The sequence below is a fragment of the Myotis lucifugus genome, unplaced genomic scaffold, assembly GCF_000147115.1.
Source record: "Myotis lucifugus unplaced genomic scaffold, Myoluc2.0 scaffold_0, whole genome shotgun sequence".
NCBI lineage: Eukaryota > Metazoa > Chordata > Mammalia > Chiroptera > Vespertilionidae > Myotis > Myotis lucifugus.
Window position 1 is genome coordinate 7,066,464 of NW_005871048.1, and position 69,459 is coordinate 7,135,922.

At 38.1% G+C, this 69,459-nt stretch overlaps 1 protein-coding gene across 2 annotated transcripts; it reads right to left on the reverse strand.

The window, feature by feature from the left end:
• Positions 1 to 12,379: 12,379 nt before the first annotated feature.
• SRFBP1 (serum response factor binding protein 1) lies at positions 12,380 to 58,567 on the reverse strand. 2 transcript variants are annotated; one of them, XM_023744311.1, is made up of 7 exons: positions 58,483 to 58,567; positions 57,388 to 57,460; positions 36,901 to 36,972; positions 20,410 to 20,491; positions 18,672 to 19,383; positions 17,013 to 17,050; positions 12,380 to 13,528 (listed from the first exon to the last, which is right to left on the reverse strand). In XM_023744311.1, the coding sequence occupies exons 1-7, from the start codon at positions 58,560 to 58,562 to the stop codon at positions 13,344 to 13,346; spliced, it is 1,242 nt and encodes a 413-aa protein (XP_023600079.1). In that variant the 5' UTR covers positions 58,563 to 58,567; the 3' UTR covers positions 12,380 to 13,343. The 2 variants fall into 2 exon arrangements, with proteins under 2 accessions (XP_023600079.1, XP_023600125.1); XM_023744357.1 differs by having other exon boundaries at positions 13,342 to 13,533; positions 17,017 to 17,050.
• Positions 58,568 to 69,459: the final 10,892 nt, after the last annotated feature.

Sequence of the window (69,459 nt, forward strand, 5' to 3'; positions counted from 1 at the left end):
ACCTTTCAGTCCGCAGGCCGACACTCTATCCACTGAGCCAAATTGGTCAGGGCACAGTGGGGTTTTTTTTGTGTGTGTTTTTTTAAAATAATAAATCCAACTGGCTTAAGTGGAGGAAAGGGTTGATGACCATGATTCTCAGTCACTTAGGTTCCCAGACTGACGGCTGTTTCTTTATTTTAAAAATAGGGTCTTCTAATGTCTTCCTAGGAACCCACATCCATCTGAGGGATAAAAGAAGAGTGGAGGATAGAAGAGGATTTTATGAGCCAGACCTGGAAATGTTTTATAAAGTTTTCACCCATATTCCAGTCAAGCAATTCTTAAGTCACAAGACCCCAACCTAACTTTAAGAGAGGCTGAGAGATGTTGATTACTTGTGTACTAATTGACTTGATTAAGCAGTTTGCCAATCTCTGTCAGGATACACAGGGGTATATTCCAGATGGTTAAGAAAGGTAAACATAAACCTATAAAAAGTACTAGTGGAACTACAGAATTATTTAGGGATGTCAAGAACTCTTCAGGGCATGGGAGTTCCATGGGCCTACTACAGAGAGCAATTAGAAGACGGGGGCAGAGCAAAGATTAAACTGTCCTTGATGGTGAAAGAAAAGGCTGCTGTTGCAGCAGGGAGGAAATATCCACCAGGATCCTTCTTCCCTGCTGAGGAAAAAGCCTTAAGCTACTGTAAGATCATCAGATACTGTCAATCAGGACACAAGTAAAGACTCACTGTAGCATGGGTAAAAGGAAATACACTCTACCCGTGGGAAGAGTCAGGAGGCCATCCTGCAGCCAGACTTGGGAAGGGGCAAGAAACAGTCCAAGCAAGATTCACCAAACATACAGTGAAGAGTTTAGCTGCCACAAAGAAGAGGGGTAGGAGCATTGAGAAAGCCATGATCCTAAAATCTACTCACAGTCTAAGTATAAAAACCATGAAAAGTATTTTAAAGATCAAGGGCTCAAAGAATTCTTCCCATGGTTCTTTTCAGAGGAATTTACTAGAAACTGAACTTCATCCAAACAAAAAAGAGTGGGAAAACTTTAGCAATTTAGTTTTAATATAACTTAATTGCAAAAATAAGATTAAAACTAAGGAGAACAATCCTATATAATAAAAGTCTAATATGCTAAGTGTCCAGTTATCTGATCGTCTGTTCAACCAATCAAAGCATAATATGCTAGTGATATGCTAAGGCCGCTCAACAGCTCCCTATGACGTGCACTGACCACCAGGGGGCAGACGCTCCGACTGGTAGGTTAGCTTGCTGCTGGGGTTCAGCTGATTGGGACTGGAGCCCTCCCCTGGTCCCTCCCTGGCTGGCCAACCTCCCATGTCCCTCCCGGCCCTGATTGTGCACCAGTGGGGTCCCTCCCCTGGCCTGCGCCCTCTCGCAATCCAGGACCCCTAGGGGATGTCTGAGAGCCAGTTTCCGCCCGGTCCTGCAGACCAGGCCTAGGGACCCCACTGGTACACAAATTCATGCACCTGGCATGTAATGTTATGTAACAGTGCTCTATGCCTTGTGTTGTATGTTCCAATAAAATAAAAACAATGCATCTAAAAATGGGAGGAGAATGGAGATGAAACAAGGAAAGTAGAATAAACTCATTAACTGTGATTTAGATAAGTAAAATTTAAGAAATGTTATTAAAAATTGACAATACAAATTATAGATAAAAGAAATAAGGAACTAAGGGCAGTGTAAGCACAGATAACTACTAGAACAAAAATGTTAACCTCCCTAAATACCAAATTTAGGGATTTTTTAAAAATATAAAACATAGCAAGCACATTATAAAGAGAAACAATGAATTATTACAGCATAAATCTGATAATTAAAAGCAAGCATATTCATGTTATCAACAATTGTGGAAGGGTTTAATGTGCTTATCAAAAGGAAAGATTTTCAATTTTCATAAAGACCCAACTATATAGTATGCTCTATTAAAGAGACATGCATAAAACAGAAAGGCTAAAAATAAAAGGATAGTCAAAGGTATTCCAGGGAAATGGCAACACTAAGAAAGCAGGAGCAGCAACACTGATATCAGATAAAGTAAAAGGCAAACAATAGTAGAGGAAGATTTTCTAACTATGATTCCAAATCCATATGCAAAAATGAAATAGAAGAAAATGAAGAGAGAAATGATATATCTAACTACATATTAGTAAGTGGCAGACAAGCATGATAAAAAGGAAATCTAAGACAACTGACAAATTGGGAACAAATATTTGTAATACATATAACAGATAAAGGGCTAGTATTTATTTTAATATAAAAATAAATCTTAAAAATCAGGGGGAAAACACAAAAACAAAAAATAACTCACTTGCCCTGGCCGGTGCAGCTCAGTTGTTAGAGCATCAGCCTGCACACTGAAGAGTAGTGGGTTTGATTCGTCAAGAGCATGTACCTGGGTTATGGGTTTGCTTCCCGCCCCTGGTCAGAGTGCGTGCGGTAGGTAATCAATCGATGTGTCTCTCTCACATCAATGTTTCTCTGTTTCTGCCTTTCCTCCTCTGTCCCTTCCACTCTCTCTGAAAAGCAATGGAAAAAATATCCTTGGGTGAGGATTAACAAAAACCCCAAACAAAACAAAACAAAATAACTCCTCACCAATGAAAAAAAAGGCAAGACAATAAATTCACAAAAATTGACTTAAAATTAAAAAGTATTCAACTGTACCCATAGTAAGAAAAGTACATAGTAAAAGTATATTTCACTCATCCAATTGGTGAAAATAAAAATGTAAAAACACCAAACTCTGTTGGAGAGGTTGTGAGGAAACAAGCCTCTCTCATCCACTTCTGGTAGAAATACAAATTGGTACAACCTTCATGGAGAAAAATTTGGCAATTTTAAAAATGCATTTACCTTCCGACATAACATTCTTAGCTCTAGGAACATACCCACAATATGAAAATGCATCTGTTTTTCATATTTTCTTTGCAACATTGTAAATGTAAAATATGAAAAATAATCTATATACCCATACATTGATGTATGGTTGAATAAATTGACAGATTACCCAAACGAAATACTATAAAGTTTGTTTTGTTTTAAATGAAGATTTTAATGAACAGATTTGCAGTGATTTCCAGAATATATTTTTAATGAAAAAAAGCAAAGTTCATAAAAGCATCTAGGGAATGCTAAATTTTGTATAAAAAAGAGGAAATAACAAAATGTACATACATGTGTTCATTTGTGCAAGTGAACACAGCAAAGATACACCAGGGACAAATGAGATTGACTATCTAAAGGGAATGTATGGGGATGAGGTAGAAAGTAGGGAGTTGCCAATTCTCTGAGAATAGTGCGTTGTGTGGCTTTGACTTGTGGAAAATGTTAATGTTTTACATACATAGAGAAAAAAATGAATCAAATTAGCAAGAAAGAAGGACAAATACTTAAAATTATATACCATCAGAAACATATGACCAAAATTGCACTTCAAATGATGTACTACATAGAAAAAAGGAGGGAGAAAGCACAAACCCAGATAACTTTATTATTTTTTTTAAATTGAGATACAATTCACATACCATAATATTCACATTTTATTTTTTTAAATTAAATCTTTATTGTTCAGATTATTATATTTGTTCCTCTTTTTTCCCCCCATAACTCCCCTCCACCCAGTTCCCACCCCACCCTCCACCCTCACTCCCCACCCACTGTCCTCATCCATAGGTGCACAATTTTTGTCCAGTCTCTTCCTGCATCCCCCTCACTCCTTTCCCCCCCAAGAATAGTCAGTCCACTCCCTTTCTATGCCCCTGATTCTATTATAATTGCCAGTTCATTCTGTTCATCAGATTATTCACCTGATTTTTAGATTCACTTGTTGATAGATGTGTATTTGTTTTTCATAATTTGTATCTTTACCTTTTTCTTCTTCTTCCTCTTCTTAAAGGATACCTTTCAGGATTTCATATAATACTGGTTTGGTGGTGATGAACTCTTTTAACTTTTTCTTATCTGTGAAGCTCGTTATCTGACCTTCAATTCTGAATGATAACTTTTCTGGATAAAGTATTCTTGGTTGTAGGTTCTTGGCATTCATCACTTTGAATATTTCTTGCCACTCCCTTCTGGCCTGCAAAGTTTCTGTTGAGAAATCAGCTGACAGTCGTATGGGTACTCCCTTGTAGGTAACTGACTTTCTTTCTCTTGCTGCTTTTAAGATTCTCTCTTTGTCTTTTGCTCTTGGCATTTTAATTATGATGTGTCTTGGTGTGGTCCTCTTTGGATTCCTTTTGTTTGGGGTTCTTTGCGCTTCCTGGACTTGTAAGTTTATTTCTTTCACCAGGTAGGGGAAGTTTTCTGTCATTATTTCTTCAAATAGGTTTTCAATATCTTGCTGTCTCTCATCTTCTGGCACCCCTATAATTCGGATGTTGGTACGCTTGAAGCTGTCCCAGAGGCTCCTTACACTATCTTCGTATTTTTGGATTCTTTTTTCATTTTGCTTTTCCGGTTGGGTGTTTTTTGCTTCTTCGTATTTCAAATCATTGACTTGATTCTTGCAATCCTCTAGTCTGCTGTTGGGAGTCTGTATAATATCCTTCATTTAAGTCAGTGTATGCTTAATTTCCAGTTGGTCCTTTATCATAACATCGAGGGTCTGACTAGATTTCTTAAGGATCTCACTACATTTATCAGTGATCTCACCCGTCTTTTCGAGGGTCTTACTAAATTTATCGGCGGCTTCTAGACAGTTCTTGAAAAACCTTAAAAGTGTGGTTTTGAACTCTATATCCAGTCATTTGCTTTCCTCCATTTCTGTCATTTGTGTCCTATTTCTTTGTCTCCGCATTTTTTGTGCTTCCCTGTGTTGATTCAGTGGCTTTCTGTGCTAGGTGTCTTATAGGGCCCAGTGGCTCAGCCTCCCCAATTACCTGAGGTGGACTCTCCTGGTGCACCCCCTTGTGGGCTGTGTGCACAGTCCTGTTGTAGTTAAGCCTTGATTGTTGTAGGTATCTCTGGGAGGAATTGACCAATTGGCTGTGAGAATCAGCTGTGTCTGCAGTGGGAGAACTTCTGTGCTGGAGACACCCCTCCGAGGCAAGACTTGTTTCAGTGGGGCTTTGGTGTTCACTGAGTCACTCTGACCACCAGGTATACTGGCTACTGGATCTTTCAGGAGGTGCTAATCTAGCCTTTGCCTGAGGCTATTCAGCCGAGCTCAGCTGTGAAGGAATGCAAGTTGCCCTGGGGCCTTGGGCCAGCTGCAAGTTTGTTAGGTAATTTTCAGCTTGCAAAAGCCTCCGTGCACAGCTTGGGCGGGGCAGGGTCCCAGGGGATCAATAGGGCAGAGCAAACAGCTATGGCTGATCGTCAGTCCTTCCCTAAGAGGCCCCGAGTCTCAGTGTCCGGGTAATCGCTGCCAGCACCTCTGAGAGGAAGCCGTCCTCGAGATGTGAACGATGCCAGACAGTCTAGCCCAGCCGTGGGCAAACTACAGCCCGCGGGCCGGATCCGGCCCTTTTGAAATGAATAAAACTAAAAAAAAAAATACCGTACCCTTTTATGTAATGATGTTTACTTTGAATTTATATTAGTTCACACAAACACTCCATCCATGCTTTTGTTCCGGCCCTCCGGTCCAGTTTAAGAACCCATTGTGGCCCTCAAGTCAAAAAGTTTGCCCACCCCTGGTCTAGCCTCTCCCCGTATCAGTCAGGGTCCCCAGAGACTCGCCCAGAATTGGAGTTCAGAGCAGTAGGGAGTTTGAGACTCCCTCTTGATTGAAAAAGCAAACCGTGTCCTCAGCCGCCAGCCCATTCCACGTCCACGTCCGTACCTGTGCACTTCACTTCTGCACTGCAGCTCCTCTGAGTCTCGGTATGCTTTTCTCTTTCCTTCTCGTTGTAGTATTTCCACTCAGCCAGCCTTCCTGTGGTTCTGGATGATGCCCGTTCTCTCTTTTAGTTGTATTCTTAAAGTGGTTGTGCGAGGCAGCAATCCCGGTGTTTACCTATGCCGCCATCTTGGTTTCCTTTCCCATAATATTCACATTTTAAAGTGCACAATTCAGTGGGGTTTTGTATACTGAGAAAACTAAGCCAACACCACCATCCAATTCCTGCACACATTCATCAATCCAAAAAAAAATTAGTTCCAGAATCCCTTCTTCTCCATGGATACCAAAATTCACAGGTCCTCTATATAAAATGGCATACATAGATCAATGCAGTCGGCCCTCCAAAACCACAGACTCCCAACTACAAATAAAAAATACAGGTATTCATTAAAAAGATCTGCATATTAAGTGGATCCATGCAATTCAAACCCGTGCTGTTCAAGAAGCAACTATATTTACTTTTTATTCAATCATATGTTGGATACTTGTTTCCTCTTTTAGCTATTATGAATAATGTTACCATGAATATTCATATTCAAGTTTTTGTTTGAACATGTTTTCAAAGTTCATCCATTGCCAATGTATATATCAATACTTCTATCCTTTATATGGCTGAATAACTCCATTTATGTACAGTTGACCCTTGAACGATTCTCTTAAGGTATACAGCTATGAGTGGAAATGTGGCATCATATGAGACTCTCATTATGCCTATGTTGGCATACTCGGTGGTATCCCACAAGTGTTTGTGAATCTGTTCATTTTAGTTTTTTTTCTGTTCCTCAGACTGGATCATCTTAATTGACCTAAATGTAGGTTAACCTTATCGTTCTTTTGCCTGCACAAGTCTGCTGTTGAGCCCTTCTGTTAATTTTTGTTTCACTTACTGTATTTTTCAGCTGCTGCTTCTTTTTGTCTCATTATCATTTCTATCTCATCATTGATATTCTTTAGTTGGTGAGAAACTGTTCTCAGACTTTCTTTTAGCTCTTTAGACATCGTTTCCTTTGGTTCTCACAACATATTTAAAATAGCTTATTTAATGTCATTGTTGAATAAATACAAAGTATGGGTCTCCTCAAGAAGTTTCTATTGATTGCTTTTTTCCCTCTGTATATGAGCCAGACTTTGCTTCTGTTTATCTTGTTTTCTTGAAAACTGAACATTTTAAATATAATATTGCAACTCCAGAAATTGCAGTACCTTTCCCCACATTGTTGTTACTGCTTTTTGTTGTTTAGTGACTTTTAAAACTATTTTTGTGATGTCTGTATTCTTTGTCATGTATGCCACTGATGCCTCTACTTCATTAACTTAGTAGTATACTAATAACTGGACAGAAATTTCCTTAAGTTCTTGGAATCAATACTTCCCTGATTTTGTTGACAGGGCTGTGTGTGCTGGGACACACCTTCAACACTTGGCCAAAAAGTTGACAATTCCACCTGAGCCTTCATTTCCTGCTTGTGCAAGCTATCTACTGTGTCCTTTCGACATATAAGTCCTTTCTCTAGCAGTGAAAAATATGTATTGTGTAAGCCAACCAGAGATGAGAGTTTAGGGCAGGGGTGGGCAACCCCGGCACGTGTGCCATACATGGCACACCAGTAACTTTTGCTGGCACTCGAAACCCTCTCTTATAATCTTCCATTTACAATTTTTTTCTTAATATAGACTTTTTTCAGATAAATTCAGTGTAGGTGCATCTTAGATAAATAATTTTACATAACAAGTTATCTTAAAGACCATAGACATGGATTGACGAGAGAGGGGAAGAGCAATTTCTATGCCTCTGCCTTAACTCACCCTGCCTTCCTAGATCCGACCGGTGTTTTGGTTTCATCCACATACGCTTGTGAATCTTTGTTCTGTGATGAATTTTGTTAAGTCTCGTAATAGGAGTAGCCTGACGGGTGAAAGTAGTAGCTCGTGCATATCTCTGAAGGTCACGAAATATAAACCTGATGTAAAATCTCTGTCATCAGTGATGCAGCAGCAAAAGTCCCACTGATAATATCAAACAGAGTCATAAAGTTTTCTGTCGGACTATCAGTGTACATGTATACATTAAAAAATAAATGTATTTTTCATCATCATATACTGTGTTTTTGTTGCTCGAATGTATTTTATTATTTCTTCAAGGTTCTTCACATACGCACACCTTAAGAGATATCAAGTAGGCGTAACATGTTCTCAAAAAATTAGGGTTGGCACGCAGAAGAATTTTGAGTCAGAGATTTTGCTGGTTTTGGCACGCACTCACAAAAAGGTTGCCCACCCCTGGTTTAGGGCATATTCAGCTTTCTCCTGAACATGCACAGTGTTACGCATGTGACTTCCTTAATTCCAAGAAATATGTCAGAACTTATCAGATTTCCCAAGGATATTAAATTCTTCATATTTCTTTTTAAGCTTTTTGATGAAATTTTTGTTTGCCCCAAGAGTTATTCACTGCCTCAGGCAGCTATGATGTTGAACAATTGCCTCTCTTTGTTTTCTAAGTGATCTCAGGAAATGGCTTTATGCACTGGGCAAGTTCTTTGACACAAGACAAATTTGCAAGAGAAGCCTTCCAGTGAACTACCAAAGTAGTCAAATAATAACAATTCTGATAATATATCTATGAAGCTGACCCCCAGTGGCTGTCAGCTGCTGGTTTTCAAGACTACCAGGTATATGAGAAGTGGGGGACGAGAATAGGACAAGTTAAAATGTCACAAAGATCACTATTCTTATGAACATTAAGCCATTTTTCTTGAAAAATACTCCCTGGATTGCTGTAAGCCTTTGGTTAATTCCATAGCTCTGAAAAAGTTGATTCTGATGATATGGACAGTTTTCTCATTCCTTGTGACAGTGAGAAAAATTTCTGGATGCCCTTACTCCACCATTTTTGCTGACATCATCCCAGATAACTTCCAAACTTAGTTTTGAGATCATATGCCCTCAGGCTAAAGAAAAAAGCATTCTAAACATATACTGAAGTTTGGTTAATGGACTTCTGTTTTACAGAGGCATCATTAGCAATTCTGAAACTAACTTCTGTGTATTCTCCTGTTGAGAAAATAAGTAAATATATTGTGAAAGGCTCCCAGTGGTCAAATTAAGGACAATTTGAGTATCAAAATAAATAAGGGATTTCTATTTCTGACTGTTACATAATAACTGAAACCAGATTTGCCCTTCTACATTAAGCAACTAGAAAATTTAATAAAATTTATAAAACAAAGGTTTTGGGATAATGGACAAAAAAAGCTGTACAGGATAAAAAACCAAATAAGTTGAGTGCTTCAGCTCACTACCCGGTAGTTCAGAGTTTAGATAAGCTAATTTGTCTAGATTGTGGGAGGAAAAATACAGAAGAGGAAGATGCACAGAAAGGTTCCTAGATGTACAGAAGGGTTCCTTCAAGTTGATCATATAAGACTGATCTGTGCAATGCGTATGAAGAATCTACCAACGCCAGGGGGAAAAGTCACTAGAAAGTAGTGGAACAATACCAAGAACTTACAGTCCCAGGAATAGTTTGTGTTCTCACCAGACACAACAGAAAGATTTCCTTACAGACAAAGCATAAGATAGTGATTCAGTAATGGGGCCAAATGAGCCCTACACTAAGGTTTCCCAACCTTAGCATTGTTGACATTTTGACCTTGATAATTTTTTGTTGTATATACTATAGAATGTTTAGCAGCATTCCTGGCCTATTATCAGCAAAAACAATAACAATGTATTATAGGGTTACAAGTAGAAGCAAAATGTATGTAAATAACAAAGGCTGGGAGGAAGAAAATTAAAGTGTACTGCCCTGCCAGTGTGGCTCATTGGTTGAATGTCAACCTATAAACCAGGAGGTCATGGTTTGATTCCTGATCAGGGCACATGCCCGGGTTTTAGGCTCGATCCCCAGTAGGAGATGCAGGAGGCAGCCAATCAATGATTCTCTCCCATCATTGATGTTTCTATCTCTCCCTCTCCCTTCCTCTCTCTGAAATCAATTTTTTTAAAAAAGTGTACTGTAGATCAGACTGTGATAAAGATGTATATTGTAAACCTTATAAGCCAATATTAGACACAACAAAATAAAAAATAACCAATAAAAATAGAGCTATCCATGAGATCACAATGAAATAAATTTAAAAACTGAATAGTTCTTCCTTAATATAAAAAGCCAGCTAGTATTTGTAGAAACAAGAAACATTTTTTTTTTTTTACTCTAGCAGTATTTGTTTCAGTTAAGAATTACAGCTGAATGGTAGAACTAGTCAGTGAAAGTTTTAGAATAGTCTATAGTCTAAAAGTACCTCCCTAAAAATAATTATTCATTACAAAGAGGAAAATACTAACTTTCCAGTGGGGAAATCTCAGACACTACCTGAAACAAGAAAATTAACATCACCAGTACTAGGTCACATCAACAACATCACCTGCCTCTTAATATGCACTGGGATAAATACAACATCCCTCCTGTGATATTCCTGCCCAAAGTGCCTAACTTGAATTTAATTATGGGGACATCAGACAAACCCAAATAAAGGGACAATGCTCAGTACTTCTGAAAAATGTCAATGTCATAAAATACTAAAACAGACTCAAACTATTATCAACTAAAGAGATATGGCAACTGAAGGTAAGGTATAATGTTGGCTTTTCTGTTGTAAAAAGACATGGGGACAATTGGAAAAATCTGAGCATTTGATGATTGGATTGTGGTAATACAAGAGAATAGAGAATGACTTTGTTTATAAAGAGAGAATATAAAGGGTGGAGGGGAGAGAAGAAAACAAGAAAAATGAAATGGGAAAAGGACGAGAACAAGAAAGCAGTTGGAGAGGGAGAAAGAGTGGAGGATAGAAAGAGAGGGGGATAAATAGGAGGAGGAGGAGGAAAAGGAGAAAGGGAGGAGAAAGATGAAAAGTACATGTAAAGAAAATGCAGTAAAATGTTAATGCAATAAATGTTTACGGAATTTGGGTGCAGGATAGGGTGTGGTAAAAACTCGGCCTTGCTTCACCTTCTTGAAGGCAATCTATGTCATACCTGATTGGACTACCTTTGATTAGGGTAGGAGCTGGCTACACTAAAAAAAGACAAACCATGTGATTTACCATAGGGGCTTGGGTCATGAAGTATCAGTCAGTCCCTTTGGAACAATCATGTAAGCAATCAATCAATCATCCCTAAATATTGAAAGCACAGTAAAAATTCTGGATACAAAACCTTGAGAAAGCTCCTCAGATTGGCAATCTGCATTTGATGCCACAATGATAGTATGTCCTGAGGACAAGAGAAGCTATTGCCCTATGCTTCTCTCCCTATGGCTGTTTATAACTTGTGTGCTTTCCCTGTGATAAATAAACTTTGTGAATATAATAGGTTTCAGTGAGCTCTAGAAGTTTTTCTAGCGAATTATTGAATCTCAGTGTATCGGGACCCCTCCACCCATTCCCCTTCCCACATACCACCTCCGAACCTGCAACTGGTGTCAGAAGTAAGAGTGGTCTTGTGTGGGCTCTTCTAACTTTGTAGTTGGCCCCTAACTCCTTGCAATAGGGGTAAAGTCTTTTTCTTTTTAAAATATATTTTATTGATTTTTTACAGAGAAAAAGGGAGAGGGATAAAGAGTTAGAAACATTGATGAGAGAGAAACATCGATCAGCTGCCTCCTGCACACTCCCTACTGGGTATGTGCCCACAACCTAGGTACATGCCCTTGACCAGAATCGAACCTGGGACCCCGAGTCCCCAGGCCGATGCTCTATCCACTGAGCCAAACCGGTTAGGGCTTGGGGTAAAGTCTTAAGCAGACTTGGCAGTCTGGAAAATAGTGCTCTCAACTTCGTAGCTTGGCTAAATCTGGGTAGGCATAGAGACATTTTTCTTTCACTTTTTTACTGTAATAAATTTTCATAATTGAAATTAATTTCAATCTAACATAACTGAAATTATGTCAAAATAAAATCTGAAAGAAAAAAACAAATTTTTCATTCAACACAGAAATAATTTTCTTTCCACACAGTATCTTGAATTCCATTGCTCAAGTTATCTAAATTTTTAAGCTCATGGAAAATGCAGAAATGACTCTCCAAAGCTTGTGAATTCCTGCTAATCAGAAGGCTTTCCCTGCCATTAACTTTTGAAGAGATTTTATTATTTATGTATATATATGTGCGCACGTGCACACACACACATAAACATTTTTATTACTTTCAGAGAGGGAGAAGGGAGAGATAGAAACATCAATAATGAGAGAGTATCATTGATGGGCTGCTTCCTGCACACCCCCTACTTGATGTGCCTGCATTTTGCTGAAACGCAGGATGTGCCTTGTCCAGGAATTGAACCATGTCCTCCTGGTTCATAGGTTGATGCTCAACCACTGAGCAATGCCAGTCGGGCTTGAAAGGATTTTTAAAATCTTAATTTTTCTTTTAATAGAAATACTATGATGTACAGAGTAGCCCCCTCCTCAGTGAGTCATCTTATAACCTTTCTGTTCAGCTATTGTAGAAATGCTCTTTTAATCATAACTCCTTCAATCTATGATTCCTCAAAAATGTTTCTATAAGAGCAGATGGCCATGTAATTAGGTGTCATACATTTTGAATTTAACAGAAATATTTATATGCAGTGAAATAGAAAACTAATTTTTGGTTGTGTTGCTACATTTAAACAGTATGTTACTTAAATAATTGAAATATTCAGAAATCTAAAATTATCCTGGGAAACTAAAACAGTCAAAAAGTACAAGATCATTACTAATTAAAACTACAATATTAATATTTTTTGTATAACAATATTAATATTTTTGTATAATTTATTACCTGTGTACCCCAAATGAACATTACTCTCTTTTTTTTATTGATATTAGAGAGAGAGAAACATCAATTTATTGTTCCATCTATTCATGTATTCATTGGTTGATTCTTGTATGTGCCCTGACCAGGGACTGAAACCACAACCTTGGTTGTACTGGGAAGATGCTCTAACCAACTGAGCTACCCAGCCAGGGCCAAACATTACCATCTTAATCTTAGTTTTACTAACAAGAATAACTTTTAGCAGAGGTTATCTACTTTAAATAGCTATAATTTCCTCATAGTTTTCAATTATTATTTTAAATATATCTAAACTTTTATTCTCAAGGCAAAGAAACACAGACCTAATCCAGTGAAATATACTTCATGATAAGCACAACTGAGGAAATCTGAGTAATAATCTCAAAATTCTTTTATAAAGGGAACATTCTGGGCATATTTTTAAAAACCAACTTATGTAGATTTGTGCAAGATTTATGTAAACATAACTTGAACATACTTAAAAAAGGGAAATAAAGACAACAAACTGATTTCTATACCTCCTCCAAAAAGACTTATCCAAATACGAGTTTAAATAATGGGCTGGTAAAAAACAAAAAGAAGGAAAACAATTTTTTAGATGGAAAAGTTCACAAAAAGAGGTACTAATTAATCATCAAACGTAATTTTTTTCCCCTGAAACACAGCAATTTTAGATTGCTGCTCTTTTCGCCTCCTGCTTGCTTCCCATGAAGGATGAAGAGGCAGCTGTGTCTGCGGTTTTGTATTTTCTGGTCCTCTTGGTGCATTCTTAATAAACTGATTTTTGAGTTGAGGGTCATTTTGCTGAAAACCTGGGAGGAGGAAGCAAAAATAATGAAAACTAAGTATATACCCAAACAACATGCACAAAATATATATTTTATCTTTTAAAATCAGTACTGAAGAAGAAATTTAGTTTTACTGAAATGGAATACCTCATTTTAAACCTAAGTCCAATAGGGCACAGTTTGAAGTTGAAATATACATTAGCAGTAAATGTTGAGACACATGCTTCCTATCCTTGCAAGTGGATGTGTATTGCTTGCCTCTCAATATATGCCAGGGGTGGGCAAACTTTTTGACTCGAGGGCCACAATGGGTTCTTAAACTGGACCGGAGGGTCGGAACAAAAGCATGGATGGAGTGTTTGTGTGAACTAATATACATAAAAGGGTACGGTCGTTTTCTTTTTAGTTTTATTCATTTCAAACGGGCCGAATCCGGCCCCCGGGCCGTAGTTTGCCCACGGCTGATATATGCTGTGATATCTTAAGAAATATCATTTGCTTATGAAATCTGTGTGTGAAGCAGATGTAGCCAGAAAGCACACGTCTTTACTAAGATACTGCATCTGACAATGTTGATAGGAGAGATTTATTTTTAAAAGGCTATTTATTGATTTCACTCCCTTCTGTTACTGAACAAAGTTATTACTACAAGGTAAATTACTAAAACTACTCCAATACAAGACAAAGTTTTGTTTTAATCATGAAGCTACCAAAAGATATGAGATTGACAACTTATATTCTAGTCCTTACGGCATCTTATATTATGAGGTACTTCAATTACATTACCTTGAACAAACTACTGTTTGGGAGAGATATATTAGCTTCAAAAGACCTGAATCAATGCATGTTTAAAGAATCAGAAAGAAATAGGGGGGGACAAAAAAAAATTAAGAAAGAAACAGGGAGGCAAAAAGTTTAATACAGATGTATTAAGTTTAACATAGGATGCATAATTTCTCCACTTCAATTTAGACAGCACTATCAAAAGCCTTTTAAAGATCTCCTTAAAAAGCAAATGGGATAATCTACATATATAAAAGCCTAAGCCGCCATTCGACTGTTAACTATGATGCACACTGACCACCAGGGGAGAGACACTCTGACCGGTAGTTTAGCTTGCTGCTGGGGTCTGGCTGATCCGGACTGGGCGAGATGGGCTGGACACACCCTGGAGCCCTCCTTCAGTCCCTGCCCGGCCCGATCTTGCCCTCTCGCAATCCAAGACCCCTCGGGGAATGTCGGAGAGCCGGTTTCGGCCTGATCCCCACAGGCCAGGCCAAGGGACCCCACCAGTACACAAATCCATGCACCGGGTTTCTGGTGTTTTATAAACAATTGCATAGCGTTTCCAAAATATCATGTACACATTCATATTTTATACAAATCACCATGTGTTCCAGAAATTTATAATACTCAGAGTGGCTCTAGTGATGAAGAATGAAGAGTTTAAATGTTAAGTGAAACTGTTTCATGATAACTGAGATTTGAATGAGACAGTATTTCTAAACTAATATTTTGTATAATTATGCAAAGTAAATTTGCACATGTGAGTAAATTGGTAAGTATTATAAATTAAAAAGTTAAGCAAAAATAAACAAAAAAAAATCTCTTTCACATGGGTCTCCTCAGGGAAAAAATGGGTGTGGCTTTAGTTTAGTTATCCTATGTTTGTGAAAATAAGGTAAATAAGGCAGATGGCCTCGTGTCTGCCAAACTTGGTCTTCTTTTCCTTCTAGGTGCACAACCATAATGTATTTCCCGTCACACAACAGTTAACTGAGGCCATGTAACTTGAGTTACAGCCAATGGAAGCTTCTATTCTCTCTCCTTTATTTTTTGTAGTATATTGCCAAAGAGTCATCAGTATACTAATCTTTTATCGTTTCTAACCACTTACCCCCCAAACTCCAAAAACATGAAGCCTGCTTCCCAAGTTTTCACTGCCAACTGTTTTATCTATCTTTAGCACACCAATGCTCATTTTCAGTCTCAGATATCTATTTTCTTACCCTCTATCAATGAACTGCTAAGCTAGTGCCAAATTTTTATGTTTTATTAAAAAATATTTTTATTGATTTTTAGAGAGAGGAAGGGAGAGGAAGAGAGAGAAAAAGAAACATTAATGTGAGAGTGCAACATCAATCGGTTGCCTACTGCATACTCCCTACTGGGGACAGAGCCTGAAACCTGGGCATTTGCCTTGACTGGGAATCAAACCAGCGAACCCTTGGTACACTGGACAACATTCAACCAATTGAGCCAGTGGCCAGAGCCAGGGCCAGTTTTTTTTTTTTAATATACAGGTCACTAAACTCAGAGCAGTCACATCCATGAGTTCTGTGGAAAGCACCACAGCATCACTGAATAATCCTGGGCTGAGCTGGGTGAGCCTTTGGGTTGGCTTTGTTGGGAAGGAGGTCAGTGTGCTCTATGTGTGGGAGGAAAATAAAAGGGCATCTGGTGATCAAAAGGATGGTGATTATGTGATTATCTGTTCAAGAAATTCCACTTTATTTATTTTTTCCTAGCCACAGAGTCAATCTGCATTTCTTAGCTCCCATGTGGCTAGATATGGGGTCACGTAAATAAATTTTGGCTAATGAAATGGTAACAGAACTGATTTCTGCCACTTCAGGCCTGGCCCATGATAACCTTCTGTAAAATTTTCCATGTACTTTATTCCCTTCTGTTGGCCAAATGGAGAATATCTGGGAACTGCAAGAGGAAGAATCCAAATGAAACTTTATCCTTGAATGACTATGTGAAACATAGCCCCTCTGCTGATTCATGCTGGACTGTGATGTGAGTGAGAAACAAATTTTTATTGTTTTTAAATCAGTGAGAGTTTGGAATATGCACAGAAGTCAGCCGACCCAAATATATTAAACTTGATTTATTATAAATGAATTTAAAAACACTTCGAGCTGGCCAGAGCAGCTCAGCTGGTTGAGTGTCGTGCTGTACATTAAAAGTTTGCTGGTTTGATTCCTAGTCAGAGCCCATACCTGGGTTGTGGGTTAGGTCCCCAGTTGGGACATATACAAAAGGCAACAGATCAAAGTTTCTCTCTCTCTCGCCCTCCTTCCTTTCCTCTCTCTTAGCATGTCCTCAGGTGAGGATTAAAAAAGAAAAAACACACCAAAAACTTTGATTTTACTCTCAACCCAGAAAGTAACATACTTGATACTGAATGTTTCACAGCACAGTGTTGACTAAGATATAGCTCATATAATAATTTACTTAAAGAATGCATTAATTTAGTTCAAGATAAATTAAATGCACCCAATATTTCCTAATAAGTTTTGTCTATATCTTTCCCAATGGCAGGACATAGGGAAATAAAACAACTTAAATTAATTATAAGATGGTAACTATAAGATGCTCTAGTTCCATTTCTATGGGTACATAATCCATTGAGGCTATTGAGCAATGAGAATTTTTCATCCTTCCACTTTGACAAAGCATTGCTTTATTGCACAAGGAGGTTAACCAGCCATTAATAACATACCTGGGGTGTTGCTTTTTGGAGCCTGTTCTCTGTAATTTCTAAAAGAAGAAAAACATCATTAGGATTTTTAAAAGATAAGTAAATCTCCTGATTTAACAGTCAGAGAAAGATAAATACCATATGATTTCACTTACATGTGAATCTAAAGAACAAACACAGAGATATAGAGAACAGACTGATGACTGCCAGAGGGGATAGGTTTGGGGGACTGGATGAAAAAAATGAAGGGATTAAAAAGTACAGATTGGTGGTTATAAAGCAGTCACAGACATATAAAGTATAGCAGAGGGAATACTATGTATGGTGTCAAGTGGGTACTAGAAATATTGGGGGCAACACTCTGTAAAGCATATGATTGTCTAACCACTATGCTGTATACTTGAAATGAATAATGTTGAATATAAACTGTAATTGAAAAATAAAATTTAAAAAGAAAAAATCTTCTAACTTAATATCCTATGGTTACCTTGTGTCTATTTTTGAGGTCTATCTAGACAAAGAATTCAAAAAATCTTTTCACGGGGGAATGAGTCATTATAACAAAAATTAAGACTTACATTTAGTAGGAAAGAAAAGGGATAGTGATATGTTATTTTCAAGTGAGAAAAAAAATGTTGACTTTCGAGGCAGGTTTGGGAGATGTTAATTATTGTCAAGGCTCCAAAGATGGTTGTGTGTCTTTTCTATACTCTTTATATTTATTGATTGATTGATTTCAGAGAGGAAGAGAGAGAAACATCAATGATGAGAGAGAATCATTGATTGGCTGCCTCCTGCATACCCCCTGCTGGGGGTGGGGGGAATCGAACCCGCAACCTGGGCATGTGGCCTTTGGCCGGAATTGAACCTGGGACCCTTTAGTTCCCAGGCTGACACTCTATCCTCTGAGCCAAACCGGCTACAACTTCCATACTCTTAAACTTCTTTCAATATCAGTTTTCTATTGTATTAAAATGATCCCTGACCTCTAAATATATAGAAAAACAGTTCACTGAAGAAAATAGCTAATAATGAAGAAATTAGCTTACCATGTGTAAAGATACCCCCACCTGATTAAAATTACAAATGAAAATAAACTTATTGATTTAAAACAGAACAGCTGTGAAAAGTGGTATTTAATAGCAGAGACAGAGACAGCAGCATCACCAAACATAAAAAAGCATTCTGGAAAAACTCCAGTGTTAGTGCAAGCAGCTGTACTGAAATAGAAATACATAATAAAATGATGGATGGTTACAATAATGGCCATAGGTTAACAGAAACAAAACAACAAAAAAACCCACCACATTTTTATTCATTAAGTTTTGTTTAAAGAGTGAACTATGTGAGACATTTTCAAAAGTTATTTATCAAAAGCTAATTCAAAGTTTCAAAACTTTGGTAATTGAAGGGATAAACTTAAATTAGCTATAAAAATTATTTGGCTATAACATCTCATTTTCTTATGAAGCTGGATATAAATGTGTCATTGACATCTGTGTTTTTGTATATATCATCCTAATATAAAGTGGGAGAGATCCAAGTCACAGGATGTAGTTTGAATAAACCAGAATTATGGAGGGGAGGTAGTCTCTTCTTTCACTATTAGGATGTGTAAATATTTAATATTTTTAAAAATTAAAAACTAATAATTATTTCAGAATACAAAAATATAATTACCTTCTAGAGCTTTTAGATCCAGATAAAGAATGGAAAAACACTGATTCAAACTTCCTTGCTTCTGTACTTGGCTTGTTTCTGTCATTTCTTATACTCTCACGGGTTTCAAGTATATCTTCTTCAGGGAACACTTTTTTGGGAGATTTTTGTTCCAAAACGGAAGGAGGACAATTACTTTCCTTCTTTCGTGTCCGTCTGACTTTCCCAATGAAGAAGTCATCTCCACTATCACTATCCTCAGACATGGAAGACTGTTTGTAAAACCTTTCTTCTGTGCTATCATCAAAATACTCCTTCTCTTCTTCATGTGATTCTTCTCCATCACTGTTATCACCAAGTGAACTATCAAAGGCTTTCTTTTCTTGGTTTTGACTTACTGTTTTCATTTTGGGGTCAGCAGGAGTCTTCTGCGGTCGAGAGGGAACTACAGGATCCTTTTCAGAAGGCTGTGATGGAGAATTTGGAATATCCACTGTTTTGAGTCCATGTTCCATCTTGGCTACTTTTTCTTTTGAACTATTTATTGGTTTCTTTGCTAATATTTTGGCTTCCTTGTCTTTTTGCTCACTCATAATAGCACCTTCATGCTGTAACTTAATGGCATTATCATTTGAACATGAAGTGTCCTTGGAATGATTTTCTTCTGAAGCATTCGTTGATGACTTAACTTCAGCATCATTCTGTCTTGCATCTTTGAAGGCTTTGACGGCAGCTGCAAGAAAAATAGCACACAACTTGTTTCAACACTGAAACAAATAACACAAAATATCAATGTTTAGTATAATATTCCTTATATTATTTAGGAACACTTGGGCTAATTTATACATTATATTAAATACTATCACGCACCACATAATGACATTTCCATCAACAATGGACGCCATATATGACAGTGGTTACATGACATTATAATGGAGTCTAGGTGTGTAGGAGGCCATACCATCTAATTGTGTAAGTACCCTGAATGGTGTTTGCATAATTATGAAATCGCCTAATGATGCATTTCTCAGAATGTTATTCCTGTTGTTAAGTGATGCATGAGTATATATATATAACAAACAGTCTGAATTTACAAAGAAAGCTACTGATTTTTAGAAACCAAACTTCGAGTAAGAAAGCTCAGGAGTATCCATTTAAAACATAAAATGAGAAAAACCCATCATTTTATGCCTTGGAGTCTTGAAGAACAATAAAAACTTTACTGAATGCAAATAAATAAAATAAAATGATAACTTTAATTTCTATAGGAATAATGCATTGATATAATTGTAGAGCATTATGAATTGGCTTTCAGACATAAAAATATCTTCCAATCTGTGACAAAAGCATTTAATTCTTTCAATACATTTTATAATACACATGCACATAAATGAAAATCATATGGCTAAGTAGTAGACACATCAAAAATAATATGAATTACATCAATAATTAGAAAATAAATTGTATTCAATATAATCATGAATATATATTACATATATTCAAATATTAGAATTTAGAAAAAAATATGAATTAACTTGGGCTACAGACCACTTTCTTGATAGTTAGATAATTCTTTAGGTATCAGATACCTTCCATATTTTCAAGCCTCTACCCATACATATGGAAATATTTGAAAGAGATATTTATAACAGAAAAGGTCCTTGAAAGGCAAAAGAACCAAAAACACAAATAAATCAACAGCCATTTTTCAAAATAATATGCACAAATGCATTAATAAGTACATGGCTTTAATTCATACCTTTAAGCATATCTATTTTTTTCTTCAGAAGAGGGTGCATTGCTAATCTGGCAATTGCTCTTTCAGTCGCAGTAGATTCAGGCTGCAAATTGAAACAATAAAATTCACGCTGATAAAAATACTACTGTCCTTGGATAATTATAATTATTGTGTAATCAATGAATAAATATTGTTTGGGTACTTAATGTCTTTCTAAAATTTTGGTAGGCATTACATGTGATTTTTAAAAAGTATAAAAAAATATATCGCTCTAGCTGGTTTGGCTCAGTGGGTAGAGCGTCGGCCTGCAGACCGAAAGGTCCCGGGTTCGATTCCAGTCAAGGGCTCATGCCCTGGTTGTGGGCTCGATCCCCCATAAGGGGTGTGCAGGAGGCAGCCAATCAATGATTCTCTCTCATTAATGATGTTTCTATCTCTCTCCCTCTTCCTTCCTCTCTGAAATCAATAAAAAATATATATATTTGCCGAAGCCGGTTTGGCTCAGTGGATAGAGCGTCGGCCTGCGGACTGAAAGGTCCCGGGTTCGATTCCGGTCAAGGGCATGTACCTGGGTTGCGGGCACATCCCCAGTAGGGGGTGTGCAGGAAGCAGCTGATCGATGTTTCTCTCTCATCGATGTTTCTGACTCTCTATCTCTCTCCCTTCCTCTCTGTAAAAAATCAATAAAATATATTTAAAAAAAATATATATATATATATATTTTAAAAAGTATAATATAGCTCCTGCTTTCAAAGAACTGAAAAGATCAAGTTAAGACTAAATTAATATGAAGGAATCAAATGATATATAGTATTAAGCTCGGTGATATAACTTATGACTATATAATGTTTGAACTTCCATTTAATATACACCTAGAAATTATCTAATCCTCTATATTTATACTTTGAATGTCCAATATCACTATTGCATTCTCAGAACCTTCCACTACAGTGCCTGGCTTACAGCCAAAACTTTATAAATATTTGATGATGACTGAACAGGAACAGATTACACATCATATTTAATGTATTTAAGAATTTAGAAAATTCATAATGCGGGTTAACTGCTTTAAATATCATCTGTAGGCTAACAACTTCCAAATTTCTACTTCCAGTTTAACTTGGGCTACAGACTCATATATCCAAACACCTCCTTGATAGTTGTATAATTCCTTGACTTTCTTCTCAAGCCCACTTTTACTACAGACTTTCCCATTTTATTGTAAGTAATTTTAACTTTTCTGGTTACACAGGCCTAAAACTCTAAGGATTCTTCTATTGTATTTTTCCTTCCTTTACATCTCATAATTAATCCTTCAGCAAATCGTATGGTTCCAACTGCAAAATATACTCACTTCTTACCATTTCTACTCTTACTACCTTTCACCAACTGTCTTCTCACCTGGACAAATGTAATAATTTCATACCTGGTCACTCTCTTTAGCATTTTGCTCCCCTACAGCCAATTTTCCCTCTAACAGCCACAGTGAGCTTTTAAAATATAACCAGATCATGTTATCTGTTCTTGATACTTAGGCTTTTCCATTGCAAGATCTTCCCTACCTGGAATACTCTACTCCCAAATATATATATATATATATATATATATATATATGGTTGATCATCTCACTGTATTCAGGTCTCTGCTAAAATGTTGCCTAAACTAACACAACGCTTTCCATCATTCCTCATACTTCATGCCAGTGCAGATATTTGCATATCAGTAAGGCAGACACTTTATCTTCTTCATTGCTGTAGACCAGGTTCGGGGAACCTTTTTTTTCTGCCAAGGGCCATTTGGATATATATAACATTTTTGAGGGCCATACAAAATTATCAACTTAAAAATTAGCCTGCTTGCCGAAACCGGTTTGGCTCAGTGGATAGAGCGTCGGCCTGCGGACTGAAAGGTCCCAGGTTCGATTCCGGTCAAGGGCATGTACCTGGGTTGCGGGCACATCCCCAGTGGGAGATGTGCAGGAGGCAGCTGATCGATGTTTCTCTCTCATCGATGTTTCTAACTCTCTATCTCTCTCCCTTCCTCTCTGTAAAAAAATCAATAAAATATATTTTTAAAAAAATTAGCCTGCTATATTTGGTCAAACATTTAATTAACTCATCCCTAATGCCTTGGCAGGGCCAGACCAAATGATTTTGCAGGACTTATATGGCCCGTGGGCCAGACATTCTCCACCCCTGCTTAGACCCAGTGCCTAGAACAATAACGGTTAATAGTTGGCATTCAGTAAACATTCCATAAAGCAAGTGAATAAATTTCACTAGTGTGTGAAAGAAGAGCTACCAGCTTCAAACATCTTTATTTTAAATTTATCCTACAATGTTAAATAACCCAATATAAGGTTTTTTCCCTTGCAGGTAATATAAGCTTTTGAATATCTAAGTAAAAGCAAGATGGTGGCAGTTTGAAATCTACTGTTTAGAAGATTGATCTAGGTAATGTCACCCAGAATAATGTCTTCAGATTATACCTGGTGAAAATCCTCTGCCAGGACTTCCTGCTATCTAATTACCTTGTGTACTGCGCTGCATAATCTTCCCCTAAAGTTTATGTTCAACTAGAAACTCAGAATGTGACCTTATTTAGAAGCAGGATCCTTGCAGGTTTAATTTAAGAGATCACAATGGATTAGGGTGGGCCCTAACATTTGGTTACAGAGGCACAGAGAGACAGAAAATGAAGAAGGCTGAGGCAGAGAGGAGAGTTAAACTGCCACAAGCTGAGGAAGGCCTAGGGACACTAGAGGTTGGGAGCAGCAAGGAAGGGTTCTTTCCTAGGACCTTCTAAGGAAGTATAGCCTTACTGACACCTTGACTTCATGTTTTAGCCTCCTGAATCATGGGAGAATAAATTTCTGTTGTTTTAAACCATCTAATTTGTGGCATTTTGTTATAGCAACCTTAGGGTAACTAATATACCTTGATTGTGACTCTTACACATCTCTGTTCAACCTTCTCTAAGAAATGTAGTCCATTGAGAGATCATTCATTACATACAGTATCAAATCAGTCTTCTGCTTCTTCAATACATTTCTAGGTTTCCTGATGCAACACTGGACTTCTTACCCATTTTATCTACCTTAAAGAGATATGAGAGAATCTGTGAAGAAAGCCTTTTGCTGGTATCCTGAGTCACTCAGTGACAAGCTGGAATGCTGAAGTTTATGGGTCAAACATGCTTGCTTGAACTTTACAGAAGGCATATTAAAAGCTGTAGCAAAGCTTTTATGTCCAATGAAGGACATAATTTTTCAGGTTGAAAAGGCTCAACACAATATATGAAAATAGTCACATCAGAATACTGACTTTACAAGCTTTCAGAAGAAAAAAGCAAACAAACACAGCAAATCACACACACAAAAATAATTATATCACATACACTCACATACACAAATTTAGGAACCAGGATCAGAGGTCAAAAGACAATAAAGCAATGCTTCTAAATTGCTGTAGGAAAATAATTTTCAAACTAGGTAAGAATAAAAATACTTTGAGACATGCAAGGTTTAAAAAAGTTCACATCCATTGAATCATTCTCCCAAGAAGTAGCCAATGCCTCACCACTAATAAGAAGGATACAGCAAATGAGGAAGGCATGGGATGTAAGAAAGAAGAGAGATCCAGGTAAAAGAAATGCCCAGTATGGTGACAGAAGATTTAGAATTAGAACACCTGGTGTATTAAATATTTTTAGAGGAGATTTCAGTAACTGTTGAGGGGTTTGGTGCTATGCTAGAGAGAACATAGAAAACTAACAAAACAAACATAACAATGATAAACTATAGGAAATAGAAATATTATGGAAAGGGAAAAGTAATCACTCACTACATGACAAAGTTAAAATAACAATCACAAAATGTTCGTTTAATCTAAATGTATATGTAATCCTATTAGTCCTATATAATAAAGAGGTAATATGCAAATTAACCATCATGCTGTCACAAATGGCTCCACCCACAGTGGAGGCAGGGTTCCCATAACGAGCGATCAGCAGGGACCTGAGGCTGCCTGGAGCCGGGCCAGAGGACCTGAGGCTGCGCCCCCCCGCCTAGCGGGGCTTGGTGGGGGACCTCAGGCCGCACACCCCCACCCGGCGGAACTTGACAGGAGACCTCAAGGAGTGCCCCTCGCCCTGGCCTGGGGAACCTCAGGCCACACCCCTTCCCCCAGTGCCAGAACAGGGGACCTCAGGCCGCGCCCTTTACCCTGGGCCTGGGAACCTGAGGCTGTGCTCTCCACGCGGCAGGGCTTCACAGGAGACCTAAGGCTAAGCCCCTCGCCTGGCACCGGAACATGGGACCTGATGCTGTGCCCCCCACCCGGCGCCAGGCCAGTGGACCTGAGGTTGCACCCCCCCAACCCCGGCGGGGCTTGACAGGGGTGGGGCTGGCCGGGGCTGGGTCTTACACGATTTCAAGGCACGCGCGGGTGGGAGGGGACTTGACTCTGGGTCCCGCGGCGCACCCCAGACTCTGACAGGAGGAAGATTTTCATAAACATTTTGCTAATTTTCTTTCATCTCTGACACTTTTATTATAAAGGACAAATAGCAATATTAAAATATTTCCTCTAATTAATTCCCTTTTAATGTGCACAAATTTCATGCACTGGGCCACTAGTATATATTAAAAGGCTAATATGCAAATCAACCGAACTGTGGAATGACCTGTCGCTATAACATGCACTGACCACCAGGGGGCAGACGCTCAATGCAGGAGCTGCCCCTTGGTGGTCAGTGCACTCCCACAGGGGGAGTGCCGCTCAGCTGGCTCATAGCTGAAAAGCGCAGTGGTGGTGACAGGAGTCTCTCCCGCCTCTACTGCAGGCGAGCAGTAGGAGTGAGGGGTCCTGGACTGCAAGAGCCCCGGACTGTGAGAGCAATGTCTGACTGCCAGCTTAGACATACCCTGAAGGGTCCCGGACTGCGAGAGGGCACAGGCCAGGTTGAGGGGACCCCCACCTGCAGTGCATGAATTTCATGCACCGGGCCTCTAGTCTACATATACTAGGTTAGAGGCCTGGTGCACAAAATTCGTGCATGGAGGGAGGGGTCTCTCAGCCCAGCCTGCACCCTCTCCAATCCAGGACCCCTCGGGGAATGTCCGACTGCCGGTTTACCCCCCTGCCGGCTGGATGCCCCACACAGCCTGCTGCTCAGTCATTTGGTCGCCCCTCACTAACCCCACTGCCAGCCTGGTCGCCTCACACAGCCTGTTCGGTCGCGATGGTCGCTTAGGCTTTTATATATATAGACTAGAGGCCCGGTGCACAAAAATTTGTGCACTCAGGGGTAGGGGGTCCCTCAGTCCGGCCTGTGCCCTCTCACAGTCTGGGACCCCTCGGAGGTGACCACTTGCTGGCTTAGGCCCGCTCCCCGGGGGATTGGGCCTAAGATGGCAATCAGACATCCCTCTGGCAGCCCCGCAGCCCTCGGGGGATGTCCATTTGCCAGCGGGGAGCAGACCTAAGCTGCAGTTGAACATCCTTAGCACTGCTGAGGAGGCAGGAGAGGCTCCCACCACCACTGCTGTACTGGCAGCCATCAGCCTGGCTTGTGGCTGAGCAGAGCTCCCCCCTGTGAGAGCGCACTGACCACCAGAGGGCAGCTCCTGCATTGAGCGTCTGCCCCCTGGTGGTCAGTGTGTGTCATAGTGACCAGTCATTCCCAATCTTTCTGCTGTTAGGGTCAGTTTGCACATTACCCTTTTACTATATAGGATAGAGGCCTGGTGCACGGGTGGGGGCCGGCTGGTTTGCCCTGAAGGGTGTCCCGGATCAGGGTGGGGGTCCCGCTTGGGTGCCTGGCCAGCCTGGATGAGGGGATGATGGCTGTTTGCAGCTGGTCACACCCCCTTCAGGGTGGGGGTCCCCACTGGGGTGCCTGGCCAGCCTGGGTGAGGGGCTGAGGGCCGTTTTCAGGCTGGTGGGCGACTGAAGCTCCCAGCCTCTTTTTTTTTCCTCTTATTTTTTTATTCTGGGATTTATTTACCTTCTATAGCTGTCACTGGAGCTAAGAGGCGGCTCCAGCTCTGAGGCCCAGCTCCAGCTCTGAGGCCGTGGCTGGCTGAACGCAGGTATCTGGGTTTGTTTAGCTTCTATAATTGAAACTCTGTTGCCATCACTGGCGCTCTAAGCTCTGAGGCCCCAGCTGGCTGAAAACAGGTATCTGGGGTTTGTTTAGCTTCTATAATTGAAACGTTGTTGCTTCTGGAGCTCAGAGCTGGGCCAGGGCAGGCGGGGAACCTTGGCTTCCTCCATCACTGGAGCAAGCAAGCCTCATGTTCGCTTCAGCTGTGTGGCTGCCGGCCGCCATCTTGTTGGCATTTAATTTGCATATCCTGCTGATTAGCCAATGGGAAGCGTAGCAGAGGTATGGTTAATTACCATGTTTGTCTATTATTAGATAGGATATGACATAGAGGAGGAATGAGATAGAAATCCTTACAGACCACACAAGAAGTCAACAGCTTAAGTTGAAAGTGGGGAAAAATAATAAAGACCTGTCATTTTCACAAAAAATCTTGTAGCAGTATTTGACTCTTATATCCGGTGGTAGGCAAGCTGGCCAGCTGTCACCTGTTGCCTATCTTTTAAAATAAAGTTTTATGGGAATGCAGCCCCATACATTCATTATACAACCAACCATATGCACTCCAGAGTCCTGCCCTTCTTTCAGGTTCCAAGAGAAAAGAAGACACTGCAGCAACAACTATTTATCTGTAACTGCTTTCTTCAGTATATTTCCTATAGCAACAAAATATTTGTTTCAAAGATAACCTCCAACATATGAACATCTGTATTTGTACAATAGGCAAATTAGAAAGTGACTATTCTCATCACATGGGTTAATTTCACATGCTTTTAGATAAAAAATTCTGGGAATCCTAATAGATTTTGACTAAATGTATTCACGTACAATTGCTCAAAACATCTACCACTGTTCTCAAATCCCTGCTTTGACAACTTGCTAAAAGCTTTGATGAATTGGGTATTTTTCTTTCCAGAGTTAGCTACAACTTTCCATCTTAGTTATAAAAAGTTTTAGAAGAGCAGCGGTAATACCTGCACATCTAGTGTTGACTCTAGGTAAATACTGTTTTGTTAAGAATCATTTTATCACCGAGTTCATTTACCAATGTTATTTCTATGCCCTGGAAAATATCCTAGAGTGACTTAATGATCCAAATTCTGGAAATTCTATTTTTTTTAAAGGCTCTAGAACAGTGCTCACCAACTAGTGGTCCGCGGACCACTGGTGGTCCATGAGGTCCAAAAGGTTGGCAACTGCTGGTTTAAGAAAACCTTTGGAGCAGTGGTGGCCAACCGGTGGTCCATGGACCACTGGTGGTCGGTGAGGTCCGAAAGGTTGGTGACTGCTGCCCTAGAGTAAGTTTTAAAATTTACAATTATGTATTAATTTAATAAATGAAGATGTTATTCTTATTTATGTCTTCCTCTCTAACTATATTTTTATGTTGCAACCTTTGTGGAGGACTTATTTGGGGGAAAATACCAGGTTAATAACAAGTTAAATTGATTCAAAAAGATCCATTGCATTGCATAATCCAGGACTGCCACTCACATAATTACAGTTGTGCAGTATATAGTTTATGCAGCCATATATAATAGCAGTGAGTTCAAAAGATAAAGGTTTGAGTTAGGAAACTGATAGGTAATACTGAAATCAAGTCAAGACAGTATAATTGTTAAATAAAATCTTTGGCCTGTGTTCCCTTTACAAATTCTTAAAATTTATATTTAAACAATTAAATAAATGATTTTTAATTGCTTTTTGAAGAATAAAGTTAAAGAAAAGTTTAAAGTATTAATTTCACTTTTTTTTTTACTTAAGAGAAATAAGTTTATTTAAATGACTGCTGAAATTATAAAATTGGTATTTTTGACTAACTTTCTTTAAATAAACAATTTAAGAACTACATGTATCAAAGTCAGGTTTCTGAATTCAGTCTAGAATGAGAAGTTGTTGAGAAACAAGTTTTCTTCCAAATTATTTGAGATAACTTTCATTTTGTGACCCAACTTCAAGGCCCTTTCAAACCTTTTGGGAAAGAGATCAAATATAAACATTTAAAAAAAGAGGCTTGTGAAGCAAGTGGGCTCAGGCTCACACCTTTGGTCGTGCTTTGGGACTCTGCTGCAATTTGTTTAAAGCACTAGGCTAAGTGTAGGAGCTCACAAGAATAAGCAGGCAGCCCCTGCCATGAGACTTTATCTCTCTTTAATTTCTCTCCAGTCCATCCTCTTTCCTCACATCCTCCCTCTTTATATTTACTCATATTTATATTTGCATTTATATAACATGACTTATGATGTGAAGGTATGGTCTTGAAGACAAACACCATCTTTTGAGGTTTATGTATGATCTTGCACTAATTTAAAAGGTTAAGACAAATGCACAAATATCGATTCCAAGGCAGAGTGTGATAAACTTCATAGAGAGACAGAAATGCTATGGAAGTTTACAGAAAATTTTCAAATAGAGTCATACATTTTAAATTTAAATAAATTTATTTTGAAGCTAAAAGACTAAGTAGTCTCTGTGAGCAAATAGTTTTTACACCTGCATGAAAGTCATCACAATATTGTGGGGTATGAAAGAAACCACAGGTTTCCTTATTTAAAGTTGACACAATGTTTGCCATGGAAAATTCTCAGGAAACTGTGGTTTAACACACCTCCAGTTTCTTCCATTTCAAATAAATTAAATAAAAAAGGGAAAACACCTAAATTTTTAATGGAAAATTTTTATTTTGGCATATGGGTATTTATTGTGAGCACAAAGCATTTGGTGTTCAATTTTGAAAACCATTTTGAGAATGTACATAGAAATATAAACAACAATCTAAAAATGCAAAAGCTCTCTCTTTTTTAAAAATATATTTTTATTGATTTCAGAGAGGAAGGAAGAGGGAGAGAGAGATAGAAACATCCATGAGGAGAGAGAATCATGGATTGGCTGCCTCCTCCAAGACCCCCACTGGGGATCAAGTCCACAACCCGAGCATGTGCCCCTGACCAGAATCAAACCTGGGACCTTTCCGTTTGCAGGCCGATGCTCTATCCACTGAGCAAACCGGCCAGGGCAGCTAAAGCTCTCTTACATGCAATGTTCATTCCTTTGAAAATATGCCTAAAACAAAGTGATTTTAAATGAACTTGTAAAGGTAGACTGCTAGTAGCAGTGCTTTCAATTGGACTTAATTTCAATTCTGTGTTTTACCTAAAGATATAAATCAGTCCATTTAGATGGATTCAAAGAACTATGGCAAACTAAGGTTTAGAATTCACATTTAAGGGCACAGGAGACCTTTCTGCATTCGTTGAATTCATAATCCCTATGATACCATGATTCAAAAATACCGTCTTACACATATGGAAACTTATTCCATCCTTTTATCCAAAACTTTCATTCTGTAGGCCAAAAACCGAGAAACCTGGGTTTAGACCTTGGACCTGCCATTTCCTACTATCTGACTGTAGGAATATTTTTTACCTTTCTGGGCCCATGGCCTCATCTGTTAAATGGGATTATCATCATCTTCCCTGAGAAAGCTAGCATATATAAAGCACTTAATAAGCCAGGCAACCGGTATTCATGTTAACAAGTATTACTTTGCTTCCTTTTATCCTACAGTTGTTTACTATAACTGTCTTTTATTTCTACTGGATTACATCATCCTTTAGAAAAGCTGTTGTACATATATACAATGAAATACTATATGGCTGTAAAAAGGAAAGACCTCTTACCCTTTTCGACAGCATAGACAGACCTGGAGCTTATTTTGCTAAGTGAAATGAACCAGTCGGAGAAAGACAAATACCATAGGATCTCCTTTACATGTGGCATCTAAGCAACAAAATAAACTGGCAAACAAAATAGATCCATAGGTATGGATACACAGAACAGACTGACAGATCTCTGAGGGGGGGTGGGGTGTTGGGATGGATAAAATAAGGTGAAGAGATTAGACACAGAATGTATATGCAGAGCCCATGGACACAGACAACAGTGTGATGAAGGCCAAGGGGTGGGGAGGGCTGGGTAGAGGTGGGCAAAGCAGAGCAAGGAGGGGCGGAATGGAGTACATCTGTAATAGTGTCAATAAAAAAAAAATATTGTCTCTATTCCCTTCATATCTTTCACAGTGCCAACTGCTATGCATGCAACAGATGTTTTGAATTGAGACACTCCTGAAATTCTGGCAACAGCTGTCTGGAAATGTCAGTGTTCCAGTCCCTAAACTCTCTAGCTTTAAACTCTCATCACATACATATTAACTGGCTACTTAACCTTTGTACCCCGTTTCCTTGATTTGAAAAACAAAGACATTACTATTATTACTCCCCCACCTCCCCACACACATGAATACTTTCTCTATGAGATCACTGTTTTACAGTGTTTTAAGATCAATTGAGATAAGAATGCATAAGGAGAAATTGTGCAAGCTGTAAGATATTCCACAAATTAGTTTGTTCTGGTCTATTCTGATGGTCACATAACCTCAAATGTACAGAGCTCTATGTAACAGACTTATTTCCTATTTGGTCATCTTCCACTGAGCTCCCTTCCTGTGGCAAATCCTATATAATAAAAGGGTAATATGCAAATTGACCCTAATAGCAGAACGACTGGGAATGACTGGTCACTATGACACACACTGACCACCAGGGGGCAGACGCTCAATGTAGGAGCTGCCCCCTGGTGGTCAGTGCGCTCCCACAGGGGGAGGTCTGCTCAGCCACAAGCCAGGCTGACGGCTGCCAGCACAGCGGTGGTGGCGGGAGCCTCTCCTACCTCCTCAGCAGTGCTAAGGATGTCTGACTGCAGCTTAGGCCTGCTCCCCCCTGGCAAGTGGACATCCCCTGAGGGCTCCCGGGCTGCCAGAGGGATGTCTGACTGCCAGCTTAGGCCCGGGAAGCGGGCCTAAGCCAGCAGGTGGACATCCTCCGAGGGGTCCCAGACTGCAAGAGGGCACAGGCCGGGTAGAGCGACCCCCCAAGTGCACAAATTTTCGTGCACCAGGCCTCTAGTCTATATATATAAAAGCCTAAGCAACCGGCTGACCTGACACACACTGACAACCAGGGGGCAGAGCTCACTGCAGGAGCGGAAACAATAGGCAGGGAAACATGGAACAAAGGGATGAATCTCAGAGGGAAGGGGGGAGAGGGTAGGGCAGGAAGAGATTAACCAAAGATCTTATATGCATACTAGAGGCCCGGTGCACAAATGCATGCACCGGTGGGGTCCCTTGGCCTGGCCTGCAGGGATCGAGCAGAAATCAGCTCTCCGACATCCCCATATCTGAATTACTATTACGAATCTCAAAACTATATATATAAATGAATTTACTATTAGAAATAATGATAAGGTAATACTGATGTTTGTTTTTCCATTTTCAATTTAAATGATATTTTAAACACTGGAAGGTTAAACAAAGGGATATAAATGGAAGACAGATGATAATCTAAAAAACTGATTTTACACATATTACACATATGCTAACTGATGTTAACCTTCCAAAGGGAAAACAATCTGGCTGAGAAGTTAAAAAAAAAAAAAAAAGACACAGGATATTTTATTTTGGATATTTTCAAGTTCAAGTTAAGTAATAAATATTGCCAAGTGTTACTGTTAGAGTTTAGATAAAAACATATTACTATTAAGGAACTAAAAATAAACTGCTTTTTACTCTTACCACAAATTAAACATTAATGAAATACCTTTAGAATTTAGCAACCAAAAAGTTTAAAAAATTTATTCTGGTAAAAATCTTAAATTATATATATATTTTTTAAAACTCCCAAGAGAAAGCAAAAATATATCCTGCCATATTTTTATACAATTACCACTATTCTATTTAGTGTGAGATATAGACCAAACCACAAGTTTAAAGCTATAACAAAACTAAGTTTTTCCTGCTCTTTTATGAATGACTCCTATGAAATAATATTTACTGAAAAATCATAGTAGTATAAAATAAAGTGGCTATTGTAAAATCATGCTCAATACTTTGGTGCTGCTTCTCTGACAAGGACAATGATGGCAACAACAAATCCTCACTCTCCTCAAACAAATAAAACCATTTTCTATTCTGGCCTTCTTCTAATAAAATGCTTTTAACATTTAACATATCTAACACCAATTAATTGTAGAGAAGTCCGTGCAAGTCTACATAAATGTAGAACAAGAGTATATTTTTCCTTAAGGCTAGAATAGACAACCTGACATTTATAGTTGGTGATTCAAACATACTTCTCTCAGTAATCAATAAAACAGGAAGAAAATCAGTAAATATATAAATCACCTGAACAACATCATCACTCAATCTGACCTAAGACACTTATAGGACACTGATCCCAATAGAATACATATTGTTTTCAAGTGCTCATAAAATAGTCACCAAGATAACAAATAATAAAGTTAAAATAATAAAAACCATAAAAAGTATGCTCATGTATCATAAAGAAAACAGTAACAGAGGAGAAACCAAGATGGCGGCATAGGTAAACACTGGAAATTGCTGCCTCGCACAACCACATCAAAAATACAACTAAAAGACAAAACGGACATCATCCAGAACCACAGGAAGGCTGGCTGAGTGGAAATTCTACAACTAGAAGGAAAGAGAAAAGCACACTGCGACTCAGAGGAGGTGCAGAAGTGCAGAGGTACGGAGGCGCACATGGAAAGGGCTGGCAACTGAGGACGTGGTTGTCTTTTTCAATTGGGAGGGAGTCTCAAGCTCCTGACTGATCTGAACTCCAGTTCCAGGTGAGTCTCTGGGGACCCAGACTCATACGGGGAAAAACTGGACTGTCTGGCATCGGTCAGAACTCGAGAGGTGCTTGCAGCGATTACCACGGGACACTGAGCCTCGGGGCCTCTTAGGGTAGGACTGAGGAGCAGCCATAGCTGCTTGCTCCGCCCTGTTGATCTCCTGAGACCCCGCCCCACCCAAGCTGTGCGCAGAGGCTTTTGCATATGAAAGGCCTGGCCCTTTGCAATCTGAAAATTACCTAACAAACTGCAGCTGGGTCAGAAGGGACCCAGAACGTCCAAAAGAAGGCCCAAGGCCCCACAGCAGCTTGCATTGCTTCACAGCTGGGCCTCATCTGGGTACCACCAAACCCCAAACAAGGAAGGGGAATCTGCAGATCTCTCCATAGCTCCTGCTGGGTAGCCTCAGGCAGAGGCTAAATTAGCACCTCCTTAGAGATCCAAGAGCCAGTGTACCCAGTGGTCAGAGTGGGACCATCCAGATTACAACTCCTCAGATCCATAAGGGACACACTCAGGGGGCAGACTCAGTGAGCACCAAAGCCCCACTGAAGCAAGTCTTGCCCCAGAAGGGTGTCTCCAGCACAGAAGTTCTCCCACTGCAGACACAGCTGATTCTCACAGCCAATTGGTCAATTCCTCCCAGTGATACCTACAACAATCAAGGCTTAACTACAACAAGACTGTACACAAAGCCCACAAAGGGGTGCACCAAGAGAGTCCACCTCAGGTAACTGGGGAGGCTGAGCCACTGGGCCCTATAGCACACCTAGCACAGAAAGCAACTCTATCAACACAGGGAAGCATAAAAAATGCGAAGACAAAGAAACATGTCACAAATGACAGAAATGGAGGAAAGCAAACTACAGTGGGCCTTGACTTACGAGTGTCCTGACTAACGAGTTTTTCGAGATATGAGCTGTCTCTCGGCCGATTTTTTGCTTTGAGTTGCGAGCTAAAATTCGGGTTACGAGCCAGCTTCAGATACCTCACCACTAGTTGGCGCAGCGAACGTCACAGTGAACGCCACAACATCATCCCAGCATCACGTGTCTCACTCGTTCACTTTAAGATTTGACATACGAGTAATTTGAGTTACGAGCTCCATCACGGAACGAATTAAACTCGTAAGTGAAGGCCACACTGTACTGGATATAAAGTTCAAAACCACACTTAAAAGGTTTTTCAAGAATTTTCTAGAAACTGCTGATAAATTAAGTGAGACCCTCAAGAAATCTAGTGAGACCCTCGAGGTTATGAAAAAGGACCAACTAGAAATTAAGCATACACTGACTGAAATAAAGAATATTATACAGAGATCCAACAGCAGACAAGAGGATCGCAAGAATCAAGTCAAAGATTTGAAATACAAAGAAGCAAAAAACACCCAACCGGAAAAGCAAATTAAAAAAAAGAATCCAAAAATATGAAGATAGTGTAAGGAGCCTCTGGGACAGCTACAAGTGTACCAACATCAGAATTATAGGGGTGCCAGAAGATGAGAGACAGCAAGATATTGAAAACCTATTTGAAGAAATAATGACAGAAAACTTCCCCTACCTGGTGAAAGAAATAGACTTACAAGTGCAGGAAGCACAGAGAACCCCAAACAAGAGGAATCCAAAGAGGACCGCACCAAGACACATCATAATTAAAATGCCAAGAGCAAAAGACAAAGAGAGAATCTTAAAAGCAGCAAGAGAAAGACAGTCAGTTACCTACAAGGGAGTACCCATACGACTGTCAGCTGATTTCTCAACAGAAACTTTGCAGGCCAGAAGGGAATGGCAAGAAATATTCAAAGTGCTGAATACCAAGAGCCTACAACCTAGATTACTTTATCCAGCAAAGCTATCATTCAGAATTGAAGGTCAGATAAAGAGCTTCACAGATAAGAAAAAGCTAAAGGAGTTCATCACCACCAAACCAGCATTATATGAAATGCTGAAAGGTATCCTTTAAGAAGAGGAGGAAGAAGAAAAAGGTAAAGATACAAATTATGAACAACAAATACACTTCTATCAACATGTGAATCTAAAAATCAAGTGAATAAATAATCTGATGAACAGAATAAACTGGTGAATAGAATAGAAAGGGAGTGGTCTGACTATTCTCAGGGGGGAAAAGGGTGTGGGGGGTGCGGGAAGAGACTGGACAAAAATCATACACCTATGGATGAAGACAGTGGTGGGGTGGGGGGGTAAGGGCAGAGGGTGGGGTAGGAACTGGGTGGAGGGGAACTATGGGGCTAAAAAAGAGGAACAACTGTGATAATCTGAACAATAAAGATTTAATTAAAAAAATAAAAATAAAATGTCATATAAAAAAAAACAGTAACAAAGATATATCTGGAAAAATGCTCCCTCCGACCTTGTATGCATATATGCATACATAACCCATGGAAGTAGACAGTGGGGTGGTAAGGGCCTGGGGCAGGGAGTGGAGGGGGTTGATGAGGGAAAAGGGGGGATATATGTAATATTTTCAACAATAAAAATAAAAAAAAAGATATACCTGGAAAATCCCCTATTTACTCAGAGATTAAAGAATATATTTCTAATTAAACCATCATTTAAAGATAAAATTTCAGGGGAAATTCAAAACATTTTGAACTATGAAATGAAAATATATCAAATATATGAGATGTAGCTAAAGTGGTGCTTAGATGGAAACTTATAGCATTAAATGCTTACATTAGAAAACAAGGTATAAAATCAGTAATTTAAGCTTCCACATTCAGAAACTAGAAAAAGAGCAAAGTACAAATGCAAGAAAAAACAAATAATATAGAGTAGAGCAAAGTCAATGAAAGCCAAAACAGAAAAACAATGTAGAAAATCAATCAACCCAAAATCTGTTCTCAGGTAGAAATTCTCTTAATTGTAGGCATTAGCAAAATGAGCGGAAATATAAAAAGGCAAATAGTAAAGAAGAAGCAGGAGTTGCAAATCCAAGAAGCAGAACAACTGGATGGAAGTCCTAACTGTACAGCATAACAGTGGTATAAGCTTAATCATCTCACTTCATTTTCTCAGCTCTTCTCATTTGTAAAAGGGAGTTTAAAAAAATCATTCACAGGGTGAATGGCAAGGGTTGAGGGAAATATTCATGGAAATTATTTGGAAAGAATAAAAATAACAATTGTTTGAATTAGTAAGATTGACAAGCTGTTATCTAACACATAAATATCATATTAAGTTATGTCAACATTTAACATATCTAACATCAATTAACTGCAGAGAAGTCAGTGCCTTTAAGGACCTTGAAGGTGTGATAACACAGCAAAGGAAATTCATAAATTACCATAAAATATTTTTTTGGGCCCTGACAGGTTTGGCTCAGTGAATAGAGTGTCGGCCTGCAGACTGAAGGGTACCAGGTTCGATTCCGGTCAAGGGCATGTACCTTGGTTGCAGGCACATCCCCAGTAGGGGGTGTGCAGGAGGCAGCTGATCGATGTTTCTCTCTCATCGATGCTTCTAACTCTCTATCCTTTCTCTTCCTCTCTGTAAAATATCAATAAAATATATATTTTTTTAATATTTTTTTTGGTGGCAATATTGAAGGTCAAGTGGGGAAAATTCATTATATACTAATAATACCTGGATTCTTCATAAGTTTTCTCATTAAGGAAAAAAGTAAAAAATATAAATAAGGAACTTTTAAAAAAAATACAACCCACTGCAGATATACCTTTTTGCAGATTTTTTCAAAATTGATATCATCACCAAGAGCAGATTTAGTTACTATGTCAGGTTTCAATTCCTGTAAAAAAATAAAACAAAATAATTTTAGTTATGAGTCTAATTTTAAACTCATTATTATTATGAGATAAACTTCTTCCTCTGTTTTGCTCTTAAGAAATCTGATGTTAAGTGAATTTTCAACTTTTAGAAGATAACAATTTCTATCACACAGTAAGAGATGACCATGCTAAGAAAAAAGTCACAGCAAAATGAATTTTAAAGCTAATCACCCCACAACAGTTATATTCAATGAAAGCTAGAACATACAATGTGCTCTAAAATTCCAGGATAAAAACATTTCCTTAATAAAAATAAGATTAAAATAATTAAAAACGTTAATTTAAGAATTATTACATTTACAGAAATTTTTACTTATTTTAATGACATTGGCAATTTCATCAATTTAGAGAGACTGATGTTCCAAGTGACTGATACCCCAGTAAATACCTGAAACCGTGCATAGTGCCAAATCCTATATACATACTATATTTTTTCCTATACATACACTAGAGGCCTGGTGTACAAATTCGTGCATGGGTGGGGTCCCTCGGCCTGGCCGGAGATTGGGGCCGATTGGGGCTGTCTTGCCCAGTCCCAATCGGGGCCAATCGGGGCCAGCTGGCTGGGGGAGTACCACGGGAGGTTGGCTGTAGGAGTGCACTTAGCATCTGTCCCCTGGTGGTCAGTGCGCATCATAGCAGCCGGTCTACCGATCAATTCAGTCTACCGGTCATAACAGTCACTTAGGCTTTTATATATATATAGATGCCTCTGATAAAGATTAATTGCTAATATTGTCGTGTTGAGATATGAATCTAAATCACTATCAAACCTAATGCAACACTTCATGTAGGGAAAACTAGTAAAATAATCTAAAAATGTTTTGTATTTTTTAATTTTATAAGTACTTCCTTTATAACTTCTCTAAAAAAAATACAATAAAGTATTATAAATTTAAGTCTCCCATCCTACAACTTGGGAAGTTATGGTCACTTTTTAAAAGTCAGCTTCATTTAACAGGAAGCCTTCCATGAATCTTCAAAGAAGTACTAAGTGGCCCTCCTCAATACAGCTATAGGCGTTGTATCCACTATTCAAATTCTCTGTTCACGTGTCCACCTCATTCATCAGACTCTATGCTTCTCAAAGAAAGCATCATATTAATTTCTAAATTTCTATAAACTATCAGAGTACTTGGTAAACAAAGTACAGACCTAATAGATTTTCGTTGAGCTGAAATAAAGTGCTTTAGATGGCTCCAAGATGACATGATAAAAGTCTGTGAACTTTTCTGGCAAATTACAGGACTAAATAACATCTGGTAAAACTTTTGTTTTCTGAAACCTACAATACTAACTAAAATAGTAAGAATGATTTCAGCTCTGGTCTAAAGTTACAATGTAACACAGACAATGATGGTGGACTGGGGTGTATAGTAAATCTCCAAAAGACCTCTATTCAGGATTTTTCCATATTGAATAGTTTTGACATAATTTTTCAAAATGGTATTGAAGGCAATTGCTATCTTAAGTAATATTTCATCTATGCCAGTTACATGGAGTAAAAGACTAAAGAGATTCAAAATCTTTTTAAAAATTATTAAACCAGTACCATGCTAAGAACAATGATATTGCATCTTAGTGGTACAAAAACAGTATCAACCCAACTTTGTTAAAATTTTCAGGAAATGATAGAAGTGGCTTTATTCTTCTTTGCTTTTATAATTATAACCTTCTACATCTTAAAAGTCATCAATGCTAATTTTACTTCAAAAAATTCATTACAGGTGATATTTCAACAACATGGTTTTGATCTGCACAGGTTCATCTACAAGCAATTTTTCAATAAATACAGTCAGCTCTCCACATCCCAGGGTTTTGCATCCACAAAATCAACCAACCATGGATCAAAATTGATTGCAGCTTGGAATCTACAAATGCAGAGGGCCAACTGTATGCATTGCTCTATGCCATTTTATATTAACAAACCTGAGCATCCACAGATTTTGGTATCTGGCGGGTGAGTGTGTTGTGTTGTGTGTGTGTGTGTGTGTGTGTGTGTGTGTGTGTGTGTGTGTGTCTGGCGGGTGAGTGTGTCTGGCGGGTGAGTGTGTGTGTGTGTGTGTGGGTGTGTGTGTATGTCCTGGAACTAATCCTGAGGGACAGCTGTAGTTCAGCTTTTGGGGGAGTCAAAAGTTACCCTGCTTTTCCACTGAGCAGGGTGACGAAGATGTTGTTCAAGAGTCAACTGTATTTAAAATTCAAATTCTTAAACCTAAAATGGAAACTTAATCATAGAATCTCAAGCATTATTATTAAATGATGGATAGGAAAAAAGAAACTAAGAAATTTGCAAACAATTGACAGAAATTTATCTTTACTTTGATTAGCAAAATTTAATGTGAAGTATGTTACTAAACAGCTTCTAAAATGCAGAACACTGGGCACTGTATAAAAAGACAACCAAAAAGAGTAGAGTTTATAATGTGCAAATGACCTGACATCATAACACAAAGTACTATATATATATGTATGAAGATAAAATAGGCAAGGTAGTTTCTGTTTAGTTCTCAATAGTGGGAATAACGAAAAGATAACCCAAATACTGGGGTTCCCTTCTAAATTTGCACAAACCTCCCACCCATATATTTGTCACTAGGTATGAATCCTCATGCGTCTCTCCCTCTGCCAACAAAAGCTCTGTTTTAGAGGTTGATAAAGGGTTTGACAATGATCCATTCTTGTTTTGTAAGAATATGTGTGAGGTGATGGTGAAAGCCTTGTGGTTATCAGAGAAAGTTGGAGAAACTTAAAAACAGGAATGTACAAAGTATGTGTAGGGATATAAAGTTGACTGTATTATGTAGATAAAAATGGGGATGAGAGATAAAGTTGATCAGGATGAGAAGAACCAACTGATGAATTAGCTTTTACTACCCATGAGGAATTAGACCCCATCTAGTAGACAATAGAAAGGTAATTTAGGTTCTTGAACAAAAAGAGTAATATATAAAACAAAGTAGGTTTACTATTAGGAAATTTTACTAGTGTCAGGTTTTGCTGGCAGCCAGTTAAAGAATTACTAAATGTCTACAAACAGTACTGTCTCACTTTAGTTCCAAGTTGACTTGCATGTTTAAAGCTGAATCTTCATATTCTAAAAACTAAACTGTAATGCATCTTTCAACTATAAATTATTTTCATCAAGCTATGAAATTACTGATGTGAGCAAAAACTAAAAAACAACATGTGAAATTCAAATAGTCCAAAGATGTTCATTACATTTAAAAGTAGATATTAACTAAGGATAAACATAATCAAATAATTTCATCAAGTGAAGCTGCAAAACCCTCTTGGCATTAAATAGTCCTACCTCTCACAGTAGAAATACCTTTTAGAAAATAGGACAAAACAAAAATAGTTTAACTCAAGTGATTAAACACGATCACATTTTTTTATGCCAAATAAAAACATCTAAACTGTTCTTGGAACTTCATGAAATTACCCACTTCTGAATGTTCAAGGAGGCAAGGAGAGAAATGAGATGCAGAAATTACATCAGCCTGAAGGTTCTACTTAAGAGCACTTCTGCAATTTAAAGGAATAAATCAGGGTAGACAGCTTTTTCTTTTCATTTTAGAAACTATCTTCTAACAAAATGCCTCAGGAAGAAAAGTTTACTATTTTGTAAATATATATAGAGTAAATAAAACACTTAAAACTATTTTACTTTTGTATTCCCAATAATATGTTAAGAATAAAACAGAAGAGGTGAGATCTACACAGTTATTATTTTTGTTATTATTCAGTATATCAAATAAAAAGAGGACACAAATACAGCTTTATTTGAATATTTTTATTTTTTAATCCTAAATGTATCTATATATATTTGCAAGTTTAGTTTTCCTTGCCCAGCACCAAAGAGTTAAAGGGGGGGAAAAAAGCACCTCAAACTTAATAAACAATTACATAAGCCCATAGAACATTTTTTCCCCTTCAGTAAATGACCTAGGAAATTCATCAAAAGGCCTTAGGAAAATTATATTAGGTGACTGAGGCAGTCTTTCCCTATAATATTGGAATTATAACTAAGATATAGGGATGTGCTAAACAGGATTTAGGAATGTGTTAAAAGACAGTCGTTTTTAACTGAAAAAATAAAGGATAATCTTTAAAATCTCAAGGAAGTCAAACTCTTTATTACAGCTCTATTCCTTTAAGCAGTTTCTCTAGAACAGCCGTGGGCAAACTATGGCCCGCGGGCTGGATCGTTTGAAATGAATAAAACTAAAAAAAAAAAAAAAAAGACCATACCCTTTTATGTAATGATGTTTACTTTGAATTTATATTAGTTCACACAAACACTCCATCCATGCTTTTGTTCCGGCCCTCCGGTCCAGTTTAAGAACCCATTGTGGCCCTCCAGTCAAAAAGTTTGCCCACCCCTGCTCTAGAACTTCAAATGTCCAGTAACCTTTCTCAAGGACACAATAAAATCTATACTTGTTTCTTTTTTAAAAATTTATTTTTATTGTTGAGGGTATTACAGATGTACCCCATTTCCCCACCCTTTCTTCCCCTCCATCCAGCTTCCACTCTACCCCATCCCGCCCCCCCTCTCTGATTTCAGAGAGGAAGGGAGAGGGAGAGAGAGATAAAAACATCAATGATAGCCCTAACCAGTTTGGCTCGGTGGATAGAGCGTTGGCCTGCAGACTCAAGGGTCCCGGGTTCGATTCCGGCCAAGGGCATGTACTTTGGTTGCGGGCACATACCCAGTGGGGAGTGTGCAGGTGGCAGCTGATTGATGTTTCTCTCATCGATGTTTCTAACTCTCTATCCCTCTCCCTTCCACTCTGTAAAAAAATCAATAAAATAGTTTTTTTTTTAAAAAACAAAAAATACAAACATTAATAAGGGAGAATCATTGATCGGCTGACTCCTGCATGCACCACACTGGGGATTGAGCCTGGAAAATGGTATGTGCCCTGACCAGGAATCGAACTGTTACCTCCTGGTCGACGCTCAACCTCTGAGCCACACCAGGCAGACTACCAAAGCTTTTTAATCTACTCATCTACTGATGGGCATTTGGGCCATTTCCAGATCTTAGCTATTGTAAATAACACTGCTATGAACATAGAGGTACATTTATTCTTTCTGATTGATGTCTCGGGATTCTTAGGATATATTCCCAGAAGTGGGATGGCTGTTCCATTTATTATTTTTTGAAGACTCCCAATGCTGTTTTCTACAGTGGCTGCACGAGGCTGAATTTCCAACAGCAGTGTACTAGGGCACCCTTTTCCCCACATCCTCACCAGCACTTCTTTGTTTATTTATTGATGGTAGCCATTCTGGGAAGTGTGAGGTGGCACCCCATTGTAGTTTTCATTTGCATTTTCTGATGATTAGTGACGTTGCGCATTTGTTCATATGTCTCTTGGCCATTTGTATGTCTTCTTTGGAGAAGTGTCTATTCAGGTCTTATACCCATTTTTAAATTAGATTGTTTGTCTTCCTTTTGTTGAGTTGTATGAGTATTTTATATATTTTGGAAATTATCCCTTATCAGATGTATCACTGGCGAATATGTTCTCCCATACAGTGGGTTCCCTTTCATTTTGTGGATGGTTTCTTTTGCTGTGCAGAAACCTTTTAGCTGATGTAGTCCCATTTGTTTATTTTTTTCCTTTTGTTTCTCTTGCCCTAAGAGATGTATTGGTGAAAATTCTGCTTCGTGAGAAATCTGAGATTTTACTGCCTCTGTTTTCTTCTAAGATTTTTATGGTCTCACGCCTTACATTTAAGTTTTTACCTATTTTGAGTTTATTCTTGTATATGGTAAGTTCATGGTCTAGTTTCATTTTTTTTGCATGTAGCTATCCAGTTTTCCCAACACCATTTTTTGAAGAGACTGTCTTTACTCCATTGTATGCTCTTGCTTCTTTTGTCAAACAATAATTGACCACATTGGCATGGGTCAATTTCTGGAGTCTCTATTCTGTTCCATTGATTTATATGCCTGTTCTTGTGCTAGTGCCAGGCTGTTTTGATTACAATGGCTTTGTAGTATAGTTTGATATCCAGTATTATGATTTTTCCAACTTTGTTCTTCTTTCTCAAGATAGCTGGTGGAGTCTTTTTTGGTTTCAAATAAATTTTTGGAATATTTGTTCTAGATCTTTGAAATATGCTAATGATATTTTAATAGAAATTGTGCTGAATCTATAGATTGCTTTGGATAATATGGACCTCTTAATGATGGTAATTCTTCCAAACCAAGAACACAGTATAAGCATCCACTTATTTTGTATCTTCCTCTATTTCTTTTTTCAAGGTCCTACAGTTTTCTAAGCACAAGTCTTTTACATCCTTGCTTAAGTTTATTCCTAGGTATCTTTTTTTTTCTTTTTGCAATAGTAAATGTCTTTTTTTTGTTGTTGTTATTTTTAGTTTCTCTTTCTGAGAGTTGTTTTATAAAAGTGACATCAATTTCCAGATATTAATTTTGTATCATGCTACTTTGCCGAATTCATTAATTAAATTTAGTAGCTTCTTGGTGGCATCTTTAGGGTTTTCTATGTACAATATCACGTCATCTGCAAATAATGACAGTTTAACTTCCTCCTTCCCAATTTGGATGCCTTTTATTTTTTCTTCTTCTTTTTTTTTTAAAATATATTTTATTGAATTTTTTTACGGAGAGGAAGGGAGAGAGATAGAGAGTTAGAAACATCGATGAGAGAGAAACATCAATCAACTGCCTCCTGCACTGGGGATGTGCCGGCAACCCAGGTACATGCCCTTGACCGGAATCGAACCTGGGACCCTTGAGTCCGCAGGCCGACGCTCTATCCACTGAGCCAAACCGGTTTCGGCTATTTTTTCTTCTTGTCTTACCCCTGTGGCTAGGACTTCCAGTACTATCCTATCTAATAAAGAGGCAATATGCAAATTGACCATCACTCCAACACACAAGATGGCTGCCCCCATGTGGACACAAGATGGCCGGCAGGGGAGGGCAGTTGTGGGCGATCAGGCCCCAGGGGAGGGCAGTTGGGAGGGGCCAGGCCTGCAGGGGAGGGCAGCTGGGGGCAATAAGGCCTGCAGAGGAGGGCAGTTCAGGGGTGACTGGGCCGGCAGAGGAGGGCAGTTGGGGGGGGGGGGGACCAGCCCTGCATGGGAGGTCAGTTGGGGGCAATCTGGCCAGCAGGGGAATAGTTAGGCATTGATCAGGCTGGCAGGCAGAAGCGTTTAGGGGCAATCAGGCAGGCAGGCAGGTGAGTGGTTTGGAGCCAGCAGTCCTGGATTGTGAGAGGGATGTCCAGTGGGGTTGGGTCTAAATGGGCAGTCGGACATCCCTCGAGGGGTCCCAGATTGGAGAAGGTGCAGGTTGGGCTGAGGGACACACACCCCCATGCAAGAATTTCATGCACTGGGCCTCTAGTGTTGAATAAGAATGGTGAAAGCAGACAACCCTATCTTATTCCTTTTTTTAAAGGGAATTACTTTTAGTTCTTGCCACTGAATATATCTCCATGTGCTAATAGCTTAAAGAGCCTATATCAATTAATACTAGAATAATGTTACACTCAAATTTGTTTAAAATATTATGCCAAATGCAGCAAGGAATGAAAATGCTCAGAAACCTAATCATAGCTACTAATTCATGGGTACTTCAGGAATTGATAATTTTGATATTTAGCTTCCAGATATTATTTCTAAATGTTAAATGCACAAACAAAATCCTTTATAGATAACCAGGTGTTCTATCTTTAGGAAGGCCCAACTATTCTAATTATGTCAAATTATAAACAAATTCAATTTTGTCCACAAGAGGCAATGATGATAAATCATGAGCATTAAAATTATAATGCAAAAGCACATTTCTATTTTTTTCTTTTAGAAACAGCACATTTCTTTATAATACCTAACTATTCTTGATAAAATTGTGCACTTAATACTTAAAGCAAGAGATGTTAGGTTTGTAGAGTATTAAGAATATGAGCTGCCCTAACCGGTTTGGCTCAGTAGATAAAGCGTCGGCCTGCAGACTGAAAGGTCTCAGGTTTGATTCCGGTCAAGGGCATGTACCTGGGTTGCGGGCACATCCCCAGTAGGGGATGTGCAGGAGGCAGCTGATAGATGTTTCTCTCTCATCGATGTTTCTAACTCTCTATCCCTCTCCCTTCCTCTCTGTAAAAAATCAATAAAATATATTTTAAAAAAACACAAAAGAATATGAGCTACTTATTCAGACAAATTTTTACTGCATCCTGGCTTTAGCTACACTCTAGTAGTGTAACTTTGGGCAGAGCAATTCGTTTGTAAATCCCTAGTTTACACACCAGTAAAATGAGGCTAAATAGGAGTCTTGAAAAAATACTATGAAGATTACAAATAACACAAAGTAGGTGTACAGTTGTATGTGAAACAGTTTATTCTTTTTTTAAAAATGTTTTATTGATTTTTTTACAGAGAGGAAGGGAGAGGGATAGAGAGTTAGAAACATGGATGAGAGAGAAACATTGATCAGATGCCTCCTGCACACCCCCTACTGGGGATGTGCCCGCAACCAAGGTACATGCCGACTGGAATCGAACCTGGGACCCTTCAGTCTGCAGGCTGATGCTCTATCCACTGAGCCAAACCAGCTAGAGCCAGTTTATTCTTGTATTATTTTTCATGTGAACAATTGTAAACCTACTGTCGCCCACTCCTGTATATGTATGCTGTAGCAAAGAGCCTGGCACAGAGTAGGTGCTCAGTAATTAATAACTAAAATTACTATTAAATTGTTTATTAGCAGTGCTTTTACATCTGAAGTTGAGCTTCCTAGTGCTATAAATAACATATAAGTCTGGGATGTGAAGCTGTTGCATTAAACGATATCCTTGCTATCTAACTGGGATTCACTTAAAGATTATCAAGGAACTCATATCAATTTGGTAAATCAGTAACATTAATATTTTTCATTTAACTGTCTCCTTTTCCAGGAAACCGTCCCTGATTATTAGCTAGCAGCAACCTCTTACTCTTTTAAAATTTTCAAAGCACCTCTCATAACTTAGTCTGCTCTTAAAAGTATGCATACCAGCCCTTCTCTGATAGTATAATACTTTTGCAGAGCAAGAACAATGAATTACATTGCATATTACATTTCATAAAGATAGGCTTAATAGATGTCTCCTTAGTGCATGGAAAAAGTAATTCAGTCATTGCTTCCTAATCAGTTATCTCCCCTCCAATCAATCCTCCACTCTCCTTCAAATTTGTCTTTCTAGAAAATACATATAACTACTTAAAAACCTTTCATCATCCATATTTCCTAAAGGCTTTAAATGATAATCTCATCTACCATTAAGCCACTATCTTTAACCTTTTGGTCCTCTATCCATTTCATATTCCAGCCATGACATTGACTACTGAAGAAATACTTGCTAAATGGCTGCTTTATGCCAATTAGTACACTAAGCACTGGAGATAAAAAGACAACATTCTACCCTCAAAAGAGGAGACATTTAAAGAAGTAAATATACTTCAATGTGCTAAATATTGTAAAAGAAGTTAAGTACTGAGCAGCTCTTCCAAATCACACCAAGTACTTTCAGAGCTATATACTTTCTTCTCGGTGTGCTCTATTTACCTGGACTGCCTTTTCCAAAGCAGAATCATATGTATTTTTCAGTTCCAACCCAGTGCTTCCCATTCTGTAGGTCTCCCCTAAATCCTGTCAATTAACTAATCCCTTCTCTAGGTTCCTGAAACTCTGATTATAATATAAGTATAGTATATATCACAGAGAGATTCATATGCTTATTTCCCACAGAATAGTATGTTCCCTGGCAGCAGAAATCTATTCATCTATAAACATAGGAGGTTCTAAATTAAAATTTACTTAACTAGCCTGAACATATAACATGGAATTTGTAATAGCTATTCTTGAAATTCCTAGTCTTTTTTTTAATTTTTAGTTTTTCTTTTTCTTTTCTGGTTGCAAATTTTATGAGTTTTAAGAGATATATGATCATTAATAAACTGGCATGCTATCTTAGATAGTGAACAACAGAATTATTAATGACAACTAAAACCCACAAGTTCTATTTTAATATATTGAGTTTCACCAGAAATTAAGAATTAAAAAAGTGAAGATCTCTCCTTACTTTCTTACCTTAATATACCGTTTGAAGGGTTTGGTTAGTTTTTATACAGAAGAAGGGCAAGAATATAAGTAAAGTATACATTTTCACTGCAAACTGCCAAAGAACCATTTTTATAATTTAATAGCAGGTAGAGAAAACAGAATAAACTTCATATTTAAGGAAAAAATAGAACACTATTGAGTTTCTCTTGTTGTCACAAGATATTAATACTTTGAGTAGCAAAATACTAACATCAGCTACTCTAACATATGGGGGAAAAGAATGTATGGTTTCCATTACAACAGAAATCTAACAATGTAAAATATGTGGGCATGTTAGTGAGTATAAATGTTTATTTGTTTATATTTTTAATTTATTTTAGAGAGGGAAAATAACAGGGAGAGGTTGAAACATTGATGAAAGAGAAACCGATTGGCTGCCCCCTGCATACCCTTTCCTGGGAATGGAACCCAAAACCTGGGCATGTGTCCTGACCAGAAATCGAACTGGTGACCTCCTGGTGACCTCCTGGTGCATGGGCCAACGCTCAACCAACTGAGCCACACAGGGTGGGCATGAGTATAAACGTTTAAAAATAATGTGTCTCTGTTTAATCCCAAATTCAGGTGACATCCCAGTTGAATAAAAAAGAAAAGCCCATTTTCTAGACCAGTTATTTATTGTTCTTATTACTGCCTTCTCTAGGACTCTATGTCTCCCATTGTGTGTTTCAAACAAACTATGTTGTAATATTTGCCTCTTTTCTCAATCACCACATTATTTCATGCTAACATTATGATAGTAGTATTGGTTGTCCAAATTTGTTAAATTAACAGTTGAAAAGGGCTTTGGATACTTGCACAATTAGGAGGAACATTCCGCCAAGGTTGTAAGTTCAAATTTGCAGAATTACAAAACTTTCAAAAAAAATCAAAATAAAACAAAAAGAGATAAAAAATATTTTTGACCAAAAACTCATGTGATAATCCTTTCTTACTTCCTGTTCCCACACTAATTCCTATTCACATACTCAGAAGCCTCTGAAGTTTATCTGAACTGAAACAATTCCAAAATCAGTTTATTATTTTAAAATTAGGTGTGTATAATGACTGAGTAAATGGTAATAGCATTTTCATCACTTTTGTCAACAAGGATCTATAACTTTTCCTGTTTTCAAATAGAATCAAGTAGTTTCAAAACCAGCGGTGCATACCATTTTTATTTGTCACAACTGCTCTTAATTTAAAATATAAAAATATTTTAAGGTCACCATATACTTGATATAACATCTTTATATCAACACAGCCTACAGTGAAAATCATGACCCCTACATATTAAAAATGTAACACTGCTAAAGGTTAGTTAGAGGACTTATTCAAAATACTGGCTTAAAGCTGTAGAAACCACATGCCAGGAAGCAAACTGGAATTCCAACATGATGATCTGTTTCTAAATGTTGTTTCATGTGTGTGAGGAGAGCAGTATATATATAATGATCTTTTAAAACACCACTATGACTTCCTGTTGATCATTTCAAATGTCACAAGCTGAGTACAAAAGAATATTAAATCAGGGCATCTTGTTCTGCCTTAAGAAGCAATAAAAGTTGTTCCTCTAAAAAAAACTGAATTAGAAATTAAATGGCCTTAGAGAACTGGCCAAAGGTGACTATAAAATGAAGAGCCTATCCATTTTTCTATTTCTGACACTTAACATTAAACCAACTAAAACACAAAAACAACTCTGGTTAGAGACTCTTCTTAGTAATAGTTCAGTAATATTCTACTTATATATTGAGACTCAGAGCAACCTCAACATTCTACATATGATAATAAAAATAAGAAATTTAACATTAAATGTCACTCAGTCTGCTAGCCAGGCAGCATCATTTATTATACACCTGACACGTTACCAGGTGTTGGGGACAAAGAACTGAGTAAAACAATGTATTTTCTAAAGAAGGTCTCTGTGAGTAGTAGGAATGGCATGAAAGCAGATTCATTCAATATGATAGTAGAAATATATGAAGGATAAGGATCTGTATAGAAGACGTGGTGAGTAATTCTTTTCGGGGCAGAGTGATTGTGTCAGGGAAAGTTTCCTAGAGCAAGTAACATAAGAAGTGAAGTAAAGCAGCTAAGGTAAAGAGTAAGTCTTTATTCAGATGGGAGAGGTGTGCTATGTGTAAAAATGCAAGTAGGCATGAAACAGATTGATATGTTTGGGGTTCATAAATTATAGTTGGTACAAAAAGTATGGGATAGGTAGATGGTATAACTGGAGAAAAAAGGTATCGAGTATAAATCACAAAGGGCCTTGTATGCCACGCAGGACAGAATCTTGATCAAATCTGCATTTTAGAAAGGTCACTGGTTACAGTGCAGAATGTGATTTGAAGTGTGGTAATACCTAAGGCAGGAAGTACAAGTGAGAAATAATAAGAACCTGAACTAAGAAGTGGTTACATATTTAGAAGATAAAAATAACAGATCTTAGTGAAGGACAAGATATGGGAATAGAAAGTAGCTAAGGTAGAAGGGAATTCAAAATAATTCCTAGACTTCTGGCTTAGGAAACTAGATGAATGATAGTGTTAAAACCAAAGTCAGGAATAGAAGAGAAGAACATCTGATTAGAGTGTGGGTGGTGAGGAACAAAAATGTTAGAATCTATATTCAGGTACTGACTTCTTTTGGAATATCTCCTTATCCATCTTCTTTTCTTTACAACCCATCACCCTGTCCCCTAATACTCCAATGCCACAGCTGATTAGACTTAGACCAGTGATAGACATCTAACCCAAGATGGCCCAAGAACTTGAGTCAATGTGGGCTGAGGTTGCCACTATCCAGGGGTGGGCAAACTTTTTGACTCGAGGGCCACAATGGGTTCTTAAACTGGACCGGAGGGCCGGAACAAAAACATGGATGGAGTGTTTGTGTGAACTAATATAAATTCAAAGTAAACATCATTACATAAAAGGGTACAGTCTTTTTTTTTTTTAGTTTTATTCATTTCAAACGGGCCGGATCCGACCCGCGGGCCGTAGTTTGCCCACGGCTGCACTATACCATGACCTTGGAAATACCTAAGGAATGAGAGCTGTTTGGAAAGTCAGAGAGAAGGGGAATGAAAGAGAACAGAATGGGCAGGATAGCGGGAAGATGAGGAAAAGCAGAGATGAAGCACAAAATGGAGGAAAAAGGAGCAGGAAAGAAACACACAAACAGAACTACCTGAGTTTCTGAGAATCTCCAGATCCTGATTCTCATCCCTGCTGAGGTTAAAATTCAGTGCTTGCCCTTAGGCTTCATAAGAAACCCCACCTTAACCATGCTTTTTAACTTAGCTCAGTGAATCATGTAAAATGTTGAGTTTTGGGTGCACCTAAAAGCACTAAATGGAGTTGAATATAAGAGTGCAGACTGCCCTAGCTGGTTTGACTCAGTGGATAGAATGTTGGCCTGTGGACCGAAGGGTCTTGGGTTTGATTCCGGTCAAGGGCATGTATCTCGGTTGCAGGCTCCTCACCAGCCTGGGCCCTGGTGTTTTCCTCACATCAATATTTCTCTCTATCTTTCCCTCTCTCTTCCATTCTCTCTAAAAATCAATGGGAAAAATATCCTCAGGTGAAAATTAAAAGAATGCAGACCTTCAAAAATGCAAGTAGCCATGTTAACCCTTTGCGGTCCAATGTTATTTTTGGAATTCAAACAGTCTGGTCCAAATTAATTGACAGGATTGAATGTTGAACTTTTTAATGTTCTTATTGCTCGACGTTGGACCTGCTCCTAGTGCCTGGCCTGTCGAGTCAGCCTCGAGGTTGGACCGAAAAGGGTTAAACAGTGTAAAGTGAGAAGATAAAGAAAGAACTTTTGGGGGGACAACAGCATCTAAGAGTCAGTGTGAATCTTATTCAAGGACACTGATGAACAGGCAGGTAGATAAATTAAGTGAGTTGCTGAGGAAATGGGATGTGAGGAGGTCCAGTTCCCGGTGGTTATGCTATTGGAGGTAAAGATGCTATTCTAATAAGGGGAAAGGAAGAAACTGAGAGGCAGTTAAAGGATGATGATGGGTTTTAAGGCATAAACTAGTTTATTAGCTGACTAACACCCAGTTAGGGGCAAAGTTTGAAGCTATAGGTGAAATAAGGAATAAGTAATAAAAGAAGAAAAAGAAAGAGACATAGCACATTAACAGGTTTTGGCCCTGAATAGGAAAAGAAGAAAGCATGGGACCAATAAGAACCAACTATCAGTTTGGGATGACTTTGTGAAGAAACACAGACCTATAAAAATTTTTAGAAAGTTTCATTACATGTTATTTTTTAAATACTAAAAATGCATGTCTCCTCATTAAGGCAAAGAAGATTTTCATATCTAAAGAAAATTGTCATCATTATAAAAAGTTAGATGTTTCAAAGGGTAAACATCTAGAAAGGTCCTTACCCTATCAACTAGATAAAATGAATAAGAAATTGCTGATTTAGTAAATTAGAATTTAAGTGGTATAAGTCCTATAATGATATGTAAAAACATGTCAACCACTGCTTTGTAAATAAAATATAAATTTCAATTAAACTACTTCAAAACAAAAATATTGTTTCACTGAGAAGCTAAAAAACATTGGAAGGAGATATAAACAAAAGAAGGGGGAAAAGTCAAAGGAAGACTATTACAAATCAGAGAAGGAAGAATTAAAACAGCTATCCTGGGCAATCACTTCTTTACTGGGAGGAAACTCAAGTATAAGTAGGTGATGGAGTTTAATCTATTTGTTAATATGCTGATAACTGGTCCTCCTGGTAAACAAACTAATGATTTTTGTTAGAAGGAAAGGCCTTACCTGAAGAATGTTCCTTTCCCTAGTTAAGGATGTTTACAGTACACAAACCTAGAATCTAAGGATTTCTAAGGTATGGCACACAACCTAAGCTACACAACCTTGGAGTGCAGAATGGGAAAGCTTCAAAATCTAAACTCCCTCTGTGATGAGGTCATAACTAGACTTCCTACTTAGAGATTCCATCTACTCTGGGCAAGAAAGTGCATGTCTGATGTAGAAAGGAAGGACCTGCAGAATCACTCCGAGTCCCAGATCTATCCTTGCTTTACCTGTGCCTCCTGATTGCATGTATCCTTGAAATGATCAGTAAAGGTGGATTCGAGGTAATATCTCTAACATATGAACCTGATTTGACAAAATGATTCTTTGTATTAGCTTACAAATAAAAGATAAAACTCAAAAATAATTCTAATCTGCCCTGGTCAGTGTGACCCAGTGGTTAGAGTGTCAGCCTATCCACTGAAGGGTCATGGGTTCAATTCCAGTCATGGGCACATACCTAGATTTCAGGTTTCTCTCACATTGATGCTTCTCACCCCCCCCCCCCCCACCCCGTCCTCCCTCTCCCTTCTTACACTCTCTCTAAAAATCAATGGAAAAAATATCCTCAGGAGAGGATTAACAACAACAAATTATAATCTTAGATGAACAATACCTCTTAATACTATTATTTTAGTAGAATAAATGAATTAAATGTTAATTTGACACAATTAAAATGGTATACTTGCAAGATAAATAAGGCATGTTTTACCATATGGCAAACTTCTTTGTGTTTTTTTTTAATCCTCACCTTGAGGATATGTTTTCTTATTGATTATTAGAGGGGGATAGAACCTGCAACCTAGGTATGTGCCCTGATCGAGAATAGAACCTTTTGGTGTACCGGATGACAGACACTCCAACCAACTAAGCTACCTGGCCAGGGCCATATGGCAAACTTCTTTTTAAGAATCCATATGAAAAAAAAACTAACAAAATCATAGCATGTAAAATTACAGAGAAAAAAACTCAATACATTTTTAAAACATATATAGAACCAGAAATATCACAAAATTCTAATTAATATATAACATATATGATAAACCTACAATTCAAGGGTAAATAGGCTAATGATTTTGTTAGAAGGAAAGGCCTTATCTGAAGAATGTTCAGCACAGAACCCTTCTAAACATGTCCTTTGAAATAAGATTCTGCTCATTTTATAGCTGAGGTGAAATGAAATGCAAAAGATGTGATATGTTATTTTGTTTACATATTAATTTATTTTACTTTGCATAATAGCGACAGATGATAATCTACAACTCTTTTCCCATCTGTGATCCAGTAATGACAACCACTTAGAAACAGGCCATGAAGAGCATAAGCAAAGGTGCTTTAAAGATGCTTTTAATAACAGATTTGAGCATGTAAACTTAGAAAAGAATGAAACAAAAGGAGTTTTAAAATAAAGAGTAGCAGGCAGAGCAAAGTCTTACAGAATAACATTCGAGTTCTCACTCTACAGGAATACTCAGTATAGGAAAAGCAATGGCCTCAGAGAGAAGGAAGTTAAAAAAAACCCAAAAAACCAGCTGAGTGAACTGGGTACATGCATTTAGTTCTGAGGAATTAAAGAATATGAAAACGGGTTGCAAATCTCCTTTGGGTCTTTTTTTCTTAGAGGGCAGCTGTCATGTTTATTCTATTATCTCATCTAGTCTCTAGGAAAGCAGAGTATATTTCAGAAGTTCTGGTTTACCGAAGAAGCACAGTAAAACTGCCAAGGCCATTAGCTTTTAGTTATGAAGCCCAACAACTACTTGACCTTGGGCAAGTTGCTTAACTTCTGTAAGCCTTGGTTTCCTATTCTGTAAGATAGTAAGAAAAATGACATCTATCTCATGAGATACTGAATATAAAACAGAGGACAAATAAGGCATCTTATACCTTATGGCAAATTTCTTTTTAAGCTTTCATACAAAAAAATTAACACAGTGTCATGCACATAGTAAATAGTCACAGAAGAAGCTAGTTATATTACCTTTATTATTAAGGAAGGGATTTCTTGTATACTTATATTAATATCATTGTCTGCCTTAATTTTACTATTTTTTTCTTTAGCTAAATAACTTCGGGATCTATAAAAGTTGATCAGCTACTTTAATTTCAAAGAAAAAGAAACTGTTTCAGAAGCCAGAATTTACACTAGTATTAGAGTTAAAAGTAGGAATACTATTAGAAAAGGCAACAGAGTTGGTATTCACATATTATATCTACAAATTGGAACCTATGATTTCATAGTATCATAAAGATCAGGCCCTCCACCCTAGCTGGTTTGGCTCAGTGGATAGAGCAGGGGTCCTCAAACTTTTTAAACAGAGGGCCAGTTCACTGTCCCTCAGACCGTTGGAGGGCCGGACTATAGCTTAAAAAAACTATGAACAAATTCCTATGCACACAGCGGCGGCAAAAACACCCGGTGGGCCAGATAAATGTTTTCGGTGGGCCGCATGTGGCCCGAGGGCAGTAGTTTGAGGACCCCTGGGATAGAGTGTTGGCCTGAGGACCGAAGGGTCCCAGATTTGATTCCAATCAAGGGCACATGCCTGGGTTGCAGCCTCAGTTTGACGTGCAGGAGACAGCCAATCAATGATTCCTTCTTATCATTGATGTTTCTATCTCTCTTTTCCTCTCCCTTCCTCTCTGAAATCAATAAAAATATATTATAAAAAAAAAAAAAAAAAGATCAGGCCCCCCTTTTTTTCTCTTGGCCAGAAATAAACAAACTCCCATTTCTAAAAATATTTTAGGTTTTCTCCTTGAGGAAGTCATCTTGCAACAAAATACCCTATTATCATAGAAAGCAAGTATAGGACAGTATGTCATGAACAAGACTATAAAAATGTAGTGGTAAATGAGCCAAGGAAAAAATTCATCTGGAAAAATGAATAAGTAGAGGTTTTTCTTCAAATTTAATTGAGACTGTGAGTTTCCTGTTTTGTGACTATTTCTTTGATACTCCCATGTATATGATAAACTGTTCTTTAAGAAATTTCAAATGACCATTCACTTAAAAAATGCTTTATGTATTTGTTTCTTTTAGAAAAGTAGACCATTAAAAAATCATAAATGAGTAAAATTAGATGTGTAAGAAAAGCAAATATAGTCTTACTCTTTTTTTCTGTTTTTTATATTTAAATTTAATCCAACTTTTAAAAAGCATTACAAAACAAAAGTTTAATTCATAGCATCCAATTCAGACCACCCTAACCCACTGCCACGAATACAAGGGGACCAAATATGTATATACTATTAATTTTATGAATTCCAAGACTATACAGGCTATGCATTTTAGCTTTCTATGAGGCAACAATTCCATAGTGGTCTTATACAATCACATACACACAAAATAAAACTATGAAAGTGACACAGTAATGTTGCAAACCTAAGAACTTTCTCACTGAGTCTGAGTTGCTATTCCTGATGAGGTTTAAGAATAAAAGAAAACATGTTTTAAATATAGATAAATTAAGACAACTTGTTTTTCTGATTAACTTTAAATTAAATTCATTATTGAGAGTTACAGAAGGAAAGTACTCTGAAGATTAATGAATATCTTTTGTTTTCAGAGTCTCATATACTACACATAGGCCTATTATATTATAATGCATCCTTTCCATGGAAAAATAAAATCAGCAATTATATAGTAGCTCAAAGCCTTTGAATAATTGAGGACTACAAAAATGACAATTCAGAAGAAATTACGGGAAAAAATATAGGTAAGGAATGTAATAATTTAGTAAGGACCCTTTTTTTTTTTAAAAAATATATTTTATTGATTTTTTACAGAGAGGAAGGGAGAGGTATAGAGAGTCAGAATCATTGATGAGAGAGAAACACCGATCAGCTGCCTCCTGCACACCCCCCACTGGGGATGTGCCCGCAACCAAGGTACATGCCCTTGACTGGAATCGAACCTGGGACCCTTTAGTCCGAAGGCCGACGCTCTATCCACTGAGCCAAACCGGTCAGGGCAATTTAGTAAGGACCTTGATTAAGAGAAAGTGAAAGGCACAACGGGATACACAATAACTTCTTATCTTAGCGTTATCCTCAAAACAAGAGTATCCAAACATTTTATCTGTCATTTGAATTTCATGAGAAATAAAAGGTATATGAAAAAGCCTAAATGATGTATCATTCAAAATGACACAAATGACAATTAGGAGGCAAACATAGAGTATTTTGACTGAATGATTGGGGAAAAAAAGAGGGATTAAAACATTAGAGAGGATAAATCAAATGTATGTCATAAATTTTGTAATCCTGCGATTAAAAATAATGCCACACACACACAAAAATGAAAAAATAAAAACACCTCACCCCAAAAAGAAATGATGTCCTACATCTGTTTCTACTCAGATTAACTGTGAAAAATAACTAACCTATTAAATACTTTACTATCCCTTCAAAAGGAAAAAAAATGGTGAGAAACTTTGATAATTTAACTCAATTAAAATAGTTTTAGAGAATTCAATCATTCTTTTATCTATCTCAAAACTTGGAAGTGCCCAGCCAGTGTTGCTCAGTGGTTGAGCGTCAATCTATGAACCAGGAGGTCACAGCTTAATCCCCAATGGGGGTGTGCAGGAGGCAGCCGATGAATGATTTTCTCTCATCATTGATGTTTCTCTCTCTCTCTCTCTCTCTCCTTTCCTCTCTGAAATCAGTAAAATTAAAAAAAAAAAAAAACTCTTGGAAGTTATACCAAAATGTAATAGTCAAACATACATGCAAAATGACCCTACAATTAAGATAATTGCTAGTACCAAATGTTGTTTTTAAGTTCTGCAATAAAAAAGTCTCCCAGACATTTAATAGTATGTCATTTGGTAAATGAAAGTTTCCACAAAGTAAGAGCAGTGAGAAGACCTAAAAATTATGCTAGTGAAGAGTCTGGCTGAAAGAAACAAAAATATGGATCATTTTGGTCCAATACTAATTTTATTTCGAGTTACTACAGAGCTGAATAAAATGCTGACACCATCACACAAAAATTTATTGAGTTGGCAATAGGCAAAGCATGATGTCAGCCACCAATATCGCCATCCACATTACCAAATACCATGAACACTTCAATTCTTGAACTTAGACTACATGCCTAAAGTTACAGTAAAAATAAAAAACCTTAGGCATGAGGCATTATTAAACACAGATGAGTTTATTTTGGTAGTATTTTGGCGCAAATTAGTCAAGTACTTTAACAAATTCAGTGAAAAAGAAAATGCAAGCTTCAACATATTACAATTTTCTAAATGTGCTACATTCTTCACCAAACAGACCCATAAAATAAGTCTTGGTCAACCTACCATAATATTCAAATAAGTAACCCACCACACACAAAATGCAGACTGAGAGGAGAGACAGAAACACACGCATACACACAGCTGCACAAGTCCTTACCTTCATGGCATGAATTTCTTCAAGCAATCGTTGAGCCCGCCTTTGGTTTTTTAACAGCGCATCTTCAGTACCCCTGCAAAAAATACATTACAATATGTAGACAGGAAAAGCATTTATTACAGACTCATATCATAATGAAAAGTCTCATTTCTTTTAGAAAAATATCATAAATCTCTAAATAACGAGCAAAGTCATCCTGCACTGCTTTCTCCCCTTCCAACATATATCCCAATTCTATTAATAAACCCAAGTTCTTGGCAAAACCAGGCATTATCCTGGCATAATATTAAAAATTATTGCTGCTGTTTGCCTTCTAATTCCTTAATGGGAAGGCCAAATAATACTTTTTAATTAATCAGTTAACAGCACATTGTATTTAATATAAGGTCCATAAGCTACAACTAAAGGTTAGATATAATTTTATTAAATAAAATTTTGTCCTCTGGAATTAAAAGAATATACAAAGATGTCAAATATCTGAATATATCAGAGAGGAGAGCCATCTTCTGCAACATTTATGAAAGAAAGCACTAAAAATTAATCAGGAGCAAAACACATTTGAAGACTTTAAATAACATACTTTTTCTCTAATACCAGTGACACTGAAAATACAAAATACTATTTTTTTCAAAAAATTAGATGGAACACAATGTCTTGATAAACACTTCCACAAGGTACTGAAGATTTTAAATTAATTAGCAATTCAAGAAAAAAGTGATATAAATTTTTACAACTGATTCACACAAGGTATTACTAGATTTGCTCAACTATACCACATCTTAAGATAACTTCTAACAACATAAAACACATACATAACCCCAAAGGACTTTCATTTTGAAAAGGTCAAAGAGATTTTGAAAAAAATAGCAGCAGAATTCATCATTTATTTTAAGCAAATATGATTCAAACCATGTAACATGCTGACACAGCACATTTTATCTCACTCAGATCCTCTCTATTTTTTTTTAAAAAGTGCTGCATGAGTAAGATATTTAATTATCCCTCTTAGGCCCCACCCTCAAATTTTGTAAATATTGAATAAAAACAATTTTTGACATTTTATCAGTCAGAAGGCCATAACTTGAAATGACTAACTTTTTTGACTTCAGTCTGCTAACACTTCTGACAAGTTTTCGGATAACCAAAACTCGGATTCTCTTCACTTCTTTTCTCATCTTCACAACCTTTGAAGAATAAAGCCAAAATGTGAAAGGTTATTAATTCAAAAAGAAACATACTTTATTTTGAGTCTTATATTATAGGCAAAGTCTACCACTTCATCCAAATTTTTGGTTAACTATATTTCTAGTTGGATGAAATCAAACATTTTCCACTAAGAGTGAATAAAGGAATACATCAATATTTTAAAATGTGTCTGAGGACTCAAGAGAAAGAAGTTATCTTACAAAAAAGTCACAGCATTCCTAATGATTAGTATTTTAATATTACTAGGGGCCCATCCTCCGCGCCCCCACCCGGCCCCTCCTGCCACGGCCCCCCATCCTGTCTGCCAGCAGCACTGCTCCCACCGCCCCTCAGGAAGAGGGGGAGGTGGAGAAGCCCTCGGGGCGACCAGGGCCGGCAGCCACCACTCAGCCACCACTCGCAGCCACTGATGGCGCCAAGCAATTGGGACTGGTGCACCAGGCACTGGTAGCAGGTGGGAGTGGCGGCTCTGGCAGTGGGTGCGAGTGGTGGCTCCGGCGGCTGCTGGTCCCAATCTCCCCTCAGAAGCAGGGGGAGGTGGAGAAGTCCTAAGGGGCAATCAGGGCCTGCAGCCGCCGCTTGCACCAGCTGACAGCGCCAAGTTATCAGGGCCAGTGCCAGGCAGTAGGTGTGAGCAGTGGCTCCGGTGCCAGCAGTGGGTGCGAGCGGGCAGGCGCCGGCCCTAGGCAGGACTGCGGCATTCGCAGGAGCAAAGAATTTTCAGTAACCACCAGAGGCTCGCCCCGATAACAGTGACCGGCATCCTGCCTTGGTCTAGCGCTCCCACTCACCTGCTCTACCATCCCACCACGGCGGACACCCACAATGTTCCACACATGTCCCTGGTGGTCAGCGCAAGTCATAGAGACTGGTTCAGTAGTTCCAGTTCCGCTGTTTGGTCTATTTGCATATTAGCCTTTTATTATATAAGATACTTATAGCTTGTTGGGCTTGGAACATAATAAACTGTGAGTTTTCTGAGATCAGAGATCATCATATCAATCTTTGTATCCTTGTGGCTTACAGTAGAGCTTCAACCATCATGATGGAAATTTAATTTATTGAATGAGTGTGTTAACAAAAGCAAATGCATGAAAGTGATCATATTTACTTACTTATTACCCCTGCATTTATTTTTAGCAATAAATTATTTGAGGCATAACTTTAAAAGAAATGCCAAAAACACAAGGGCACATTGTGTGTGCTCACACACATACACAGTACATGCTTTAAATCATCCCATTAAAGAACAATACTGGACCCTAGCTGGTTTGGCTCAGTAGGTAGAGCGTCAGCCTGCAGACTGAAGGGTCCCGGGTTCGATTCCAGTCAAGGGCAGCTTTCGGGTTCGATCCCCGGTAGAGGGCATGCAGGAGGCAGCCAATCGATGATTCTTTCTCATCATTGATATTTCTATCTCTCCCTCTCCTTTCCTCTCTGAAATCAATAAAAATATGTATTTTTAAAAAAAAAAAAAAAAAAGAACAATACTGAATTCCAAGAACAAAAAAACAAAAACAAAAAAAATTGTATTGGCCAAGAGATGGGAATATTCTAATGATAAAGAACTACATGTTATAACAGTACTTAGTACAATGGGATGCTATCATTTTGAATTTATGTTTGTCTGTTATTAGGAGCCATATATCTTGTAATTCCTCCTGTATTGTCTTTCTTCCCCTCCTCCACGTTAGGAACTTCATAAAATTCATTTCAGATATCATCTTTCCCATAAACCTTCAATGACTTCTTCAGTTAGAGAAAACCACTCCATCCTTGGGGTTCCAAATATACTTTGTAGGGAGATTCTACTTCACCATACTGTCATTAATCACTGTGGCTGTTTTTTGTGTTTTGTTTTGTTTGTTTTTCCTATAGTTTTTGAGCTCCTAGAAGACAGGGGACTTGCAATGTTTACATAGTAATTTCTGTGTCTTTCAAGAGTACCTGGCATACACAATCCTTGCCAAAATAGCAATATCAAGGCTCTTGCATTTGGCTGTAATAGCTTCTCCTACCTTTCATGAATATCATTCACGCTCTGTATTACATTGAAGATACTGACAACCAACTTATAATTTCTCTCCACTCTAAGTTTTGACATCATTCTTAGTGACAGAAATGCCCACTTAATAACTCACCCAATATATCCTCACTTCTTGACGTGCTCTTTTCTAATTAGCTAATCTATTCCATCTGTGACCCACTTCCAAGGTCACACTGTAGTCCTTCACTTATAACCATTCTATTTCTAAAATGATTAGTTGAAATATTCCACAAGATTACAATTTTTAAAAAATATATTTTTATTGATTTCAGAGAGAAAGGGAGGAGGGTGAGATAGAAACATCAATGACGAGAGAGAATCATTGATCGGCTGCCTCCTGCACGCACCACACGCCCCACACTGGGGATTAAGCCCACAACCCGGGCATGTGCCCTTGACCAGAATCGAACCTGGGACCCCTCAGTCCGCAGGCTGACACTCTATCCACTGAGCCAAACCAGCTAGTTCAAGATTACAATTTTTATCTGCTTGCTTATTCAACTCCACCCACCACAATCGTCTCTGACTTCACTGGATCAGCAATTCACTTACCCCTGTACTTTCTCTCAAACAGTTAGTCCTCTGCTTTTGATTTTCCTCCTTTAGGTACATGATCAACATTGTACCTCCAATTTGATCAACATGATCAACATGTACCTCCAATTTAGGTACATGATCAACATTTGCCAATACCTTAAATTCCCCTATGGTTAGCAATCCCTTTAGTAATCTTGAATAAAAAGAACATTCTGAGTTCTTTATCACAGCATCCCAATAGCCAGGAAATACTTAATACATTCTATCTACTATAAATTCACCATAATTAACCTCAAACAGGCTTTTACACTTCCTAGCAATCCTACATTTTTTTTTTTGGTCAATTCACTCTACAATAACTATTTTAAACCTGTCTGCTTTCCTAAAATATCTAACATTCCTTTTCATCTCTCTTTTAATTTCATTGAGAAAATAAACATTAGATGGGAACTATCATCTTTCTACTACCATTAATACAAATTTATTTGCATCATTCACCCTATTCTATTAATAAAGTTGTATTATCCTATATAATAAAAGGCTAAGATGCAAATCGACCAAATAGCGGAACGACGGGTTACTATGACGCAGACTGACCACCAGGGGGCAGACGCTCAATGCAGAAGCTTCCCCCTGGTGGTCAGTACGCTCCCACAGGGGGAGCGCAGCTCAGCCAGATGCCGGACTCACAGCTGGTGAGCGCAGAGGTGGTGGCGGGAGCCCCCCCACCCCCAAGTGCACAAATTTTATGGACTGGGCCTCTAGTAAGAAATAATCGTACACATATCTCATGTTAATCTTTTAACTGTTTTGAATCTCATCCTTTCTGCCATCCTAGAACCCTCACTATACATTATTCCTTTCTAGAATTGTCAATCTCTTAACTGGATTATTCCCATTGATTTTTATCATGCTTGAGTCATTTTCATTAAAAATAAGACAAACAAAACATCCTCACTACAAAGTTCATGAGGAGCACCCTCTGTCTTCAACTGCCTCAGAGCCAAGCTTTGAGAGATGTTCAAAGTCATTATCACCATTTTCATGCCACATAATTCCAGTTTGTGGTGTCTAAGACACCAATGATTTCTAAATGACCCTGAATACAACAGGAAATTTTCAGACTTCATTTTACTTGAAATCTCAAAAGCATCTAACACTGTTCACCACTTCCTCCTTCTTGAAACACTTTTCCAAGTGTTTACATGACCCATGAGAGAATACTCTCCTGGTTTTCCTTCTGCCCCTCTAGCCTCTCCATTCTGGTCTTTGAAGGCTCATCCACCATTTCATGTCATGAAGTGTTCCAAGTTCAAAGGTCAGTCCTAAGCCAGCTGTACTTTTCACCATCCATTTTTGGCCCTAAGTGATCTTATTGTGTGAATATTTTTTCAATTTGCCACCTAAACAAAGATGACTCAAAAATTTATACCTTCAACTGAGATATATCTTTCAGCTCCAGACCCAAGTGTGCAACTGCCTACTCAATAGCTCCTTTGGAGTAGCTTAAAATCACTTCCACCTCACACTGGAACCCATGTTCTTCATCCCCAACTGGATCCCTTTTTTGGTGTTTCATGTTTCAAGGAATAGAACAATCTTTTCGTTATAAACCTAGGGCTCACTATAGATAGCTCTCACTTCTAAATCTCTCACAATAAATCTATTACCAAGTCCTGTTAATTTTATCTCCTAATTATCTCTCAAATTGTACCACTTTTTCTATCTTGACCTCACCTAGCTATCCCGGTTGAGTTTGGTAACTCATTTCCCCACTCTTGCCCCTCTCCAGTTTCCGAAACTCAGTCAGAATACATTATTAGCCCTAGCCGGCTTGGCTCAGTGGATGGAGCGTCGGCCTGCGGACTGAAGGGTCCCAGTTTCGATTCCGGCCAGGGGCACATGCCTGGGTTGCGGGCTCGATCTCCAGTGGGGTGCATGCAGGAGGCAGCCGATCAGTGATTCTCTCTCATCATTGATTCTATCTCTCTCCCTCTCCTTTCTTCTCTGAAACCAATAAATATATTTTTTAAAAAAATACATTATTAACACAGAGATGTCATGCCATACCTTCCTTTCACTCTCTTCAATGGTTTCCAATTGCTTAGGATGACCACATGGGCTCTTTTTGAGTCCTCTGTCTTTACCATGCTCACATCTACCAGCAAGTCTTCACATTTACTGTTTCCTCTGGTAGATATGCTCTTTCTCCCCAAGTCAGCTTGTTAACATCGGATCCTTCTGATTTTTGGCCTATTTGTCATTTCCCAGTAAAGTCATTTTTTGGGCTCCCTGAGTCAAAATTCCCAATTATAAGTACTTAGAGTACATATAAAACTTATAATGAAAATATAATTTAATTTTAATACTTTATTTTTAATCTGATGATATTTAATGTGTTGTTCTCCCAGTAAGTTATCAATTGAATGAAGGTCAAGTATCTTGTTTTACTCAACATTGTATCTTAACACCTAAGATAGTGGGTGACATACAGTTAAGTGTATTCAATAAATATTTGTTAAATAAATGACCAGAAAGATAGAAAGAGTCGCTTGTTCATTCACCATTTCAAAAGAATAGTACAGTAACAGAATGCAGAGCAATCAGGTTTCTTTTCCACTACATAGATAGGTTAACCTCTTTGGAATCTGTTTCAAAGTTAGGTCTATTTAGAAAAAAGTCATCCTACATAATAAAGAGCTAATATGCAAATGGTCATCACGCCCTCATGCCCTCGCGCTGGAACTGCTCAGACACTCAACACTGGGGAGAGAGGAATGGGACCAGCCAGGCACAAATGAGCTCGCGAGAGAGGAATGGGGACCAGCCAGGCACAAATGAGCTCATGAGAGAGGAATGGGGACCAGCCAGGCACAAATGAGCTCACGAGAGAGGAATGGGCACCAGCCAGGCACAAATGAGCTCACGAGAGAGGAATGGGGACCATCCAGGCTGTGGCCCGGGAGAGGGACAAGCCTCCTGCCCCACAGTCCTGGGCGCCTGTGGCTGCAGCCCGGATGAAGCCGCCCACTCACGGTCCCCTGCGGCTGCAGCCGGCCCAGGTCCTGGGTGCCTGCAGCCAGATAGAGGGAGGAAAGCCCAGGTCCCGGGTGCCTGCGACTGGCCGGAGGAGGGAATTCTGGGTCCCGGGTATGGGGCAAGGCAGAGGCAGTTAGGGGCGATCAGGCCAGCAGGAGAGCAGTTAGGGGCAATCAGGCTGGTAGGAGAGCAGTTAGGGGTGATCAGGCAGGCAGGTTTTGCAAGCAGTTAGGAGCCAGCAGTCCCAGATTGCAAGACGCAATCGGACATCCCCTGAGGAGTCCTGGACTGGAGAGGGTGCAGGCGGGGCTGAGGGAACCCCCCCTCATGCACAAATTTTGTGTACTGGGCCTCTAGTCCTATATAATAGAAGGCCAATGTGCAAATTGACCAAACGGGAAACGACCGGTCACTATGATGCACACTGCCCACCAGGGGGCAGATGCTCAATGCAGGAGCTGCCCACTGGTGGTCAGTGCACTCCCACAGGGGGAGTGCCACTCAGCCAGAAGCCCTGAGCCAGGCTCAAGGCTGGCGAGTGCAGTGGCAATAGCAGGAGCCTCTCCCACCTCTGTGGCAGCGCTAAGGATGTCTGACTGCTGGATTGGGAGCCTGCCTAAGCCATCAGTCAGACATCCCCCCGAGGGCTCCTGGAGAGCGAGAGGGCGCAGGCTGGGCTGAGAGACCCACCCCCCCAAAGTGCACGAATTTCATGCACCGGGCCTCTATACTTACATAAATGAAAAGCCATTTAGACTAGGTTTAAGTGGGGGGGAAAAGCGCAGCATAATAGGGTTAGTAATACATTTTTTGCAAGTTAAGTCATTCATAAATAAATTAATAACAAGTGATAAATTTTGCCTTAAAATATATTAGCAAATGTTTCTAATTGCTGTACCCTGCAGGTGCATGAGATTATATACCATTTGCTAACCACTGTTAGCCAAACTTAACTAATAAGCAGTGGGTAGAGTTGGTCCTCGGTTACATTCCAATCATGGGAAAGCTAGACTCCAATTTTAAAATTCCAATTTAAGAAGTACTATGTTTGTCATTACTACATAAGGGAATCTAAAAGCAAAGGGAATGCTTCATGTACTTAGTTTCATGCCAATGTCAAAAAATACTTTTCTAGGTTAACTTTCTCAGCATTCATGTACAATAGGAAGAATATTTAACAGGTTTATTTTTTTTAAAAAGCACGTTCACTTTATGTAAAAATTTAATTATACTTTTATTTTTCTCACAACTGCTTACCTAAAGCACTTAGCTTTCTCAAAGTATTTAAACTTATTTTTGAAAAACTGATGAACAGCTACCAATAGACTTTTAGTTAGAATTTCAAGGGGTGCCAAATCATTGGGCACCTAGAAATTATGATGCTGGTTGATAGATAATGCTGAAGTTAACAAAAAGGACTAAGACAACCAATATCATTAGATAGCTGGAAAATTCACTTCGATGAATTCTCCAACCAAAAGCAAATAGAACTTTCATAGTTAGAAATGCAATAAGAGTATGATACTGTCTGTAAGGGAAAGGATAGAAATGTGAGCAAAGAGGCATAGAAATGGAAACGAAATGTGCTGACAGAAGAAACAACATGAAAGAAAAGTGGAAAGAGTTTGAAGACAGAAACTGAAGGACAAATTGGAAGGTCATGATCATCAAGACTGAGAAGCCTAAACTAAAGTGCTTCCAAGCAGCAAAATAAATTTAATATAATCTCCAAGAGCAGTTGAAAAAGAGTTAACACATCACACACACACACGCTGAAAGTGAGGTGTCACCTAGAACCTAGACTTACAGATGCCTCAGTTAACCTGGTAAAATCTGAACATAGTAATGTAACATGGATCTCCCTTTGGACAGACAGTACAAAAATATGACCTAAAATAAATTAAGTGGAAAGCTAATATAACTACTTGCAAAAAGACCATGTAAGCATATGGGGAAAAATAACATAAACACAGGAAAGGGAACCATGAAAGCAAAAGCTGGAAGTGTCCAACTCAAGGAAATTCCAAATTGTACTGGAATAACTCAATTATAAGGACAGATGTATCATAGCCCAATACTGAATCATGCAATTAAAATCTTTTCTATGGTTCTATATTCCAAGCAGCCAAGGTAGATCAAATAGACAGGAAAAAAATATGCTTACAATGTGAGCATTACTGTCTACATTAGATATATTTCTTAATAAACAGGCTTTCTCCTTAATATAGCCTCCAATAAGCTTATGGTTAATGCAAATTTGCTTTGAGAGATTGAGCTATACTTTCGGGATGATAACAGCAAGTTTCTGATCTACAAAGCTCAGAGCAAACTTTGGTCCACAACATAAATACTACTTTGGGTTGATTTTTTTGCATTTGAATGCTTTTATTAAAAGTTTAAAGTAGGTGTTTAAATAATAATATTTCCATTTTAAAAAATTACTTTATTTTCCAATTACAGCTGGCATACAATATTGTTTCAAATGTACAACGTAGTGATTAGTGATTTATATGCCTTATGAAGTCATCACCCCAGAAAGTCTAAGTATTCATCTAACATCATACATAGTTATTACAATATTATTGACTATATTCCCTATGCTGTACTTTACATTCCTGTGATTATTTTTATAACTGGCAATTTGGATAGGGGATGGTGGTGTGAACTGACTCTTCACTGACTATCTGCTAGCCAGTCAACTAGCCAGCTTCTTTTAGATAATGCATTGACTTTGCCATTTATCTGAATTAACCTGTAACAAAAACCCATGGTTAGTATAAAACCATTACTCCAAGAGCTAGTATTGTTCTAAGGGAGCTTGCAGTGCTAAGAAAACTGAGTATATCTGTGTTTCTTACAATACAAAACTTCTGAAAAAAGCAACAACTTCTGCTTATTCATTACTAATTTATCAGACTGACAAAGACAAAAAACTAGGATAACACATTCTTCAGTGAGGCTGTGAGGAAGCAGGCACTCCCATACATTGCTGGTAGGAAATGCAAATTGGTATACTCCTTCCAGAGGAAACTTTAGCAATACCTAACAAAAGCCTACTTCTAGGAATCTAGGTAGAAGACAAACCCTCAGCAATAGCAAAAGGTTATGCATAAGTATTTATTGCAGCATTCTTTTTGTTTGTTTGTTTTTGTTAATCCTCACCCCAGGAAATTTTTCCCATTGCTTTTCAGAGAGTGAGTGGGGAGAGGGGGCAAAGACAGAGAGATAGAGAGATAGAGATAGAGATAGAGATAGAGATAGAGATAGAGATAGAGCTAGAGGGAGAGAAAGAGAAAGAGAAAGAGAATCCCTCCTGCATGCCCCAACAGGGGCTGGGGATTGAACCCCTGACCCTTCAGTGCTTGATTGAGGTGACACATGCCCCAACAGGGGCTGGGGATTGAACCCCTGACCCTTCAGTGCTTGATTGAGGTGACACTCTAGCCACTGAGAAACACCTGCCAGGGCTCACTGAAGCATTCTTACAAAACGTTACATAAGAGATAAAATATTACATAAGGTATACACAATGTAGTATTTTAAACCAATGTAAAAGATTTGCATGTATCATGGATAAACCTTGAAAATGTTTGGCAAAAAAACTAACTTTTAGAGTGATATGCATATGATATCACATACAAAGTTTAAAAATATACAACACAATACTATTCACTGGATATAAGCATGGGTATATATGTTACTAAAATTATAAAAGCTATGGATGAGAAAATAACACACTAAGAGTAATAATTACTTCTGAGGTTGAAAATACAGTGGGTAGAACGAGGCAGTCTAATATGGCAAAATACTGACATTTGCTAAACATAGGAAGTAGATTACAAGGACATTTGTTAGATCATTTTCCATATATTTGAACGATTTCATGGTTAACAAAATTAATTATGGTTTTATATGGAGGACTTCTTATTTGGCCATTATTATTGCATTATATTTCTTTTTATTTCTAATGACCAACAATGTAAAAATTCTAGAATGCTTGGTAATTATCTACCACTTAATCATTACTGAGAATATGCTGCCACCTAGCAAAACTTCCCAGAATAGTTTAAAAACAAAGCAGAAAATGATTCCCTTCTTCTGGATGGATTCTATTTACTATTTCAGTAAAAATTCTTTAAAAGTACTACACACTTAATTATGAAATAGTTTTGCAACATCAAAAGCACAAACATAGTTTTTGACAGTCTTATCTTTTACAATACATGGAGGCAAACCATTTGTTCTCTGGCATATTAGCTTCTATGTTTATTATCTTATAGGAAACGGAAAGCAACTTTCAAACAGGCTTGTTGGTAATCTGCAATCAAGAAAAACATGACAGTTTTATATAAAAGCCCCTGGCCCTTGTATGAAATTAAAGTATCCTGACTATTTTATATATCACTGCTACCAAAGAAACAGATAACTGAAGCAAACTCAGCTCTAGTTTTGCATATCCATTACTCCGGTGTGGCAGGGTGGCTGACTGAGCAGCAGCCTATGAACCAGGAGGCACATGCCGGGGTTGCAGACTCGATCCCCAGTAAGGGGAGTGCAGGAGGCAATCAATGATTCTCATCATTGATGTTTCTATCTCTCCATCTCCCCTCCTCTCTGAAATCAATAAAAATATTAAAAAACCAAAAACAACAGCATGTTGTTTTCAACTGTGCATCCTTTCTCTAGTTAGTAAAAAGGGAGGAAAGTCTTACATGTAGGAGATCCTGCCCCACATGTAAATATTAGACTCAGGTTGAGCTATCCATACTTCCATGTGTCCAACACATATTTACTTGTAACTATCCGTAGACAAGGTACTATGCTAGAGGTTAGGGAAGCTCTATAAGTCAGTCCACATAAAGTAATGGTGAATATAAAGCATGCATTAAATAATTATAAGATGAAATAAAAAGTGATAGTTTATTATTTTAAAAAGGTAAAATTTTTACATTACTTCAGAAGAATAAATGTATTTTAAGGACCTAGAGTCAGAAAATATTCTGTAAATGTTAGCCTAAATTTATCCTTGGAAATTTTTTAAAAGAATGGAATTATTAAGGGTAGAAGAAATTGAAAGTTAGCGTAATAGGTACCTCTAGAGGAGGCTTTTAAGACACTTTGGGTACTTAAATATACTATAACTTTTTTTATTTTATTTATTTTTACTTATTTATTTATAATTTTTATTTCTTAAAGTATTAAAAAGAGTATTACATATGTCTCCTTTTTTTCCCCCCCTTGAC

What these genes read in the sequence shown, in the direction of transcription:
- SRFBP1 (XM_023744311.1), bottom strand. Translation starts at nt 58,562, where the DNA reads ATGAGAAAAGAAGTGAAGAGAATCCGAGTTTTGGTTATCCGAAAACTT. An exon ending in AGCAGACTGAAGTCAAAAAA is followed by an intron (nt 57,461 to 58,482) that starts GTTAGTCATTTC and finishes TATTTTTTGCAG; the next exon opens with GGGTACTGAAGATGCGCTGT. An exon ending in AAGAAATTCATGCCATGAAG is followed by an intron (nt 36,973 to 57,387) that starts GTAAGGACTTGT and finishes ATTTTTTTACAG; the next exon opens with GAATTGAAACCTGACATAGT.